Genomic DNA, 72,089 nt, shown 5'->3' on the forward strand with positions numbered 1-72,089 from the left:
GTGGTGCTTCAAAACCGCATGGCTCTTGACTTCACCCGAGCGGTGAAAGGTGGTACGTGTGCTTTAATAAAAGAGGAGTGCTGTTCGTATATTCTTGACAACCAGCATGAGATAAACGACCATCTTGAGGTGATTCAGCAAGTGTCGACCATGACCAAACCAGGCCCAAACCCACTGACGGACTTTTTCCAGAATTTGTTTGGGGGGTGGGGTAGCATCCTAATGAATGTCCTGATTGCCATTTGTGTGGGATTACTCCTATTAGGAGTATGTGTTTGTTGTGGTATTCATTGCATGAAAAGATTGATCAAAGATTTTATAGACATGTCAATTTCTGAGACTTTATATCAAAGTACTGAAATTGAAGAACTGCTGAAAAATGAAACACTTTCATAAGTTTTAAACTGAATGACTCTCTTAACTGCAAATTCTGAGTAGAAAGAGGTTAGGAGAAGAAGCAATTGTTTATGCTTTTGAAAATAGAATAAAAAGTATTAACGGGGGGAGATGTTAGAAGAATATGCATTAATGTATATGTTTAGTGCTTATTAGAAGCTAAAAGGGTTAACACATTTCATTCTATTTTATGTACAGCTCAATTCTGTATGAGATTATAAGATGCTTTCAAACTGCAGTATGCTTTCTGAAATTGCAAGATGCTCTCTGACCTAGTATTTGCTAGCACAGCAAAATTCATGTTTATGCTTTTTGGAAATGTACTGAGAAGCAGGTGATTATCTGCTAGGACAGGAAAATGAATGAATAGTGAATGAATAGAACAATACTGTTTTCTATAATGTGATTGAATATGAACAATCAGCCCTGTTCGTGTTATGAGAACATGCACAGCTGTGGAAAAGAAGAGCTACATCAGACAAAAGACTGCTGAAGAAATTAACTTTAATCTGTACTTGCTTTGTGCTCGAATTAGCCATAGTACCTTGAATGGTAACATTGCATAGTAAAAGTTGTATCTGACCGGTGGTCGTCAAGGCCACGTTGTTTTTCTTAGGAAGTTTTTTTTGTAAACTTGATATGCCAGCAGAAAATCATGGGCAAACAGCTGCTGAGAAATAATATTGAAAGAACTTGTGATTTATTGCGTCAGCTTAGTAGGCAATACCTTGTAAGAAATGTATAAAAATAGTTTCACTTCCTGATTCTAGTTAGACAAACTCTGTATTAGCACATTGTTGTCTCCTTGCTGCAAGATTAAAGTGCCTTAACCTGAACCTGCCATGTGTTGATCATTTTGAAGTTATTTTTCCTTTGACATACACCCTGGCAGTCAAATACATGTATATGCCAGGACTATAGGATTTGGAGGTCTGAATATACTTTGAGTGAGTCAACATGTGGCAAGGGTCCAGAGCAGTAGGGAATGGCACACGTGTAGTAGTGTGGTTTCCCCAGCAGGAAAATAGATGCCTGCTGTGTTAGTGAAGTGTTGAGTCGTGTTCGGGTAACTATGAACCATGGGTATACATATAAATGAAGCAGAACACTAATAGTGTAGTGGTTAGAGCATCCAACTATCGAGCAGACATTGCCGGTTCGACTGCAGCACACACCATTTATGACGCGTAATCCGTATACGAACATATCTTGCTAAGTTTATGCTGTATAACGATAAAATACCAATTAAATGTGAACTGGGGTGATGTATCACAGTAAGAATATAGACGGATTTTGCGTGACGTGAATCGGCGGTTAAATGGAGAACCGCAGCTGAAAAGTGTTGTACTCACCCTTTGTCCAAAGGCCCTTGTTCCACCCAGCAACACAATATACCGCATCGGCCATGCCTGACGCCAGGACCCTACACATCGCAATCAATGTGATTTACCACTAAGCCAGGGCAGTTATACCTAACGTCGAGCAGACAGCACAGTCAGTCAACAGTATGATCAAAGTAATTAAATCATATAGATGTGTATGCATGCGTACGTATGCACATACACACACACACACACATACATATATATATATATATATATATATATATATATATATGTATATATATATAGGGTAACCACCTGTCCCACTTTGTGAGGGACAGTCCCTCATTGGCCAGTTATGTCCAGTACACTTAGTGTCAAATGATAGATGTCCTGAGATTTAATGACAAAAATATGTCCTATATTTATGTAATAGTAGCATAAGTTGGTGGGAGGTCCAATAAACAAACGTCTACCTCCCACCCTCCCAGCTAGGCCGGTGAGACATACAGACATGCAATAAAGGTAAATACAACACTGCTTCCCAGACCACAGACAGGAAACTACCGGTGGGAGAGATCTACAAAGTCTACACTTTAAACATGGACAGCGACGTCCCTTGTGGGACACTAAAAATGTTGTTCTTTCAGGCAAGGCCAGTAAAGATTACTGCAAACAGGATGTAGCTGTACACAGAACAGTAGGTTGTGCAAGCCTGATAACACATGGGTTGACACAATGTGTGACATGTGTCCCGACATGGAGAGAGTGGGCAGTGTGTAGGGGTGTGTTCATACCCCACCTGCGCCCACAGTAAGGATGAGTGCTGTAGAGTAGTGGCAGGTAGGGGAACTATGGGTGTGTGATTATGGACCTAGGCATGCAGGTGTTGGCTGGCAGACATGTATTAGGACCGCCCCGTGGGTCTAGCAGACGCCCATACCTCCCAAACCTTAAGAGCACATCTACCGGATAGTCCGTAAACCATTGGGTGAACACATAGGGACCATATCATTGAACTGTCCTTGATTACCAGGGACATCTGTGATTACGAATCAGAATCTAACACAGTCCCAACTGAACCCTCCTAGAACTAGTGATATTAGGAGGAAAGGTGGCAGAATACACGTAATGAATAATGACAACATGTAAGAGTCCTAAACAGCATGTACCTCAGACAATGTGTATGAATACATATGTGCTCTGGGTCCGTCAATGTGTCAGGTTAATAGCACCAACCTTCTAAATGTGTCCCTGAGGTTGTTATGCAGTGTCCCTGATTCAGTGTTCATTCTTCCCCATTCGTATTAGAGGTCTGCTAGTGAGAGAAAGCGCATGTTCCACCGACTACCTTAGAAAGATGATAGAATAATAGGGTTGGGGTTACCACCTGTCCACCTTTGCGAGGGACACTCCCCTTTGGGCAGTTGTGTCCTGCAAAATAAATGTAATTATGGCAAATGTCCTGTGATTTAGGGCAAAGAATTCCTATATTGTCTGTAGTAGTTGCATAAAACAATTATTTTGTACCTGAAACACCTAAATGTTATAAGAAATAGTATAAGCAACTATAATGCTACAAGAATAACCTTTTATTTAGGAAAAACAGTGAAGTACTCGCCTTTCTACTGGCTGTGGGTATGCGTTACCCTGCAAAATCTGACGTCTCTACATACAGGTCCTATAGGGTTGCCACCTTTCCAAATGGCCAAAGTGGGACATGTTCTGTAGAAATGTCAGACTTTCCATGACAAAACATACCTACAGCTGTGCATAGTACAGAATTATACTTAGTTGCACAAATAAAAGCTTATTCTAGTAACATTTGAATTGCTTATGCTACTTCACATAACATATAGAAGTTTCATATATAAAATAACTGTTTTATGCAACTATTAAAGAAACGTAGAATATAATATTGTCCTGTAATCAGGACATTTGCTCTGTCTTGATTATTTTCACAGGACACAACTGCCTAAAGAGGGACTGTCCCTCACAAAGTGGGACAGGTGGTAATCCTAAAGTCCCACCTTGGCCAATTGAAAAGGTGGCAAACCTATAATAGGTATGCGGTAGCATGACTCAGCCGACGGATGTAGCTCCCACAACCCAACTACTTGTCTGTATTGAAGAGTCTCGGTTCCCATGTATCAGCCAGAAGGGAGCAGATTGTATGAGGAACACACAAATAATATGATTAATTCACTGGACAGGCCGCTGATTCTGTACAGTCGAATGCCATGCCATCGCCTAATGGGCAGCCATTCCCGATACTGTAGTGTAGTCTAATGTAATAGGCATCACAAGGCGGGAGCAGATTGTATGAGGAACATGCAATTAAAATGATTAATTCACTGGACAGGCCGCTGATTCTGTACAGTCAAATGCCATGCTGTCACCTAATGGGCAGCCATTCCCGATAATGTAGTCATGTAGTCCAATGTAATAGGCATCACAAGGTGGGAGCAGATTGTATGAGGAACACACAAATAATATGATTGATTCACTGGACAGGCCACTGATTCCATACAGTCAAATGCCATGCCGTCGCCTAATGGGCAGCCATTCCCGATACTGTAGTCATGTAGTCCGATGTAATAGGCATCACAAGGTAATACTGTGGTCCTCTCTCCCACCCAGGGGAGTGAGTGACAGATGCAAGCACCAATGTCGGTGCATTTGCAAGTGCGGGAGTGAGCAGGTGTAAGCATGTTTGGCTACCAGTATGCGAGTATTGCACTGGTAAAGCAATGTAGAGGCTAACCAAGTGTAAGAAGCTGTAAACAGAGGTCAGCAGTGCTTAACACCACGCACCCACTCCCAACTGCTTTAATGTGCCTTACTCCCTCCGTATCCAATGGGCTTGTTCTGCCCTGCTACCAATTAAATGTCCTTTGCAGGGGTCGGCACCAGGACCCTGTGCACACAGCTAATGTGAATTACCAATATGCCATGGCAGATATACAGACAATGGACAGTACCACAAACATATCATACAGCGCAGTCATTCAACAGTATAGGAATGTATCCCATCATGTAGATGTATATGTGAGTGTTTATGTCCAGCATATAGATACATACATATATAGAGATATATCAGGAACATACCATGTGGCAACAAAGCATTACAAATGAATGAAACGGGAAACACCAGCCATGCCTGTATTATGTAGTGGTTCTGCTCTATGTGATCTCAAGACTCCCTCAGACAGACATGTGTCAGTCATACACGCAAATAGTTGTACATTGGCCATATACATCACTCTGTGAATGTAATGTACATTAACACAACAGTACCTGTCCAATCATTATGTGTGAACAGTACTCTTGCAAGGTGCTGTGTGCACCATCATCATCATGATAAAGGTAAATGGGGTAACCATAGAGGGACCTGTAGTGTTGTGTGTACAATGGGGTCGTCCTCATCACGTGTACCTTGACCATGTAGGAGTGATGTGCATACCAGGATCATGCGCCTGAGAGACAGGGGTGAGGATAACAGGAGTATGTTGTGATGCATATTACAAGGGTTTCATGTGTCCAGTGGGCACGTGTGTGTAATGGACAGCTATGTATAGGGCAGATGGTGTCCTAGGAGCCGATTAGTCTTATGTTTCTGTAGGTGAGAGTCGGATGTAGGGGAAGGAGTGTAGGTATGGCCGTGGAGGATAGGTAGGATCACAGAAAAGACAGCATACAGGGTTGGTATATGACACATTTGGGGGGAATACACCCCGGATGGGGATGGGTGTTCTGAATTCACAAGCCCATGGGAACAGTGGGACGGAGGTCCCCAGCCATAGGCAACTGCCACTGCACCTAAACAGCTCCAAAGGAGGCAGTGCTGGGGGCTGTCCAGGAGGGGCAGCATCACCCTGTAAATGTGACACTCCGCCCTTGAGCTGGCGTATCTGGCTTCTGAACCCCTTAGTGAGCCACCAACGCAACTCGTCCGGGACCGCACGGTAGCAGACATGTACCTGTCTGGTCCCGCTCCCAGGGGGGACATGCTCCATCCTCAGTGGTGGTACCACCAGAAGGTGGTGCAGAGCCAACAGAGGTTGATGTCTAAGGCTGGGCCCAAGATGTGCTAGTGCCCAGTGCCATGGTTAGCTGAAGTGGTGGTGTTGCAGTTTAAACCCACATATGGCTTAGTGATAGACAACAGCATACATGATTACCTATGACAGTATGCATAGATATCACCAGCAACCCAACACAATAGATGGTATACATTTGCAGAGGGAGCACAACACATGCATATATACTGCATGCCATCTGTACAATGTGCAGTAGATATGTGACCGCAGCTATGAACAGTTGCCCATTATTGGCTTGTCACTGGGAACCCCAGACAGTGTCTGTCATACCACTGTCTCATGTGACACATGTCCAGTCAGGGATGCAATGGCAGTAACACATCCCTATCATCATGTACTGTCTGCAATGCTCACACCATGCTTCTGCTGTGCACAGATGTGTGTTCAATGTGTAACACAGGAAACAAATGGTTGCACACACTGACCAGTTCACAGATGGCCCTACAGATGGGGGTCCCTCATGAACAGAGTACTGTCATGTCTGTATTATAACATGCAGAATAGCCATTACCACACACGTTAAACAGGCAGTAGTCTCAATGCAGCATAGCTACACTTACATGCTGTAGTCATGTGTGGCACATCACCCTCATGTCTTTAGGCTATTTCCCACTGTGGAAAATGATTGAGGTACATCCAGATATAATCTGTGATGCTGTGTCAGAACACCACATCCAGGTACCACTCACAGTGACTTTCATGGCCAAATAACAGCATGTTTTCCTTAGAGAGTGTACTGTGTTTATCATGTGGATGGCTATGGGAACACCATCACAGCTGTACCACATGCAATCAGCTAGAGGAGGACTGCAATAGGTGCAGAGGCCATCACTTGACCATGTCCATCACTTACAATACACATGCTGCTGCTGTGCAGGTATACTCCTTCACATCCACCAGAGAGTGTGTGGGTGGGACAGGCAAAGTACACCAGGGAAGGGCTTGGAGACTTAACCATAAGCATCATCTGCTACACGCCAAACAGTACAGGGGTCAAACCCCTGACTGACTACTCATTACTATTACATGTGCATGACGTTACTACATGTGCCACAAAGGCAACATGTTGCTGTGCTGTAAGAACATATATGTGTGTAGGTGAGTGACATCTGCAACAGAGATATAGTAGACATACATTAGGTGTGGCACACATGGCTGTCCACATGAACGGATGCCATTGTCACCACAACCACACTCTCTAATGGACACACATTGACACCTTTGCCAGGGCCACAAATACAGAATGTAACTACTTAGTTTGCCACACTGCAGTAATGCGCAGGACTACATGCACCACAGGGGATATCTGGAGGTTCTATGGGCTAGAGTATGTGAAAGTGCTTGACATCTGTTGGTATGCCAATGAGGGTTATACTGGGAGTGACTGTGGTTGGGGGCATCACAACCCACATGCAGACACAGGGTGCCAGTACTGGCATGCAGGTATACATTGTTTCATGGGTGTGTAGTGGTTGTCTGTGCAAGATGGCTATACAAGGCTGGGTGAGGGGTAATCCTTGGCATCGCATCACCTGACAATGGTGTGCAGTGCAGGGGTGTAGTGTCTGCAATGTCCCACACAGATGGGTACTGCATTATCTGGCCTGACATCCTGGTTACCAATGTGTATGGCCATAGCTTTGCAATGCATGCCATGTCTGTTTTTGATAGTCCTTCACATGGACATTGCCTGGGATGTGCATGTCCCACAATACTGTACAGTGACATGTATAGGTGTACCTGGTTTGGCAGACATGTTGTGTACACAGCCTGTTATCCTCCGATATGCCAATACTGGTCTGGTGTGGCAAAACCTGCTTATAGTGAGCAGGTCGACCCTGCACCTGCATGGATAGTATAATACAGGCATTCCGTGGTGTCAGTGGCATGGGTCTATACAGGGCACATGTGTACAGCATTGTCTGGCCTCTGTAGATCACATTTGATGGCACCACATATGTTGAAGGCATTCAGTGTGGAACATAGTGAAGGCACAATGTCCGCATATATGTGCCTATTGTACCGCTGTACAGGGTGCCATGTCCTCTGCAGGCCACTGCATTCACACCATACCTACCATCTGTCATTAATGTGCATGGTACTAGCAACATAGTGGGATATCCTAGCCAAGTTTGTTTGTGCATGGCACATGGGTGCGGGACATATACCGAGTACTAGTAGGGCTGCATACTTTGTTCACCAGGCCTTTTGCCAGATGTATGGGTATGGCTTGCCAACACAGTCCCGTGGCTGACTGAAAGCTGTACTCTTCGTGAGATGGCCAATGTGTCATAAGACGGACACCATATAGGAAAACTACAAAATCCGCTCCCAAACATGTCCAATGGTAAGACAATCACGGCCACCTCTTCACAGGCTCTGACAGACAAACAAACACTTGCCATGTCCTGTATACAAACCCCTACCATATAACACTGCAGCAATATTCATTTAGGGCACACGCTATGGTGAATACTGGGTTGTGGCACACTAGGTGGGTGACAACAGCAGGAATGACAAAGGTGGTCATGCGATTTGTACAAAGAGTGCATACTCTACAAAGCACTATACTTGTCTCACACAGGCACACACACACACACACACACACACACACACACACGCTTGGCATGTCTGGGATTAGAACACTGACCTAACTACTTTATTACACTACAGCATTACGCAGTTACAGAACGCGCTACTGAGATTACTGGGACACAGCACTTCCAGAGGTGTATTTGTAGATGGGTGACATCATCAGCCTTGCCAAAGGTGGGTATAAGAAATGTATGGGGTGTGAGCAGACTAAAAGCATTACTCAGTTCTCAGGCAGATGGGGACAAACACACACACACTGCAAGTCAGGGATTAGAACATCGACCTAACTACATTATTACATTACAGCATTACGCAGTTACAGAATGTGCTACCAAGATTTCTGGGACACAGCACTCCCCGAGGTGTATTTGTAGGTGGGTGACATCATCAGTCTTGCCAAAGGTGGATATAAGAAATGTAAGGAGTGTGAGCAGTCCAAAAGCATTACTCAGTCCTCAGGCAGACGGGAACAAGCACACACACACACGGCAAGTCTGGGATTAGAACACTGACCTAACTATATTATTACACTACAGCATTATGCAGTTACAGAACTCGCTACCAAGATTACTGGGACACAGTACTCCCAGAGATGTATTTGTAGGTGGGTGAAATCATCAGCCTTGTCAAAGGTGGGTATAAGAAATGTAAGGAGTGTGAGCAGTCTAAAAGCATTACTCAGTCCTCAGGTAGATGGGGACAAACACACACACACACACACACACACACACACACACACACACACACACACACACACACACACACACACACACACACAGCAAGTCTGGGATTAGAACACTGACCTAACTAGTTTATTACACTACAGCATTATGCAGTTACAGAAACCGCTACTGAGATTACTGGGACACAGCACTCCCAGAGGTGTATTTGTAGGTGGGTGTCATCATCAGCCCTGCCAAATCTGGGTATATGAATTGTATGGAGTGTGAGCAGTCTAAAAGCATTTTTCAGTCCTCTGGCAAATGGGGACAAACACACACACACACATGCACACACACACACACACACACACACACACACACACACACACACACACACACACACACGCACACACACACGCACACACACACGCACACACACACGCCAGTTGTGGGAAAGGAACATCTGCCTATTTACAGATCACTATTACAATATTACATAGTTACAAGTCACGCCACACAGACTACACATTTCAAGGCTGTCATTATGACCTTCTAGGAATGCAGACATCAACAGGGATGCTGGCAGTTAAGATGTACATACCTGTGAACCTGTGTGTTTAAAGTAGGAATCCATCCTGACCTGGAGTATGCCCATCTGTGGAATGGACGATTACTATCACTATACAGGGTTACAATGGCCATACCCATACACAGAGGCACATGACCGACACAAGGTGTCACTGTGCATGCTCATACACTTAGTAGCACAGGGCTGTTCGGAATGCACAGGGCTGTTCAAGGGTCACATGGTGGTGTACTCATATGTATCCATCTACACAGAGTTATACTGGACATGCTCGTACACTTAGTAGCACAGGACTGTCTGGGATGCACTATAATTCTAAACACGGAAGGCCACAGTGGCCATGCTATTACAGGTAGACGTAAAGAACACATTGTAATGGGCTCTGGTGTTAGTAGTTGTCATTGTTAGCAGGAACGCTGCTCTACATATATTTGACACCGGTCTTTTACAGAATGTCTGCTGCTGTCCATCACCTTAGATGTACCATCCTATACCAAGCACAATATCACCATTCACAGTGATGTCTTGCTAGGAGTGGAAACTGCTTGACCAATACAATGAGCCTTGCTAGAGGTGGCAACTGCTTGAACAACACAGTGAGCCAATGTCCTTCTATAAGTACGAGGTTGTCCAGTGTTTGTCATTCTGGGATGACATGACTGACAGTAGACAGGCCTTTGACACATATCACATGCATCCATGATTCAAGGGAGTGGGGATAATATCCATCCACCCATACAGTGCCATTCCAAGGCAAATGTCCCAAACACGGGATAACACCCTGACACCTACAGGACAACTGCATTGTATGCTTATGCTAACCAGTGCTAGATGTATAGCGTCCATAATCAAAGCTGCTCACTGTAGATCCAACAATGGGGAGTACTGACATCTGTGCAGTGAGGAACACCCGGCTGATGGCTCTGTAGTGCACAATAGCACTACCACCATATACCTCAGAGCATGACATGTGGGTCATAACACAGGTACAGACCGATCCAGGTGGTGGTGTCCCCACATACATAGAGACCACTCACATGTACTGACCAGTACCCCCATGAAAGGCATCACAGATGAGTCATGTGCAGGACACAGTGTCACATGCTGCATTCTAGGATGCAAACCTCAGACACCACCATGCCCTCAGACCACCAACACGCATCCATACATGTTGTAGGACATATAAGAGTACACCACCATGTGACCCTTGACCAGTGGACTGTACCGAGCTCTACATCAACTGTAGAGAGTAGCCATGTACTGACACAGTTGCATCATATGTTATGCAATGCAATGATACCACTGTCTGTAACCAGGCCAGCTGTACACATACAAGGGGCCCTTGGTTATTTACAGCATTAGCAGATGACTGTTGCTGTACACCAGTACACACCCTCATGTATGGATATGACATACATGTACCTGCCCTGGGTATGTACATGCCACACATGCACACAACATACATGTAAATAGCATAGCTGTTGTTGTCCTTTGTGCAAACAGGTGGCTACAGCCATTACACATATGCACATGGAATGTAGGTCCATGGCTGCTGAATGCTAACAATACATAAGGTGTGATATCAATGTTGACAGAGGTAACATTCCCTCTATACCAGTCACCCATTACACCTATCATATCATACAAAAGTCCATGTGTCATGTATGTCATTACAGATGTCCACCAATTGCAATGCCTACAAACATGCCCAAATGACAGGATTGTAGGACCTACACACATGTACATGTAGTGGTGTGCATTCAGATAACATGCATGTGCAGTTGCTGATGTATGCAGGTGACGTGTATCCTAGTACATCATGCAGTTGCAATGCAGCCTCACCATTGCCAACTGTATATGGTGATATGCTGAATGTACGGAAAGCTGTACCTCAGGTATGGACATATGTGTGGAAATAACTAAGTGGTGGGGCATCTTTGCAGATGGATGTTTGCTGAGGACAGCTCACAAGTGTGTCACAAGTGATCCTACAATAACCTGTGTAACCGGTAAGCAATGGTTTCATTAATTGAAGGACATAACACACAACTTAGACAAGCAGTAAGGGTGACAGCAAAGGTAAATCACTAGACACCTGTTAACAGTTAAGAGGTCCCATGTGCATATATCAGCACTGTTGCCAAAGGAAGCGTCATTACACTTTGTAACACATGCAATATTGCTGTAAGTCTGTCATACATATCATGAGCTAGGCAGGTCTTTGATTCACAGTACTGGCATGTGTGGTTGCGTGTGTGTCCATATATGTCACGTATGGTGGGGAATACATCTCAATTGTTACTCACTCTCCTGTACACTAATGTACACATCTGTACAGACTGCAGTGTAGAAAGCAGGACATAGGCAGGGGTGTGTATCTCACACATGTGAGGTATCTGTATGTGCGTGACATAGGTGTATTCAATACCGAATGCCACAGTGTGTGTGTATGTGTGTGTGTATGTATGGCTGTCTGGTCCCTGGAGGGAGGATGTATGTTACCATACTGAACTGATAAGACCCCTCCCCCCATCCAGGTGATGCAATCTACTATCCGTGGTGATGTCCCCGATCTTAGGCCATACTGACTACCTGTACATGTGTATTCTCTGTGGTGTGTCATGTAGGTGCACAATACTGTAATGATGATATGCACATAGGCAGGGGTCCTCACCTCACCAGTAGCAACTGTGTGCGAGTGTGTGTTATTGTGTCGGTGAATCCATGAGTGTGTGGGTGTGTTACTGTGTCACTAAATACATGTGTGTCAATACCTGAGTGTGTGGGTGCAGTTATGTGTTGGCATCCTGTCATGGGAATGTGTATTACTGCTTCCCAATGAGGCATCACACTTCCCACTGGCCTCTACCCTTGTAATCAGCTGGACCGCTCTCTTACCTCACCACTCCATGTAACTGTACCTGTGATGTCACCCTGTATGGATGTTACATCTGTAGCCACAGTAGCTTAATACACAGCTATCATGCTGTTGAATCAGTAGACGTGTTTGGAACGTGGGACATTCTCACTGTTATGTGACAGTTACACAGTGCATGCTGGTATATTCATACATACCTGTGAATAGTCCACATTGACATATGGGACACTAACTGCAAACACTGACATCCACCGGCATGTGTAATTAGACCTAAAGGAGGACAGCAGAACATCATGACCAACATGCAGTTACTGTTGTTACATAAGACACATACTGTTAACAGTACGGAATGCATTGTACACCTGTAGTACATAGTATGTCTACTGCCTGTCAACAGTACTCAACAATTGTAAACTACACATCTTCCTAGTCTGTTCACCCTGTGCATCAGACCATATGAGCATGTCCCTGCACTGATGGTGTGGATGTCAGGGATGCGGCACAGGCATCATTATATGCACAGGGTAATAATGTTTGCCAGAGGCCTAGGCTGCACCATTGGATGACATCATGTGTGTGGGTTAGGGCCTTTGATCTTATTGGGCGTGTGTGGATGTTATGCATGTGTGTGTTGCGGTGCCCTACATATGTTTCCAGTGTGTGCGTGTATGTATGCACACAGTTCTGGCATGTGTCTGGCCTACACAGGGGTATTATAGACAGCTGCAGACTGTACAGGCCAAGTTTTACAGTTCACGTTGTCCGGCCATGGACAGCATATTAAAACTTCAAAAGAGACCACAGCTCTCTCTGTTCTGAGTCAAGCAGAATTTTTCCCTCCCTCCCACCCATTTAAGTTGTCTTGTTAAATACCACTGTCTTTCTAGTTGCCCGCCTCTTATGTTAATCTGACCATATATCTCATTTCTCTCTACTTTCACTGGCTTATGTGAGTAATCACAAAACCATCACTTTTGAAATCCCACCCCTTCAATTATTTAAATTTATTGGCCATCCTACAGTATTTCATAGTACCAAAATACAAAAGTAACCACCCCTTTCAGTCCATCTTGCTGTTTTAAAAATAGTAACTCTCCACTAAACCTTAACTTTTTAAACAGGTAAAACTCAAGTTACCTACTTTCATATCTAACTTCTCTAGTGCACACTGCAGAGTGCATTCTTTTCAATCTTACCTTTAAGCATCCCTGTTACTAGCACTTTCTCTAATACCTAAAAGATCATCTCTACTTGACTCCAAGTAGACTTTTCTCTATCTGTTAAACCTAGCACTTGCTCCTACAGTACTTATTACCTTGATACGGCACTCTTATAGATAGCACCCCAAAAGGCAAAACCCCATTTCTCGGTCACCCACATCCCCGGAATCTCTTTTAAAGTTTTTGTCTAGTCCTTCTAGCATGTCGAGGGATCAGTTGCTAGTGTCCTCTCCTGCTCAGCTGGTGAACCTGGGAATATTGAGGCAATGTTACAATTGCCTCATGTACACAGACAACCCTCTCCTCCTCCCACAAAACACAAATACATGCAGAGATGCAACTATACGGCCAAACTGGAGGCTGAGCTCTCTCAACATAGGACTGGCAAGACCAGTCAGGAGGAGAAGGTTACCACACACACTATAGACCCAGTCTCACATAGTACCATCACAACCTCAAATCATACACATAAACACACAAAGACATACTCGTGGCTCTGATCAAAAATCTACCAAAACAGCAGAGGCCACCAAAGCAGACATCCAAACAACCACCACCTCAGAACACAACACCTGTAACACATAGACCTCACAGTCAGAGTGTCAAACAGTCACAGCCCTTAAGGCCAAACACAATGCCAGACACACTAGTCATTGGTGACTCCATAGTCAGACACACTGACGTCCGCTCACCAGACTGAGTAAGGAGAAGGTCACAGTAAGCTGCCTGTCGGGTGCTAGAATCCGCCACATAACGCAAGCACTCAGGTCTCTCAACAGCAGGTACAAATACGACTCAGTCATTGTCCACGCTGGTGTAAACGACCTGAGACGTACCTCCTTGGACTACATGAAAAGAGACATTGAGTAGCTCTCTGATTATGTAGCCCAGGCAGGTATGACCCTGACCTTGAGCAGTATCCTACCTTCACCAAGAATGATGCCACAATACAGAGATAAGATGATCAGCTTTAACAATTGGCTTAAACTCTGGTGTCATTCAAAGGGGATCCAATGTCTGTCTGCCTGGGATGACATGCTGGACAAGCCACGCTGTTTCGCAAGGGACGGCTTGCACCTGTCACCCTGGGATTCGGATATTGGCAAAGGCTCTTGCCACCCCATAGTGCCTTTTAGGCAAGGCTCAAATTCTAAACCTACCACCCTAGAACACAAAAGGAAAAACTAAGGGTAATGCTGCTCAATGCCAGAAGTCTAAATCTCAAAATGCACACTCGAGGCCCTTCTCAGTATGGAGAACATCGATGTCTGTGCAGTGACAGAAACCTGGTTCAAGGCTCCTGAGAGCACCCCAGCACTATCAGGTTTTACCTCTTATCATGCGTTCGCCCCAAAATCCGGACAATACCAAGAAAGGAGGGGGTATCCATATTCATCAAAGACACCCACACCTCAAGACTGGTGGCAATGCACGATGCATCGGAGACCATCCAGGTGCAATTAACCATAGGCAAGACTGCTCTGCAAATTGTAGCATGTTACAGGCCACCCTCACAAACTCAGGAACCTCACATGGCCTTCCTGAAAACACTAGAGGGATAAATGTATCACCAAACACCATCATACTAGGTGACTTCAATTACCCTAATATAGACTGGGAACACTACTCAAGCCCAAACACCCTAGCCCAAAAGTTCCTGGAATTCATAAACTCAAATGCCATGGAACAACTAGTCACCATCCCACAAGAGGAGAAAACATACTTGATCTCATCATCACGAACATGGGAGCACAATGTTCAACACCGAAGTATACCCCTCACTGGTGAGATCAGATCACAAACTAATCTCGCTGGAGGTCCTCATCCCACCCCACCTGAAATAAAAAGACCACAGTAAAGAACTTCTCGAAGCCGACTTCACACTTCTAAAGACTAGTGTGGTCTCCTTTAAGGCCCCGAGCTGGCGGAAAACAGTACTCAAGCCGCTGAATCACTTACAAATGCCTTCTACCAGCACCTGCAGGACTGCATGGATAAGGCAATCCCAAGCAAAACAAAGACTCTTTGTACCAAAGGCAAGCGTCCAGTCTGGTGGACCCCAGCCATAAACAAACTCTACAACAAAAGGAGGAAGCTACTACAAGATAGAGCAAAATCCTTAAAAGGTAAGACACCCTTGATCACTATAAGTAAAAACTAAGAGCTCTCATAAAATCATCCAAAGCAAATTTTGAGAGAAAAATAGCTAAAGACTCAAAAGACAATCATAAGGCCTTCTTTAGCTATGTTAGAAACCTGGGAGGAACCTCCCAGATATGCTCAGAACTAGTTCAAAATGATGTGAAGATTACTGATCCTACAGACATTGCCAACATACTGGCTGACAGGTTCAGTGCAAACTTCTCCCCTCCCCAAAAGGAGAGATATCTATACCAAGCGATTGCAGCCCCCAAACATCTCCAACGCCCAAGTGAGAACTGCTCTCTCCAAAGCAAAAACACAGCATCCATGGGACCTGATGGTGTCCCCGGCTGTGTGCTCCACGAACTCAACGAGGAATTAAACCCACAGCTAGGACAGCTGTTTAATCATAGTCTTACCTCTGGATGCACCCAGGAGTGGCGCACTGCAACTGTGGTCCCACTTCACAAAGGCGGTGCCTCCACCGACCCTGGAAATTACCGCCCATTAGCTTGACAAGCCTTATCTGCAAAGCCATGGAGAGGATCATAATGGACCTCATAAATAAAGACATAGGAATTTGCAGACTTTGGATCCATCCCAGTTTGGCTTTGTCAAAGGCAGATCATGCCTTCTAAACTTGGTTGACTTTTGAAACAGTCACCAAAGCCATTGATGAGGAAAGGCAGTCCATACAGCCTACCTCGATCTGGCGAAGGCCTCGATACAATACCCCACTGGTATCATTGAAAAACTCATCAGCTTAAATGTTAACCCATACATCACAAGATGGGTTGCAAACTGGCTGAGTGACAGAACCCACAGGGTCAGAGTTGCTGGCGCCATGTCAGACTCAAAGCCTGTCACAAGTGGTGTACCACAGGGCTCAGTCCTGGGCCCACTCTTGTTTGGCATCTACTTTTCTGAAGTACAAGCAAACACAGGAGGGTTATGGCTGACAAAGTTTGCAGATGACTGCAAACTGGGCACCATAGTAGAAAACACATCTGACACAGATATCCTTCAGAAGGGTCTCACAGAAATGGATAACTGGTGCCAGAGCCATGGCCTAAAGTTAAATGCCAAAAAATGCATAGTCATACCCTTCGGGAAAACAAGGTTACCCTAGCTACCAAATAGGTGGCAATCCACTGAGCATAGAAGAAGTTATCAGGGACCTGGGGACCCAGGTTGATAGTAGTCTGTCATTCGACACCCATGTAGCTAAAGTAGTTAGGAAGACCTTCTACATTGCCCACCTTATCATGAAGGGATTCTCATCTAGATCAAGGGAGGTCATAGTCTCCCTATACTCATCACTCATCAGACCAATGATTGAGTACAATGCCCCATTCGGAATGTATCTGACCCGACACTTGCAGCAGCTGGAGAGGCCACAAAAGTTCCTCACCAAAAGGATAAAGGGTCTCAAACATCTGTCCTATGCTGCCCGACTGAAAGAACTCCAGCTCTATTCAGTCGCTTACCGCTTGCTCAGAGGTGACCTTTGCCTAACATACAAGGCCATGTCAAACCCAGATTTGATGAATATGCTTCACCTCAAAAAATCTAGATCCGTCAGAGCCACAAGGGCGGGAGAATTTAACCTCGACACGGCTATGGAGGGATAGATTCATCACCCAAAGACTCCCTATGCTGTGGAATAAAATCCCGGTATATGTGAGGCAGAGCACCTCGCTGGCCTTGTTCAAGAGAAATCTTGACCAATGGATGGGAGATCGCAGATATACCCCAGGGATTACCTCAGTGTCACTGCTCAACAGAGGCACAGCAAAATAATGGGTATAGTTCCCCATACCAAAGGGGTGGCGTAAGCCACAAAACTATGGGCTAGGCTTGTAAATGCCCTCGGGCAGATAGCCTAGTATGAACCTATGAACCTATGAACCTATGAACATGTGACCTGTGCCTGCCAGGGGTTGCACGGGCACTACCAGGCAGAGGTGCAGATTGGGTACTGTCTGATGTCACTTGCCCACTGGAACTGTGTCCCTGTTGGGACCGTCCAGGCCATGTGCACATGGCCTGCTGTGTTGTGGTGTGGACAGCACAGCACCAGATGCACTGCTGCTGCTATCGCCACTATGATAGTGGACATGTGAGGTAGCTCGTACACATAGATCTGAAACAGGTGATGTAGCAGGCCTATGGTCCATGTGCCCGACACGTCACTCCTACCAGATGTTCCAACACAGACAGCTTATGCTCGTGGATTGTCATGCCATGGCCAAGGACTCCAAGGACTCCAGCCATGTCACCCAACCGTCTCTCCAAAGCTTCAGCAATCTGCTGTTGAGGATTTACCATTGCCTGTATGTTCTTGTTTAAAGAATGGAAAGCAGCCCTCTGAAGCCTCTGATCTTCTCTGTTGTGCCATTCAGCACATGCCTGTTCCTCCATTACAGCCTGAAACATGCGTCTGGTGACACCAGCTGCTGTGCTCTGTCTTGCAGGAGCATGTTGGCCAGAGGTCCTCCTATGAGCAGCACTGGCCACGTGCCTGTGTGGGGCACCACCAATCAGTTGGCTGACACCATGGTGTGCAGGCACACCTTCCATAGCCCCCACACTTTCCTGTTTCAAGCTACCACATGCCAACTGTCCTTCCTTTATGGCCACTGGTGATGGCGTATGTGCAGGCATGGGATCTGTGTGTGGGGATGAGGGGGATATAGCTGGAATGGCAACCAATGGCACAGTTTCATCCCCTGACAACTCTGCCTGTGCCTCAATCATATGTTCATCATCACTGCTAGAGTCTGTGGGGACACTAACATCAGATGTACCGCAGGAGGGCAACGCACCTACATCACCTGTGAGGGCAGACAAGAACTGTACATTACAATCTATACAATAGACACACACAAACAGACACTCATGCATGTGATATGACAGAAGGCATGCAACATGCATGTGATATGGCAGACAGTATGCAGCGCAGACAATAATAGTGGTAGTTATCATACATCCCTGGGTTGCACGCAGCAGCATGCATGTGTCATAGCAGACAGCATGCAAATTACACAATCATAGTAGTAGTTAGCATACATCCCTGTGTTACACCATGTAGACCAGCACAGGGTAACAGTACACCTGCCTGATGTGTGACATATGACCTTGACAATCATGTAGTATGACATGTGATCTGCTGACATGTGCAATGACATGCATACATGTTTAACACAATGATGTCCTGTCAAATATACAGTGGGGTAATGGTGTCCCAATGCAGTGTTGTGTGTCTGCCCTACAGATATACTGCACATTTAGCTGATGTGCATGGCCATTGCAGGGAATCATGAAACGTCTCTATTGCTATACAGTGTGAGTTACAAGACACAGTTCATAGCCATGACTGTGTTCAGATACAATACATATATACTGTGGAATGTGACCCACGTCACTGAGGTGTATACACACTAAACCATGATGTGGAATGTGTGACACAGGTCACTGAAGGGTATACAGATGACACCCCCTGCACATCTGCAACCATATTGCTGCCTGGCAACTGTGGCCATACATGGTGAACATGTTGGTACACCATGTCCCACATGACATCTGTGTACCACACACACACACACACACACACACACACACACACACACACACACACACACACACGCACACACGAGGAGCAAGTATGACATTGATGTCCGACACCAGCAAGGGGAATGTACTGTATCTGTGAGCTGATGTGGATACTGTACAGGTGACTGCTGTCATGTTGTGACACCCTCAAGATGTTCAACACATCTTATGTGGTGGATTGATGTCACACCTACACAGGATGTGCACAGGCCTGTAGGATGTCTAGTGTTCCACATCTACAATATAACCATTACACAAAGGCCATTGTTGGACCATGTGTAGCCATTGTACGACAGGGTGTACACACAAGCACATCACATCTACTGTGTGTGTTGCTTCATGTCTCTGGCCATCCTCCATGGCCATGTGTGTACATGTGTTGGCCAAATTATTCTGACGGGCATCTATTTCACATATCTGTGTTGTCCCATATGACATACACCCATAGATGTCATATGCTGCACTGACAACAGTGTTATGCAGACAAAGGGTGGTATGTGGGATATGTTTGCAGGTTAGTTAGGCAGTGTTGCAGCCAGGCCACTAGATGTCATGGACATGTCAAGATAGCACATCACATTGTGTGACATTCATAGCAGGGCTATAATCCACACCAGTGAATCCTGTGGGCTGGCCATACTCCAGCCCACTGTGTAGTACTATTTGTATTCCCCACATGTGTAGTTCTGATCTGTAGTACATGTCCCTACAGTGAACAGCACCTCCACCATTGTATGCACAGCTGTCCACACATCTGGCAATGACAGTTTGTGAGGATTCATGCCGGTGAGGTGATTCACATAGTTTGCAAGTGTTGCACAGGGGTAGGCATTGTGATGCATTGCAGGTCAGATCTGTATATTGTGACAGGACCATACATTATGTGTACATGTTGTAAATGGCCACATAGCAGATAGATCTGTGCATTATGATGCCTGATAAATAATAACAGTCTCACCTGCAACAGGCTGCTGTTGCAGTGGAATGCCAGAGGTACCTAAATAGGAGTAACACAGCAGTATGAGCATTATCCATGCCTGTATGATGGCTACAGGGTGTAATGTGCATGTTAACACATACACCAGTACATTAGACTATACTATGGTGTATACACATGTGTGCATACACAGAGTAGCATACTATAGTATGCGGCATGTGTGTATACATGCCTTGCATATGATGTTACATTACATATTGTACAGTGACACATGCAACTATAAGGAATATAGTTGTTATAGGTGCAGTACTGACTTACCAGGCAACTCCAGGCTCAGTGGTTGAGAGACACCCACCTCTACAATATTGGCTAAGGCTTGTGGATGTGGTTCTGCAGGTGTCCCCACGTTGGCCAGTAGCTCCTCAGTACGTGTGAGTGGGGGCTGGGTTGGTGGTCCACCACCTGTTGCACCTTGTTCCCTGGTGATTGCATTTGCACACTGTTTCACCCATCTAATGAGGTCTGTACACTGTCTGCACACCTGCTGGTATGTGCAGTTGTGGACACCCACATCATTAACCCTCCTGTGAAGTTCCATCCACAGGGCTTCCTGCTGCTGTGCATCCTGTAGCACATGGCTGAACAGGATATCATGACTGTCAAGTAGGTATGGGATGAGGGCCTCATCCTCCAAGCAGGTGAAAGGGGGTAGCCTTGCACACGGCATAAATGGAAGACATAATGATGGAGACAGGTCACAGTAACTCACAGAGACACACAGAGCTACAGCTGAACATACATGTGTATCGCATTTATTATGCTGTATTTGCAAATCTACATGACACTGACGTGTTTGTGTCACACACATGTGACACTCAATGGTGAGTGGATATTATCACCATATATGTGTGCATGTCACCTGATTACATTGCTCATAATCCATGTGGATGCTGTCTTGATGTGGCCATGTCTGTTTGCCTGTACTGGTGTTCCTACCTATCAGCACATGGCTGGATGCATCCACATTAATGCAGTGGACCTTGATGCTGTGTATATGTCACATATAAAGACTTACACTGCCTTAACAGACATGACCTGTGACCCTGCAGACTTGCTCACATAAGGTTTTACATGTATGTGTTCTGCCATATACATCTACACGGCACTGTACAGCAATTCAACATCCTGCCATGTATCACCTGTGTTTCACATGTGATACACATGGGACACTGGCTAGCCAGATGGTATTTGCAGGGATGGATATCAACTATAGCATGTACAGTCAAAGTCAACTAGTAGGCTATATGTCATGGGACATGTATGAATTTAGGATGAATGGTTACCTGGCTGTAGCTGACAGGTGGGTCTCTGGGGCCAGAAAGAGCAGTGCCACATTACTGATCCACAGGGTTAATGATACATTTACCATGCGGTCATCACACCATGTCTGAGAGGGGAGCGATGTGCAGCTTTGATGTACAGGAATGCATAGTATGGCAGGACTATGTAAAGTGTATGGTACAAAAATCTGTCCAGCATGTAGAAGGTGGATGTCCATGAAGTATGTGTTTGAGATCAGGATGTGTACATGTAGCATGTCCAACATCACTGGGTTGGACATGGATTTATTCAGGGTATGCATCATGCTACATAGTGGAGATGGGGAATGGGAAGGCTGGTGTAGGCCATCTGCACATGGCCAATACCCCTTAAAGGAAATATGTGATCTGATATGGGTCACTTGAGTGTTGTGATGGCTGGAGAATGATGTCTATATTCATGGATGGCACCCTGTCATTATTAGGCTTGCCACATATGACTGCCTGACAGCTGTGGTGATGTAGCTATCACAGGACAGACAACTGCCTAGCTGCATCCCTTACATACAGTGTCCATTATGTTGACCACTGCCTAGGTGGTAGTTCATGGGTACAGGGTTATTAACATAGGGGTGACAATGCAATATGTAGCTATCAGATTTTGGCCATATGTCACACACACTTCACCCACAAAGCCCCTTCTGTATGTTGTCCACAACACTCTTGAGTCATCTATTGCTCCTAGGTCATAGTCATTCACATACTTCAATAGGCAGATGCCTTCAGTTTGTCTGTGAGGTATGGACTACAATGAGGGGGAATACAATTAATTAACCCCGTCTTACTGTAACTGGCACTGGTGTGATGAGCATGTATTATTCAGACATCTTCTGTAGTGTTGGTTCTGCCAGCAATCCCGTTGCAAAACACTCCTGTGACATAGGAATGTACATCTAGTATACCGAGTGTAAGTGGAATACAGTATGGGTGATGATGTCCTATGACCTGGCAAGGTTATGATATGCAGTGTGAAATCAACCTTACTGACATCTACATCTGTACTGCTGACATCAAATAATTTGATCAAGGTTCATGGCCTTTCAGACCAGACTCAGCAGGGTAGTAGTGCAGTACTTCCCATTATCAGTGGTGTCTCCCCCTTTGTGGGTTGTGATACCTGTTTGTGTGCACCATTCAGTGTGTACACAGCCTGACATGGAGCTATGTTTTACCTGATGTGTACGTGGAGAGCAACTTGTTTTGCCATATGTGTATGATACAACCTGTGATGTGGACAGGTCCCATGCAGCCTGAGTGCAGCTTGTACCTGCATAGTTGTGGGTACAGGGGCTCTACGGTGTACATGGATATATGATTGTGTACCTGTTGGGGGGGGGCAGTGTGTTTATTTTATTCAAGACCCTATCTGGATTGCTTATTCATGCTCAGCACTTGTTCAGAACTTGTAAGCACTACGTAAGCTACTAATTACTATAGCACTCAATCTTCCTCATTACCTAGAGGTAAACAGGATTTGTACATACTTTTCTTACTTGCTTAGAGTAAAATAGCTCTTGTACTCACTTTCCACACTTATCTAGGGGAAATTAGTTTTATATTCAGGTATGTCCAAGGGTCAGCTGCCAGTGTTCTCTCCTGTCTATCTGATGAATCTGGACATCTTGAGGCAATGTAGACATTGCCTCATGTACACAGACAACCCTCTCCACCTACCACCTAAAACTACAACCTGTGAGAGATGCACTTATCTAGCCAAACTGGAGGTAAAGCTCTTTCCAATCAAGCCTGACCCTGACAGTCATGTGGAGAAGGTAAACATTCGCACCACACCACAGTCATCACATCGTCTCACTGAATCTACCCCACCATTAAATGAGAAAACTACTCGTGTACCAACTCATTAGCACAACGCTTTCTGGAATTCATAAACGCCAATGCCCTGAATCGACATATCCACACACCCACCAGGGGCAACAATATCCTAGACCTAAGCATTACCAACATGAGTGACTGGTGTTCCACACCTGAAGTCAATTCCTCGTTGATCCGATCCGACCATGAGCTGAACACCTTTGATATCCACATCCCGCCCCCACCCCCCATTAAGGGAACCACAGTATAATATGTCTACAAAGCCAACTTCATGCTTCTTAAGACAGACGTGGTGAACGTCATGACACCCATGCAGATGGACAATACTGTTACAACTGCTGAATCCTACACAAATGCACTCTATAAGCACTTACACGAGTGCATGGATTGTGCTATTCCAAACAGAACCAAGGCACTATACTCCTAATCAAGGAAGCCAATCTGGTGGTCCCCTGCCATAAACAAACTGTGCAACAGGAGGAAGACACTGCTGCAAAAGAGAGTACAATCCCATGTGTGGAGGAGCTCCCTGGTCAGCCTCAGTAAGAAGGTGAGATCCCTTATAAGATCTTCCAAAGATAGCTACAAAAACAAAACCGCCACTAATTCCCAACAACAACCACAAAGCATTCTATAGCTATGTCAAATACCTCAATGTGAACACCCAGATATGCTCTGAGTTACAGCACAAAGGCACGAACATTACAGAACCAACTGATATTGCCAACATCCTGGCAGATAGGTTCAGTGCTACCATTCCCCCTCTCAAAGCTGTACACTCTAAAGCCAATATCACAGCATCCATGGGACTGGACAACATCCCAGGCTGCGTTTTACACAAACTTCAAAACATACTGGCTCCCCACCTATGCACCATGTTCAATAATAGCCTCCTAGCTGAATGGCACACAGCAACAGTTATCCCACTCCACAAAGGTGGTGCCACAATGGACCATGGAACCTATTGCCCTACAGGCCTGACTAGCATGGTCTGCAAGGCTATGGAGCACATCATCATGGATCTCAGCCACAGAGACATTGGGTACCTCCAAACCTTTGACCCCTCCCAGTTTGGCTTTGTTAAGGGCAGACCACGCCTCCTAAACCTGGTGGACTTCTTAGAGACAGTTAACAAGGCATTAGATGAGGGTAATGAGGTCCACACAGCCTACCTAGATCTCTCAAAGGCTTTCAACACCATTCCTCATTTTGGTATTATCAACATATCCATCCACCTGAAAATTAACCCCTACATCATGTGATGGTTTGCAAAGTGGCTCACGGAAAGAACCCACACAGTGGGAGTTGCATACCCTAGGTCCGACTGTATACCAGTTACAAGTGGCGTCCCCCAGGGCTCAGTCCTAGGGCCCCTCATGTTCGGTATATAATTCTCTAATGTACAGGCAAGCAGAGGAGGGCTTTGGCTGAAAAGATTTGCAGATGACTGCAAACTAGGGGACATAATTGTTTCCCCAGCTGTTACAGACACCCTCTGGAAGGGTCGCACTGAGACGGATACCTGGTGTCAATATCATGGCCTCAAGCTGAATGCCAAAAAGTGCATAGTCATTCCCTTTGGATATAACTAATTACTCGCAGACTACCACATACAGAAAAGGTAATAGGGATCTGGGAACCCCAGTAGATAGCAATCTCTCCTTCAATACCCATAATGACAAGGTGGTTAGAATATCCTTCTATGTGGCCCCCCCCTAATCTCTAATGGGTTCGCATCCAGATCAAAGGAGGCCATTGTGCCTCTCTACTCATGGCTTATTAGACCCATTAAAGGATACAACACCCCATTTGGGATATACCTTACAAGACAACTGCAACAGCTTGGAAGACCACAACAGTACCACACCAAGAGGATTACTGACCTCAAACAGATGACCTATGCAGCTCAACCTAAGAAACTCCAGCTGTACTCGGTTGCATACCGCATATTCACAGGTGATCTCTGCTTGACATACAAGGCCCATGTCCAACCCAGTATTGCTGGATATGCTCCATCTAAACAGAGGCCCCTGAGAGCCACATGCTCTAGGGATATACACCTAACCACAATGATGACTAGGACATGCTGGATGGATAGATTCCTGACCCAGACACTCCCCATGCTTTGGAACATGATTCCAATGTACATCAGACAGGGCTCCTCACTAACACTCTTCAAGGGAAACCTTGACGTGTGGATGGGAGACAGGGAACTAATGGCTCTGCCGTTCAGAGGCACAGGGAACTAACCTATGGGGGTGGTGAAAGCCAATACACTCTAGCTAGGCTTATAAATACCCTTGGTAAGACAGCCTAGTACCTATCTTTGCACTTATTACATGTCTTATGTGCATGGTTAGTTAACTAGCTCTTCCATTTTACTTTGCTATCATGCTGATAAACTGTTGGGTGACTACATGTCATATGTATCCTGTTATTGTGTATTGTAAATGCCAATAGACATAACTAATATTTGCCTAACATAACAGTAATGCTATGTAACTTGTAATACATATCTGCCTACAATACTGTACATTACACAGTTATTGGCACAATATCCCACAATGCAAATCATAATTGCACAGTGGGCCAACCTTCGACATGTTATTCTCAGTAATACACCCATACATATGGCTACTGTTACAATATATCAACATATATTATCCCCTGTTATAGCACATACTTGTTGGACCAGCCCTGCCACTGACAGCGGCTGGTGAAAAATATTTGTGTTCAAAGCCCTTATATAGCATCCCTTGTGGTGTATGCGATGTTTGCCTTGTGACCTACAGCAGTACACACATAAATACTACAAGCATTACTATGCTCAACAATACATCACTACAAGATAACTGTTTCCACTATATGGATTGCGTGCAGTTTAAATATTACAGAACAGGTACTAAATACACAGACATACTGAGTGTTCTACATACCTTATTAGTAACCCGAGGTGTCGTTGACTGTTGATTCAATCCTTTTCAGTTTGTGTTTCAATTTTCTTTGTAACATTCTGCTGGTATATACGGATGGTTTGAATGTGTGATAAGCCATCCTTTTCTAGTTAAATATTGGTAACATGTGCTATCCTGACCACCAATTGGTGTTCCAAAGTAGTTAATTAGATGCACATCAGCTGTGCAGCTACTCCATTAGTGGATACCATAGCAACAGTGTGCATAATTGAGTACTCCTTTTGGGCATTGTCTGTTTGCCTTACTTTCGAGGAAGATGGCCTGGATGTGTTGTTTGTGATGTATTTCAACAGCTAAATGGAGACAGACAGAGATATATTAGCTTCATGACTCCCGTGGATTGTGTGTAATGGCTAGACGATTTTGTTCTACATGTGAGTACAGCTGTTATATTTCAGAACATTGCTGCTTATGCAGGGTTTGTTTGTACCTGATACTTCTGCAGATGTTTCAGTCTGGCAAGGATGTTTGGGCAGCTAAAGGCTGTATGGCTATGCATGAACTGTTATGTGGTTTACAGTGTGCTCACCAGACATCCTTGATTTGGTGTACATGTGTATCATACTGTGCTGTTACTCAGTAATTGGTAACACTTCCCGGTGTACACACAACCCTGTGAACGGGATTAGTGCAAACAAACCCTGTAACATCAGCAGCTGTTCCATTGTATAACAGCAACTATTTCACATAGGGCTGTGTTAGTGTGTCTCGGACAAGGTATGTTAAGGCTTCTGCAGATGTTGTACAGTGAGTGAACGATTTGTGATGTTATTACAGTTTGTATTGTAATTTGTTTGGGTGTGGGGGTGATGCTGGTGGGTGTGCATAGCAGATGCAGATGTGTAGGAACTGCTTTTATACATAATCGATATGTGCGTGAGGGTTACTTCCCTATTTGAACACCTATCCTTTAGTGGACATACTATGGTAATTGCAGGCTGATTCATTAATGCACTGTTAAGTGGTTCCTGTATAGCATGCAGGTGATGTTAGTCCTTGAATCCTTTCGGCAATACATTGGAATGTAATAAAGTGTTGCTACATGAAAGCTGTGTATTTCTGTCATAGGTATTTGCAGTCACTGTAGTTGTGTTGGTGACTGACCCTCTTTGGCTAGGGTTGCCACCATTTCATATGGCTATAGTGGGGTATTTTTGGGACACACATTAGATTTTACAGGCCGACACAAACCCATGGTCAGTACAAGGGATAGAACTTTCCTTTCTTGCCTAAATATAAGCTTATTCTTGTAGCAGTTTAGTTGCTTATCCAGTTTCTTGTAACATGTAGGTATTTTAGATACAGAAAGAAGTATTGTATGCAACTATTACATTACATATGGGACATAATTATGTCCTACAATCTCAGGACATTTGCCATGTTTAATATATTTGGTCAGGACACAACTGCCCAAAGAGGGACTGTCCCTCGCAAAGTGGGACAGGTGGTAACCCTATCATTGGCTCATGTCCCTAGCACATATTTGTAATAGTGTATAGCCATATACTCTCCATATCCTTTGTTCATAAAGGTTGGTCATGGCGGAATGTGTGATTGCTACGGCCCATATTATACTCATTTATGAACACTTCAACTGCTGTATACGGGATACCTATGGAATCCCGAAACCACACAGTTCTGATGCCCACAGTACTGGGCCCAGACTCCCATACCCCACATTACCGACAGTGACAGTAACTCGCAAAAGTAACACGAACATGGAACACACACACGCACACACAGACACACTGCTTCTCACCACATCTAAACAAACCATCCTACACTATGTATGAGCAGGTGGGCAAGCTGCCCTACACCCCCCCCCATGTGGGTGTCTGTGCCCCCCACACCCCCCCTACTTTAATATTCTACCTCCTAGATCGTGCAAACAGACGCACAACGCTAACCCACACCCACACATTACAGTCCCCCAGGAACACACACCACACTCAGAACACACACTTACACACACTACAGCCCTCAGAAACACACTTACACACAGTAACCTACCTGAACTGCAACACCAGAAGCACTGACTAACTGTCCCTTAACATCGTGATTTTAAACCTCGCGCATCTGGTGTTTTGGTACTGTGTTCTTTCGGAATTTAAGCCTCGGGATTACGCGCATCGGTATGTCAAGCAGTTAGTATGTGGTAGGTATCCCATTTATATGTACCTCCATGGTTATGTAGATGTTGTTGACCTATCTATATATCTACATATATATGTATATCCCCATATATCGACATATATATCTTTCTCTCCCTCACTCTCTATATATATATGTTGATGTATATATATATATATATATATATATATATATATATATATATATATATATATATATATATGTATATATAAAACATACACCTTTCATTGTGTACATGCCGGTTTGTCCTATTGCCACACATTCCTACCTTTTGTGTTTTATCCTGTCAGTATACACAACTGCCATTGGTACATCTCAGGTAGCTTAGTGGTATGTTATTGTGAAGATTGTGTACATGGTTGCATGTTCTAATCCTGGCAGTGTTATTTTACCTCTCAGAGCAGGCACTGGTAGTGCAAGGGTGATTAACGCACATTTCAGCAGTTGTGTGTTCCACATGTTTATTATTCTGTGGAATACTACCTATATATGCAAGCTGTGTTTAAGGTATACTATGTAACATGTAAATATCTGTGAAGATTCCTGTCAGGGATACTCCCCATTATTTGGAACTACATCCCTGATTACATTATACAAAACCCCTCACTAACACTCCAGGGAATCCTTGCAGAGTGGGTGGGGAACAGTGGATACACGCCAGGGATCCCACAATTGGCTCTGCTCCACAGAGGGACAGTTAGTTAATTGATGGGGTGGTGATAGCAGACACTTTTTGCCTATGCTTATGAGTGGCCTCGGGCAGTTAGGCATGTACCTACCTATGTATCTATGAACCTCTACATACAGTATGGACACATGCTGATAGCTTAATTTACTGTTCAGATATTGACTTGCCTTGTGCCAATGGCAGTTGTGTGTACAATAGTTGAGGGCTACCTATGTAGGATGCATGCAGTAGACCACCTATACATGACAATTTACAGGTGGTCGTGTGTGTGTGCAATCCATGTTTGCTGTGTGTGCAGGTGGAGAAAGGTGTCAGTCCATGAGTGCCTACACTGTCAGTGTGTGTGCTATACGTTCTCTCTTTGCCAAGGCATGGGCATACTGGCCATGCCTCCGTCTGCCTACTGGGGCTAGCGCAGGGTGTTCGTGGGCTGAGTCCCTCTGTGCCTGTGGGTCCCTTGGCAATGTTGGTGGGCTGTAAGGGCCTTCACCATTCTGTCCCTGCTGCAGCTGTTTCCGCAGGATCATATTGTGTAGCATGGCACATACTATGAAGATGTGGGCACACGTGCCTGGAGAGTACTGCAAGGCTCCACCAGATATGTCCAAGCAACGGAACCGTGATTTTAGCATCCCAAACATGCGCTCTATGATGATTCTGGTTTTTGCTTGTGCCTCATTATGGTGCTCTTGCGTGGCTGTCTGTGCATTTCTGATGGGACTCATCATCCACGGTTCCAGTGCATAGCCAGCATCCCCCACCAGGTGGCCATATGGGATGTCCCCCCTGGCAAATACCTGATACAGCTGTGAGGCATGCCAGATGTGGGAGTCTTGATAGCTTCCAGGGCTGCCAGCACGCACATCCATGATAATGCCCTAGGCATTGCACACAACCTGGCAGTTGATGGAGAGGTATCCCTTGTGGTTTATGTAGCGCCTACCCTGCTCACCGGGTGGTGACTTGATGTGTATGTGCATGCAGTCTATTGCACCCAGTACCTCCAGATAGTCTGCCACACAGTGGAAGAGACGCATATTGCTGGCCAACTCCTCCTGTGTTCAGGGGAAGTATATGTGCTCATTGGCATGTGGTAACATGGCATCCAGGAACTGGTGGAGTACCCTGGATGCTGATGCCTGTGAGATCCCCATGCTATCCCCAGTTGGCCTTTGGAAGGTACCTGTGGCTAGTATTTTCAAGCTTGCACACACCTTCATGTCCACTGGGATGAGTTCCCCTCTGTTACTTCTGGCTCTGAGGTGTGACCAGCACAGCTCAACAAGTTGCTGTGTGATGTCCCTGTCCACCCTGTAATTCTCTACTATCTCCAGATCATGTAGCCCCTGGTAGGTTACCCTGGGTCTGAACACTCTTCTCCTCCTCCTCCGGTGCCTGAGATGGTTGTCAGCATCATCCTCCACACCACTGTGTGTCTCCAACACATGCTGGTGAATCAAAGCTATGACAGCCCCTAACATGTACATATTAAAAGTTCCCTGTCTGTATACACCAATGGTACAGAGTGCCTGGGAATACACAAGTGTGTGTGTGTGTGTGGGGCTTTCACACCTTATACTATTGTGCAATGGATGATGCTGGTGTAATTGGGTGTGTATGTGCAATTCCAGTTGCGGGGTATCTTAATTATTGGTTTTACAGCAGGTACTGCTATCGTGGGGCCTTTGGTGTTGACTTACACTTGGCTGCTTTCAACCCGATTCCCCTCCCATTGTCAGGCATGCATCCAGCTGCCAGCTTTCTTGTTTTGTACTTTCACAACCCAGGATTGTGTTGGGAAATGTGTTATGTAGCTGATCTACTGCAAGTTTGCTTTGTTCTGCTGTGACAGTTCTCTTTTCTTTGCTGTACGGCACCTCTCCTTTCCTGTTCTGCAGGTAGCTGCTAGCAGCCTTGTTAGCTGTTGTCAATGGCCCACTGTGAGTTCCTAGGTATTAATTACTAATTTGTACTCCAATTACCATGCTGCAGCATTTCTTTATTGTCTTCCCGCATCCTTCCTGTTTCAGCTGTAGTGTGTGCCGCGCACAGCCATTTACCGGGTTTCGAGAGCGTTTTCATTCATGTTCACATGCACTTTCAGTTACCGTCTGTGCACTCAGCTAAGCAAAGCTCTGGCTACTTCCACACCCCTATCCTGTGGCTTTGCTTAGCAACAGGCAACCCGGATTAGCAATGATCCAATGTGCTTACAGCTACGGTTGTGCACCCCTCTCTTGATGTCATGTTTACCTCCAGGCTACTGCTCATTGTTGTACCGCTACACCATGTGGTACATCTTTATGCCGGCGGGGCATTTGCAATTCAGTATTACTTGACTCATTTGCATGGCATTGACTACTAATTCCTAGTTACCACGCAGAACACTGTCACAGACCCTTAGCAACCCTTGCGCCATTGTTGTGGTGTAGCATCCGTGCCATTGACTATTATGGGGAATTCATGAATTGTGTTACATTGCAGTTTTATGACATCTAAATATATTTTCCTTGTGATCCCGTTTGCGCACAGATGCACTGCGGTTTTACTTTGCGTTAGTGTGGCCATGACATTAAATGATATTTTTTATGTGTTGTGCATGTTTTTTTATGCCATTGGCTATATATTTAGCCATTGGCATATGTTAACAATATAATACGTAGGTTTGGTCTGCTTTCATGGCTCCGATTTTATGTTTGAAAAAATGTAAACCGTTTTTTTTGGTTTACATTTCTTCATGCTTACACTACACCTGCACCACTTCATGAATTGCTATATACCTTCATTTGCATGCTACACTGCTGTGCATGGGGTAATTAGCATACATGCGCCGGTAGCTGCGCAGCTCTGGTGTAAGCTGGTAGTGCACATGGAAACAGCTCATACCTGAATCCCTCGGTGGCCATATTTGGTGCTAGATCGCCGATGCTACTCCGGCGCCTGGCGCAAGCTTCATGAATCCCGGGGATTGTGTAAATACATCTCTCACATACCATATCAGTTTGTTTGAGAATTAACTGGCTGTCAGTAAACATGAGGCAATTTCTACATTGCCTCAGGATGCCCATATCCATCAAGCCAGTAAAGGTGACAGTACAAAAATTCATATCCATAGCAACAGACCCTTTTAGATTGATTATACTGTTGTAGTGAGAATATCAATCACTGTCAGGAGTATCCTGTTTACAACTATGTGGACTATTCTTGTCACTGCAAACTAGTTGTCCTGTGTGCAACTAGATATTGGAGAAATTTCAATTGTGCTTTTACAGGAAAAAATTCACTCAAGGTGTCTGAGTCTGTACAGGGCACTGCCAAACACTTGAGGAGAAACTAATACATAGACCCTGAAAATTTAAGGACGAAGCATTTAGGCAGATATTCTGAAGTTAGAAAGAAATCAAGACGTACTTACTGAAAACAAAGAATTAGCTTGTCAATAATGATGAAAAGAGGGGAGTTGCATGAATGGCTACTTCCTGGCCACTACTAATGCTGGTCTCATCACAGCTTCACTCTGTTACGATACAGTGCTCCTTTGCTTCTTCTCTCACCAGAAGTGAAATGTTAGTACCAATCCCAAGAAGAGAAGGAGGCCACAGCCTGTTTGGTGATACACAGTCTTGTCCCAGATTATGCAAGGCTCTGTAGGCTTCTATCCTTTTTCTGGTATATGCCTTGAATAGCAACCAGTCCAATCAGGTACATTAAGCACAGACACTCACTCTCCAACCAGAAACAGTCAGGAATCAATGCACTTTCCACCTACTCTCCCCAGGATCAGAATATAAGCACAGATTCCAAGCTGTCACCTATAAAGCAGTTATTAGGCTTTCTGGTGATCAGCAATCTCCAGGAAATAATGTCACTGTACTCCTTCTCTCAACAGGAGAAAACAGAAGCACTAATCCCAAGATGAATACCGAGAGGCAGAATGTGGGCTCTCCAATAACTGGTGGTCTTGCAATAGATGCTTAAAGATAAGATGAAAAAAAAACTATGGTTAATCCTAAACACTGCAGTGTGCACTAAGCAGTTAGATATGAAAGTGGGTAACTTAATTTTTATATGTTTAAAAGGTTAAGTTTTAGTGGAGAACCACTATTTTTAAAAGAACAAGATAGAGTTGGCAAGGTGAGAAAGCAATTGCTGACAGACAGGACATACAAGACAAAACACAGGGGCAATGAAGAACACAACAAGTGTGTGAACACCATGGTTGGAATAAGGGTGTGGACCTTGCAAACCCATGGACATCAAGCTGGGTGACAGTAAGAGTTGAGTCCTCACCCAGTGGACTGTCATCACTGTCGCCTCACTATGACAATGGTGCTGTGTCTGACATCTGCATCTCCTTGTGTTATTCAGTACAATGATGGATAGCAGTTGTCTCCATCCAACATAGACGTGCACCCACAGGTTGGAGCACAATCATTATGCACCATCCCCAGCAGTTCTTCTCGGATGATAAAACCACCCCTCTGCCACTGTTCCCAGAGGGAATCACAGGCCTGTCCTCTTGGGCAGAAGTACCTGAGGGGGCAGGCAGTACAGGGGCAGCACAAGGGGAGCTACCATGTTGCGGCTCAGATGTGCTGGATCTTGGTGCTATAGCCAGTGGATTGGGGGCAGGTGGATCCCATGGGCCGGGCCTACCTCACTGTGCTGTGGGGGAAAAACTAAATAAAAACAGCCCAAAATACAAAAGTGAAAATAAGGGTTGGTGTGACAGATTGCACAAGTTGCCTTATTTGCTTGTTTAGGCTGAGGAGGGTGGTCTTCCAGTTCTGGGTTCTCACTTATGTATTTGTAGACATCAGCTTTGTTTGCTTACTGTATTGCATGTTGCAAATGTGGTTGTGATAATATGTAAGTACCATATGTTCATATATCCGTTGTTTCAATTTTCTCTCTGTCTTCCCTATGTAGTATGATGGACATTGTGTGCAATAAGCTATATATACTACTTCTGTTGTATTACAGTTGTAGTATCCTTTCCTACTATCAATGTTCTTAGATTGGCTCCAATGGATATAGCTTCCTTATTTTCTATATATGCACACTGGGCATAAGCCTCATATTTGTAAGTGCCATATTTGTGTTTCCCCAGTTTTTGATCTATCAACCTTTCAAAAATATTTTTTTAAGTTTGGGCCCCTTTTATATCCATATTTGAAGGTCTTAGAAAACACATCCAACTATTGGGAATTCTAGAAATCAATTCACAATATTTTATAATAGTTTATTTGACCTTCTTAGTGTCTGAGTGGTACTCTATAGCCATAAATAATTCCTCCTTATTACCCGTATGTTCCATTTGTCTATCGTATTGTGGAACTGCTTGCTGCACATTGTTGTATCCCAAAAGGGGTACATATTTTTTACTCCAATTACTCAAAATTTCCTCCTTAGTTACTTTAATTAAATTCAGTGGGTAACCCCTATCTGTAAATAGTTGTTCAGTATAATTCAACTCCTTAATTAAATCCTCCATGTAAGTGGTCATGCATGTGGCTCTCACCATCTTCCCCTTTATTATGTTCTTTTTTTGCATAAGGGGGTGTGTATTTTACACTTGGTGCAGTTTTTTAGAATATGCCTTTAAATGTGAGTGAAATGATCATCGAATGACTTAGTCAGTTAAATCACTAGAGAGTATAAATGTGAAGATCAGTTGAACAGGAGTTGTTCTGAAGAAGTTCCCTTGTGAGGAATGAAAGCGCTTAATCTGTGTTTTGGAACCTGTGATTTTGTTGTCTGTACTGGAATAAACTACTTCATTTATATCCAGAAGACTTCAGTGTGTTAACTGGTGAACTGTCTGCCTTTATTGGACCCAGCGAGTGTCACTGAGTAGGTTGCTGTGTTTCTTTAACTTCTGATGGGTGTCATCCACCACAGTTACAGGACATAACCAGCATCTCTCAGTAAACGGTCCTATGGGATGTCCCCCCTAGCAAACATCTGGTACAGCTGTGATGTGTGCCAGATATGGGAGTTATGATAACTGGCAGGGCTGCCAGCACACATGTTTAAGATAATTCCCTGGGCATTGCACATGACTTGGCAGTTGATGGAGTGGTATCCTTTGTGGTTAATGTAGCATCTGCCCTGCTCACCAGGTGGTGGCTTAATGTGTACATGAGTACAGTCTATGGCACCCAGTACTTCAGGGTAGTGGGCTACAAGGTAAAACAGTTCCATATTGTTGGCCGTCTCTTTAGAACTACTGTGGGGAAATATGTGCTCACTGGCATGTATGAACATAGCATCTAGAAATTGGTGGAGAATCCTGAAGGCTGATGCCTGTGACACACCCATCGTGTCCTCAGTTGGTCTTTGAAAAGTAGCAGTAGCTAATATTCTAAGGGCTACACATACCTTGGTCTCCACTGGGCTCGGTTCCCCTCAGTTGTCTCCGGCTCTGAGTTGAGGGCAGCAGAGCTCACAGAGTTCTTTTAATGTGTCCCTGTCCACCTTGTAGTGCTCTATAATCTTCAGCTCATGTAGCACCTGGAAGGTTACCCTGGGCCTGAACATTCTTCTCCTTCTTGGCCTAGGCCTATTGTCAGCAGCACCAGTAGCACTGGCTTCAGTCTGTAGCACATACAGATGTAGAATAACTGCAGCAGCCCCTAGCATTGTGTCAGTTAAAATTACCTTGTCTCTACTTCAATGGTATTGAAGGACTGAGGAACAACCAGAATGGAGGCTACATGGATGCTTTATACATTGTTGAATAGCTCCACTATGTTGTATTAGTTCATTAACATGCAATTCACCTGCTTATGCTATAACTAGTATCTATTAAACACACCTGTTGCTTGCTCATTAGTGCGCTGTGTGCACCTCCATACACGTCTGTGCACTCTGCACACTTCGCATAAATAGGTAAGCATAGGCAAAATTGATATTTCTTCCATTCTAATGATATCACACAAACATGGACCATAAAAACTGAAGGAAAGGTTGCACACCCTGAAACTGAACCCAGGACCATCTATATTCCAGCCCTAACACATACATGTGCTGCCACAGGAATAGTTATATATAACAGCTAAGAGAAACCTGTGATTCAGTCCTCCATTTTTCGTGGTTGCTCTAAGCACTGAATCATGCAAACAATGGAAAAATAAAAAAAAAAATTAAACCAGACAAGAGACCACACATTTTAATAACCAAATAGTGAGGTTGATGCAGAATTTGGGAATTGTGCACTGCTTACATGCACTCTCACCATTCACAGCCCTATGTTCACCTCTGAAAATTTAACCTGACACCCCCCCCCCCCCGATGTCAGCATTCACTGTTGCCATGCATTCAACACGAACACTGTAGAAGTGCCTACACAAAGTGAACATCCCTACACAGTTACTCTTTCTTGGGATTCAACAATTCTAATGAGTTTTGACCTCATTTGCATATTCACCATGTAGACAGCCTGGAGTCTACACAATTAGTAACCATGTAGAAAGGGAAACTGCATGGGAGCCCAATGTTTTAATAAAATGGGACTGTAATCTATGAGCATAATGCATATGCTTACATTACAGTATAATATTCTGTTTCATGACATTTAAACATTTTAGCAGCCTGCATTACTTATGAGTATATTCTTCATTTGGGGGTGGGAGAGTGAAACAGCACTTATGTCACAGCACTTATAAGTGTATTTTTATATTTGTTACTGTGATTTTTTAGCATCCACAATCTGTAATTAGGTAATAATATGTGGTGTTACACATTAAGATCAATTCTGTACAAATGTAAGAGCTTTAACTTGTTATTTTTTCTCTCTCTGTGGCTGTATTCGGAAAGTTTTGGAATACACAGCCAACATAAGCATGGAGTCTACATAGTTGCTTTAGAGTTTGTTGAATCACTCCACCATGTTGGTTTTCTTCATTAGCATAAAATTCAGTTACTTATGCTGTAATTTGCATGTCACAAAAGTTTCTGTGTTTGTGTGGGAGTGCTTTCTGCTATGTGGAGTTTACTGAATGTAAAACTTTGAGGCCATGTGCACATCGTGCCGTGACGCTCTCATAGCTGACATCTTTAAAGATCATAGCATTCATTTAGAATGTAAGGGGACAGGATGACCAATTAGATTAAATTCAGATAAAAAACATGATTACATGAACATACAATCATCAAATGTTTTCTAATGGCACAAAGATTATAATGTAAAATATAGTATTACCTTATACTGTACATTTTAAAGTGAAGTAAAATACTTAAATGTGTTTTTTTCTTAATAGATATTCTTAATTAGATTAATTATTTGTCAATTAATTGATTGAAATTTGTCATTTGATTTTTAAATATAAATTAAATGTGGAAGAGGAATCATTTATTCTGCAGAAGTTATGTTTGAATTGAAGAATGGAAATGCTAAAGATTTATTTTTGTGTGCATTGAATTGTGGCCAAGATCATTTTAAATGTGTTTTTTTTGGTTAGTGACAGGCTCATGACAATCAGCCTCCAGTGTAAGGATATGCCACACATCAGGGTTTTGACAGTGGGGAAAAGAATGCAGGACCTATGAGATAAAGTAAGTTGCTGCTGATAATGGGTGACCTAAGTGGACATATCAGTCCAAACAGAACAGGACATGATGTCTACCTTGGTTCCCTTGGGAGGGTCAACAGGAATAAAGATGGAGAGCCTATTCTAGACTTCTGTCTATGAAATGTAGCAAACACATGGTTCATAATGAGAGAAACAGAAGATAGATTCATAGGTTTACAGGTATATAGCAGGTTAACGACAACTAGGGTCTTTATAAGCCTAGCTGTGCAACCCAAATGTATCCCCCAAGTTATATGTTTTAGATGTCATTTATATTAGAGTGAGTGTTGGTTATGACATGATTTACTGACTGCCTCTGTCCACCAGAGCTGTGGGTGCCAGACCAGGGGTGAATTTTGATTTCAGATAGAATGGTCCAAGTTACACTTAAATTGAGTTAGGCAGCGACTTTGTTACACATGGATGGGGAGCTGTTTTCAGAGATAGAGAATTATCTGAGATATATATGTGTCTCTCCAACATGTCCTATTGTTGTTGCAAGCAAAATGTAAGTCTTTAGATCTCTAGTTCTGATGTCATTTGTTTTGCGGATTTGCAAAAGGTTCATCAGAACGGGGTCCAGGGATCCCTTGTATGCTGGTCACAGATCAACTCTCAGTAGTCTGTAGGAGCCTGAGTATAGAGACAGAGATTTGAAACAATCCACACAGGACATTGTGTTCATGCCCTGTATTCCTTTTGTAAGGAACCTTTGCAGACATTCCAGTTATTGCATGGATCTGGTCAGATATGAACTGAAATGTGCATTATACTCAGTGATGAGTCTGATGGGGGCTGAGTATAGTGGTACAATGACTTCCCTGGACCAAGACTTCATGCACTTACTAAAATGTTGAGCTACATAGAAGGCTTTCCTTACTAACTTGGATTCATGTTGGTCAAAGACCAGGTAACTGTCTACATGTGTTTCCATGTCTCTAACAAGTGGGTCAACTCTTAAGGGTGTTTTATCAATTATGTAGTTTCCTGGGGTAGCTGACTTCCCAAAAGGCACTATAACACATTTAGAAAAACACCAGAAAAGCAAAAATAAATAAAGCACACATCCACCAGCACTTCACCAGAATATCTTTTTTCCTTTTATTTCGTAAGCGATCTGGTACCTCGGCCTTTCGCCTTCACGGATCACAAAGCTTACATTTTGTTGTCAGCTTAACTACTCATTCAATTTAATTAATTACACTTAATTAACACAGGCAACTTGCATTTAGACAATAAATCAATTCCAAAATTTAAAGTAATATAGTGCAAATACCATACATAAATTCACTGTTCTATCCCTTTAAAATTAATACAAAATTATTAAAAACATATTGTTCCTACTACTTAATATATGAATGCTGGATATTATAGTTATTATTTTATATGGCTAATTCTTGATTTAAACCAAAAGGTTTCAAGGTTTTAAATTTTATTATCATTCTAGTTTCCAATTCAAGTGGTTTATTAATTAAATCACCACCTCTATTCAAAAAGGGCTTCCCCAATACACAGAATTTTAAACTATTAGGTGAACCTCCATGTTTAATAAGGAAATGTTGGGCAACAGGGCTAACTTCACTCTGATTTTTTATGCCTTTTATATGTTCTAATATTTGGATCCTAACCATACATTTAGTTTGACCTATATACCAAACATTGACACAGGAGCAACCCAGAATATACACTACCCCCACTGATCGACAATTATAATATAGTCTAGGAGTAAATGTTATCCCATTGATATTATTCAAATTCTTAACCCTATCACAAATACTACAACAACCACATGGAAATGTACCAGAAACTGAAGTATTAATATAATTACCTCTAACAAAATTATGATTTAATAACTCTTTCAAATTTCTTCCCCTTTTAAAGGAGAAGGTAATATTTTTTGGGAATAAATGACCAATATTTCCATCCTCACTTACAATATACCGGTATTTTCTCTCTATTTTAACTAATTCCTTAGTAAAAGGGGAAAATCTAGTAACATAAAAAAGTTTCACCTCCAAGTCTTCTCTAACAGCAGACATGTGGTCTTCATTTCCCCTTTTATCATAGTAGTCAAGTAAGTGAGGAACTGGCCCATCAAAAGCATCACCCAAAACATCAAGTTTACTTTTCAATAAATGGTTCTTATCATAACCTCTCTCCCTTAACCTTATCATAACTTTGTCTAACTCCTGTTCCTTTTCATTCACATTACTTGTATGGTTGTAAATTCTTCTAAATTCACCCATGGGTAAGGATTTTAATAGATGACCAGGATGCATGCTGGTAGCATGCAAAAACATGTTCACTGAGGTCAGCTTCCTGAATGGCCTATACCCAATATTTTCTCCATCAACAAATAAATTCACATCCAAAAAATTAATATTTTCTCTATTGAATTCATACGTAAATGTTAATCCATGTTCATTTTTTCCAAGGTTCTCAAAAAATTCTAAAAACTCATTCACATCACCCTTACAAACAAAAATAAGGTAATCAAGAAACCACTTATACAGCATAACATTCTTCCTAAAAAACAAAGTAGGATAAATATATTTTCTTTCAAAAAATCCCATATAAATAATAGCATATGAGGGCGCAAAAGCAGCCCCCATAGCCGTTCCCTTTAACTGCAAGAAAAACTCATCATTGAAGGAGAAATAATTATGAGTTAGGCTAAAGTCAAGTAAACTAATCAGAAATGTAGTTCTAGGTCCATCACCCAACATTTCCATGATAGATTCCAAGCCCCACCTTAAATTGATGTTCGTATATAATGATTTAACATCAATGGTAACCCAATAAAAGTCTTGTCGCCATGTTATTCAGGATAATTCATTTAACAACTCCTTAGTATTCGAAATATGTGCCACAACCTTCTTTAAGTGTGCTTTTAACTGAGAATCTAGAAAGATATTAACATTACTTAGAAATGAACCAGCTCCTGATACAATGGGTCTCCCTGGAGGTTTAAACAAATTCTTATGTATTTTAGGTAAAGCATAGAAGATGGGAGTAGTCGGTTTCCTAATATATAATTTACATATATCTTTATGGTTAAAGATACCAAAATGTTCCCCTCTTTCTAGTAAAATCAGGAGCTCATCATTAAATTCTATTACTTGACTACTATGTAAAAGGGGAAATGAAGACCAAATGTCTGCTGTTAGAGAAGACTTGGAGGTGAAACTTTTTTATGTTACTAGATTTTCCCCTTTTACTAAGGAATTAGTTAAAATAGAGAGAAAATACCGGTATATTGTAAGTGAGGATGGAAATATTGGTCATTTATTCCCAAAAAATATTACCTTCTCCTTTAAAAGGGGAAGAAATTTGAAAGAGTTATTAAATCATAATTTTGTTAGAGGTAATTATATTAATACTTCAGTTTCTGGTACATTTCCATGTGGTTGTTGTAGTATTTGTGATAGGGTTAAGAATTTGAATAATATCAATGGGATAACATTTACTGCTAGACTATATTATAATTGTCGATCAGTGGGGGTAGTGTATATTCTGGGTTGCTCCTGTGTCAATGTTTGGTATATAGATCAAACTAAACGTATGGTTAGGATCCGAATATTAGAACATATAAAAGGCATAAAAAATCAGAGTGAAGTTAGCCCTGTTGCCCAACATTTCCTTATTAAACATGGAGGTTCACCTAATAGTTTAAAATTCTGTGTATTGGGGAAGCTCTTTTTGAATAGAGGTGGTGATTTCATTAATAAACTACTTGAATTGGAAACTAGAATGATAATAAAATTTAAAACCTTGAAACCTTTTGGTTTAAATCAAGAATTAGCCATATAAAATAATAGCTATAATATCCAGCATTCATATATTAAATATTAGGAACAATATGTTTTTAATAATTTTGTATTAATTTTAAAGGGATAGAATAGTGAATTTATGTATGGTATTTGCACTATATTACTTTAATTTTGAAACTGATTTATTGTCTAAATGCAAGTTGCCTGTGTTAATTAAGTGTAATTAATTAAATTGAATGAGTAGTTAAGCTGACAACAAAATGTAAGCTTTGTGATCCGTGAAGGTGAAAGGCCGAGGTACCAGATCGCTTACGAAAAGGAAAAAAGATATTCTGGTGAAGTGCTGGTGGTTGTGTGCTTTAACTATAATACATTTCGTTGGATTGAGTTTTAAGCCATGGCTATGGCACCAGTCATTTGTCTGTGTTAGAACTTTTTGTAAGATGTCAGTGTCTTTGGGGAATTCTATGACTGTTCCCAGATTGCAATCATCTGCCCACTTAGTCAGCCAGAGTCCCCTGACATTAGCCTTGACTTCTGTGAAGTAGATGCCAAAAAGGAGCCGGCTCAGCACAGAGCCTTGAGGAACTCCACTGGTGACTGGCCTCTTTGAGGGGGTAGTCTCACCAGTCCTAACTTTCTGGGTCCTATGTGTAAGATGGATGGCTATCCAACATAACTGATAAAATAGAAGCAAGCGTTGAAAATAAGAAACTAAAACCAGAATAAAGTAACAAATCAGCACTCAGGATGCCCAAAGCAGCTTTGATACTACAGTTTATTAGAGGTCACAACCAGGACAAGAAGAACATATAAACACCCAAAACAACACCGTGTTTTCATCAAACTTCTTCAGATGCCAGATAACAAGATCTCTTGAGTACAATAATAATATACCCATCCATATTACAAAACCAGCACTCACAAATAATCCAATAAAAGGAGGTGGAACTCCCATTACAAATTAAAAAAACAACTCAACATAAAATCTAGACATGTGTTTAACTATCTTGTGTTCTACATAAAATGACTACATCTAAAATGCATATAAAACAATATTCAAACATGATAAAAACATTGCGACATTGTAAAACCATGTAAACCCTTTTGAATAAATAATTTCTAATAATAATATGGGGAAATAAAACACAAAAACACAAAACACAAATGCTAAAAGGTTAACCATATTAGCTTGTAAGCTAGTGTAAGGGACAACAGCATCATCTAATGACCATAACATTAAAGTTTATTAAAAAAAAATATATATATATGCAAAATGTGCAGGAAAAAGTTTCTTTATAGCCTTGCGGCTCTCAAATGTATGTAGAACAAAAATAGTTAAACATATGTCTAGATTTTATGTTGAGTGTTGCTCTTTTAATTTGTAATGGGAGCTCTACCTCATTTTATTGGATTGTTTGTGATTGGTGGTTTTGTATAGGGATGGGTATATTATTATTGTACTCAAGGGATCTTGTTATCTGGCACCTGAAAAAGTCTGTTTGACAAAAACACTGTGTTGATTTTTGTGCATTTATGTGTTCTTCTCCTGTTTGTGACCTCTAATAAACTGGAGTATTGGAGATGCTTTGGGCATCCTGAGTGCTGATTTTTTGCTTTATTCTGGCTATCCAACATGTTATATGGGTTTATGCCTAATTCCATAAGTTTGTTAACAATACCAGAGTGGGGTATTGCATCAGATGCCTTAGCCAGGTCAAGGCAGAAAGTATGCACAGTTTTACTCTCATCCATTGCACTGGTGACCTTTTCAAAGAAGTCCACCAGGTTCAGTAGGCATGAGCTTCCTTTGACAAAGCCAGACTGGGATGGAGCCAGTGTCTGAAGGTCTCTTATGTCTTTGTTGAACATTTCCATGATAATTCTTCCCATGGCTTTGCATATAAGACTAGTCAGACTAATGGGTCTGTAATTTCTGGGATCTGTTGGTCCCCCCTTATGAAGAGGGATTTTTGTTGCAGCTCTCCATTCGCATTGCATAAAGTTTGTTTTCAGACTATAGTTAAATAGTAAAGCTAGTGACATGGATAGGTCATGGTTTAGACTATTCAGGATGCATTCTGGGATATTATCGAGGCCCAGGTTCTTGGCCTTGGTGAGTGCAGCCAGGACATGCTCTCTATTTATAGTTGTAGGGATTATGTTTGAAGGTATTTCTTGGGAGGTGGTTTGGGGGAAGAGGGGGGGTAAAGTTGGAACTGAATTTGTCAGCCAGTAGATTTACTATATCACCCGGCTCAGCAAATCTGGCACCATTAACCACCAGTTCAACACACTGTTGTTTGCTGCCTTTGAAGTTTCTGACATATCTGAAGAAGGCCTTTTTTTCTTTTTTGCCTGTGAAACTATCTTGATCTCAAAATTGGATTCATTGGACTTAAGTAGCCCTCTTAGCTGCCTGTTTATTTTGATGAGAGAGTTTTTATCTTTATGGAAGTTACGCATCCTGATTTTGCCATGATTTTTTTCCTTTTGTTGTATAACTTGTTTAATCTGGGATGCCACCAGAGTGGTTTGTTTTTGGAGTTAGTTTTGGGCATACTTATGGCAGGTACAACAAACTCTATACTACCATTGACATGATACAGAGTTTCTTTGAACAATTCTGCAATAGGCTGCATACCTCTCATCCTCTTAGAGCAAAAAATCTGGACAAAGTCTAAAATGATTGGGGGACAAATAGGGACAGATGTTAAATATTGCTCTTACAAACTTAGAAAGTTGATAGAATAATAGGTTTTGCATTAGAATGAATTTTCTGAAGGATGTGGAGTCTTAAACTCAAATATTTGTCATTATTTAATTACGTCAATCCTCAGCTATTTGCCAGAAAAGTACAGATTTTAGGTGGAACACACCACAAATATGAGGCAAAAATCTGGACATTCTGTGAAAATCTGTACAGTTGAGAGGTATGGGCTGCTGTGTTTTCTGCATTTGGAGGGGCATTTAATTTTGACAAAGTATCGCTTAATGAAGGGAGTTTGCCTTGGAATAGTTCCTGACTGTTACTGGATTTACTGGGGGTTACTTAGTTCTTTTGATTTTGAAGGAGACAGCTTTATGGTCAGACCTTACCAGGGAGGACATACAGGGTGATGGAGCATTCATAGGTTCATAGATTCCTAGGTGTGTACTAGGCTAATGGCCCTGGTGCCTATATAAGCCTAGCCCAAGAAGATTCCCTAGCATCATGCCGCCCAAAGTTAGTTCCCAGTGCCCCTGTCAAGCAAGGCCACTGAAGTGATCCCTGGGGTGAACTTCCTATTGCCTAGCCACTTGTCAAGATTTCTCTTAAAGAGGGCCAGTGAAGTGCTTTGCTTGATGTGAATTGGAAGTTTGTTCCAGAGTATGGGAAGTCTCTGGGTTAGGAACCTGTCCCTCCAGCATGTTCTGTTTATTGTGGTAATGAGGTTTAGATCCCTGGAGCATGCGGCATGGAGGGATTGGGATTTCTTTAGGTGTAGCATATCTAGCAGCTCTGGGTCAGACATGGCTTTGTAGATCAAGGAGAGATCGCCTCTAAGTAGGCGATAAGAGACAGAGTATAGGTGGAGTTTTTTGAGTTTGTCCGTATAGGGCATGTGTCTAAGGCCTAAGATCCTCTTAGTGAGGTATTTTTGTGGTGTCTAGTGAGCTACATATCAAATGGGGCATTGTAGTCTATAACAGGTCTAATGAGGGACGAGTAGAGAGAGATTATGACCTCTTTCTTCCTGGATGAGAAACCTTTTATAATGAGATGTGCCACATAGAAGGACTTTCTGACTATAGTGGCACTGTGGTTATCAAAGGAGAGGTTGCTGTCAACCTGTTTCCCCAGTTCTCTTATCATACCTTCAGTGTTTAGTGGACTACCGCCTATGTGGTAGTTCATGGGCACTGAATTTTTCCCAAAGAGAATGACAATGCACTTTTTGACATTGAGCTTAAGGCCATGGTTCTGGCACCAGTCACTGGTGTTAGTGAGGTCTTTTCTGTAGAATGTCTACATCAGTTGGAGAATCAATAATGGCTCCCAGTTTGCAGTCATCTGCGAACTTATTCAGCCAGAGTCCCTTTGTGTTGGCTTGAACTTCAGAGAAGTAGATGCCAAACAGGAGACGACCGAGGACCAATCCCTGTGGAACACCACTTGTAACTGGTCAGTAGTCAGATTTGGAGTCCGCTAATTTCACAGTGTGGGTTCTATCAGTGAGCCAGTTGGCAACCCATCTTATGACATAGGGGTTTATGCCTTGTTTAGTGAGCCTATCTATGATTCCTGACTGAGGGATGGTGTTGAAGGCCTTGGCAAGATCTAGGTAGGCTGTGTGAATTATCTTGCCCTCATCCACAGCTCTGGTGACAGATTCGAAGAAGTCTATCAGGTTGAGCAGGCATGATCTACTTTTCACAAACCCAAACTACATGGGGTCCAGAGTTTGTAGATTCCCTATGTCCTTATTTATAAGGTCCATGATGATGCGCTCCATAGCCTTACATATCAAACTCAGACTAATGGGGCGGTAGTTCCCAGGGTCTGTATTCACCCTCCCTTTGTGGAGTGGGATAACTGTAGCAGTGCGCCATTCAGTAGGAACAAAGCCTGAAATTAATGAGGCTGTGATTGAACAGGGTACTCAGGTGTGGTGCCAGTTCACTTTGTAATTAATGTAGAACACAGCTAGGGATATTATCAGGTCCCATGGAAACTGTATTCTTGACTTTGGACAGTGCGGTTTTTACCTGTGTAGCTGTGATAATAGGGACTTGGCATTTCTCATGTATTGTGACAGGCCCTTTAGGGGGGTGAAGGGGGGTAAAGTTCACACTTAAGCTGTCAGCCAATATGTTGGCAATATCAGTTGGTTGTGTATATGTATTGCCATTGTGCTGTAACTCACAGCAGATCTGAGTATTGCCATGTAGATTCTTGACATAACTATAGAATGCGTTGTAGTTGTCTTTAGAATCTGCAGCAATTTTTGTTTTCATAGCTAGCTTTAGAGGATTTGATGATGGATCTCAGTTTTTTGCTGAGGCTAACAAGGGAGTTTTTCCATATTTGTGAGTATGAGGTCCAATATGTTGGAACCTCTAGTAGGCTCATGCACTGATTGGCTAAGGGTGTTTGTATTTACAAAGTCCAGGAATCTCTGGGGTTGCAGATTTGGGACCATGTAGGATTCCCAGTTTATAGAAGGATAATTAAAGTCCCCCATAAGTAATGTGTTAGGTTGGATGGTGAGTGCCTTTAACAGGCCTAAGTATGCACTATGAGTTTCATGGGACATAGAGAGTGACCTATAACTTGCTAGGGTATGGTACAGGACTTTATCTATGGTGAGCTGCACATGGAGAAACACCAGCACATCATCCTGTTTAACCAACCTAGAAGTATGCCTGCTATTGATGTATATTGAGACACCTCTATGTGTAGTCACTGTCTCTGCAGCTACTGGTCTAAAAGTGAGGAAAGTTCTGTCAGGGTACTCTCTGCAGCTTTAAACTATATCTTGGTAACTGCACAGATGTATATATTCTCTAGGGTGAGGAGGGCTTGGAGAGAGTTTAGCTTTTCGTTTAGGCTCCTGGCATTGAGTATTAACACTTTGAGGTTGAGTTGATTTTGCTACAGCAGTAGGTTTATCAATCTGACATTGCCTAAGAAAGGCTGTATGGGGAAGGTTAACATTTTAGTCAGTATTCTAAAGCCTACAGTGGCAGGTGCAGACCATCCTTGGCAAAGCAATATCATTTGTTAACCATGTCTTCCCATGATGACAAATGGTGGATCCCCTTTAGAATAACACCAGAAAGTCAGCCAATTGTTAAAATCAATAATTTTTTGTTGATATTGGGGCACCATTCTTGGTGAAGGTAATATGTTGCTCAATGCTAGGTTCATATCAGCCTGAGGCACACAGTCAGAGCTCTATAATGTATCTCTCCCTCTCTCTCTTCATATAGTCTAGGGAAGTATATCTCAGGTCATTTACACCTACATGGACTATGATGGAATCATACTTGCAACCTGTGGTGCAGTGACTTGAGTGTATGCAAAATTTGGCAGATCCTGGCTCCAGATAGGCAACTAACCATTATCTTCTTCTTGTTCAGCCTGGTTAGAGGGGCATCAGTATGTCCTACAGTGGAGTGTGCTATGACTAGAATCCTGGGAAGTGCATTTGCCTGCCCTATGAGCTTTGTATTCGGGGGCTCCACTTATTGAGGCTTTATGTATGCAGTTAGGTGTTGCTTTTATTGAGTGCTTTTGGATTTGCTGAGGATAATCTTTGCTAATGGGTATTGTAGGAGGTCTTTTTTGTTTAGGAAGATAGCATTTAAGTACCTCAGTATATGATGGTTTATGTGTGTGTTTGTGTGCTTTCTGTAGGGAGTGCTGTGTGCATGGTTTTGACAACCTGATGGGTGCTTTTATGCAAGAGTTTAGCCTCCAGTGACATCACATATGTACACCTGTTGCATACTGTATCTATTACTTTAAAGATTAAGTGGTTGTCCGTAAACTTGGGAAAATCACTACATTGTCTCATGATACAGGTCCACCAGGCTGGCCACAGTGAAATTAGGAAATCGCATATCCATGCTGTCCAGTTCCCTAATTGGTGATCTACAAGGGTGTGGCAAATGGGAGTTAACAGAAGGCTATTAAGGATGCTTTTTTTTTGGGGGGGGGTTGGAGGCAGACTAGGCTATAAAACAGTAAATTTAACACTATTGCCACTCAGCACGCAACTAGCTGCTCTAAGATTGTCGGTGGGCAAGGTATTTTCTCTACCATTACTGATTTATAGGGTACCACTTTATGGGCAGCTCTAAAGGGAAAATGTGCTTCTAGATGCTTACATCTGTACAGGTATTGTCAAGGTGAGCAGCTCCATACAAATGTGCTGAATTTATACCAGCACTAGAAATATAGAAAACTGACTACTGAGCCCTGTGGTCAATAAAACAACTACATTTGGAGCCCTTTTGTGTGCTTTCCAACCCAGACAGACTAGGCAAACAGCTACTGCCAGTTGATGAATAATCCCAGTTCTCCTAATATAAAGGCACAGTAAAAGAGTGTCCAAAGTGGAATGTTACTACAAATCAACTTAAACTTAAGGAAAGGAAATAAATAATTCCCAATAATGGCAGTGTACTTTAAACAGCTTATAAAAGTATGATTATTCAATAAAAGTACCTTGCTTTATAAAATTGAACCAATAGTCACTCAATTATGCAGAATTTATAAAGACACTAAAACCAAGGTAAGCTGATTAATAAGCTCTTCAGCCAATAAAACAGCTACATGCAGGAATCTCTAGTGTGTTTCCCCAACCTATACAGACCAGACTACCACTCACTACCACTAGATGGAAAATCATCTGATCTCTTGATGTAGAAACACATAAAAGAGCTTGATAGAGGATAATAATACACATACAAGAGTGGCCAACTTGCAACTCAGGTAGACTTCCTCCTAGTAAGGAAAGAGCAGTGGTGTAGTATCAGCAATTTTAAATCCATCCCCAGTGAAACAGTTGGCCCACAGAATAAACCACTGGTTGACACAATAAACTGCAACAGCAGTCAGAGAAGACTCTAGGGTCAACAGAGAACAGGCTGAAGTCCTGGAAATTGACTGGAGCAGTATGGAGAGAAAGGTGTATTCCAGATCACTTGAGAATAAGCATACTAGTGCCAGTGTGTTCAAGAACAAAAAGGACATTCACAACTGTAGACAGTACATAGGTATCAAACTCATGTCACATTGCAAGTAAGTTCTGGAAAGGGTGATTGATAAATGAATATGCAGACTAGTAAAAAGTAAGATGGGAGATGAGCAGATCAGATTCAGCAGCACAACTAACAATGTTTTCAGTGAAACATATACTTGAAAAGAAGCTAGAAATGAGGAAAGAGCCCAAGTGGGCATTTCTAGACTTGGAGAAAGCATATAACAAGCTACCAAGAAAGCTGATTTGGGCAATCCGGTGGTTGTTCGATGCCCCAGAAAGATTGGTAGAATTAGTGCGAGCTATCTACAAGGACCCAATGACTCAAGTATGAACAGTGTTCTATCTCACAAAGTGGTTCCCAGTGGGGTGGGTGTGCATCAGGGGTCAGCACTGAGACCACTGATGTTCATATTGGTGACAGACTACATTAGCAAATAAGTCAGAGGGTACAAATTAACAAAGTTCAGGTCTATATTAATGTATCAAAGGTTCAGGTTCACTTCAGCAATCCTTTCTTGATTGAATCCTAACCATCGAACATTAATTTCAGTCGACGTTCATACCTATGAAAGATTTACATAGGGAAAGGAAGCAGCACAACTGTACTATTTTCCTTACTGTAGTGTGATCTAGGAGTTGGTGTACATTGTTAGGGGGTGGGTTTTACATACATACATACATATGTCTGTTCTGGTGTTGTTTTGGCCAAGTGCTTAGTTTCCCTTTTTAAATGTATTTTCAATGAGAACGTTCACTAAAGTGCATGTTTGATGATTAGGGTTCAATGAAGAAAGGCTCACTGAAGTGAACCTTCGATGAATTAATATAGACACCAAAGTTACTGTATGCACACGATGTGGCATTACAGGCAGACTCTGAGTAAGAACTTCAGAAAAAGATAGGGAAATGGAAGACAAAAATGAAGGCAAGTGAGATGAAACTGAGTCCAGATAAGAGAGTTGTAATGGCAACAAAGGGGAGCAATCACAAGAAGCTGAAAACTAAGATAGAAAGGAAAACAGGTTAACAGCTTCAGGTACCTGAGAGGGGTGGTTGAAGAGAAGGGAAGTCTGAATGTGGAGGGGCTGCAGTCAACTGGCACAGAGTGTCGATTCGGTTCACAACTGCACAGATTTTTGCAGAATGTCCAGATTTTTGCCTTATATTTTTGGATTGTTCCTCATAAAATTTGTGATTTTCTGGCAAATCACTAGAATGATCTTAGGACTGAAGTCACTAAATATTGATATAGATTTGTGTTTCATGGTTCAAATCCTTCAGAAAAATGCATGTTAAGACAAATTCTGTTATTCTAGCAATTTCTATGTTTATAAGAGCAATATTTAAAATCTGCTCCTATGTTTGGGCCTTTGTCTCTTATTCTGTGAGGCTTTGTCCAAATTTTTTTGTGCTAAAAGGTTGAGAGGTATGGTATATAATATAGACGAATGCCAAAGAAGCTGAAAAGCAAGGTGTACAAAACAGTGGTGAGACCAGCATTACTGTCTGGCACAGAAACCTGGGCAGTAAAGGCAGAGCTGCTGAGGAGCTAGAATCGATGGAGATGAAGTTCCTGAAAAGGGTGGTAGAATACATACTGTGGGACAGAGAAAGAAATGAGGACACAAAAGCATAAGCCAAAGTAGCGCTAATTGTAGAAAGTGTCAAACAGAATAGATTACACATATGCAGAAAATCAGAAAACAATCTAGTGAAGAAGATTTGGGACAGACAAGGAGTAAGGCAAGAGGAAATGCAGGCATCCAGCAAAGAGGTAAATGGATTGCGTGACAGAAGACCTGCAACAGTCAGGCATTGAATAGAGTGAGACAGCAAAAGTTGATCCTGATCCCATGTAGAAAATACAAAAAAGGGGGTTATCAGTGATTGTACAGACATAATACAGTTTTACTTAGTGTCAGGAGGAAATGCTGTACTGCTTAAACTAGGGTCAGCATTTCATTTATTTAATAGAGAATTGTGTAAACTAACTACAGAACTGCCCTTATCTGTCATGACAATGTATGATATTTATGCTACTGATATCATAGCATGTGGCCTAGGGCTTTTTTCTTCTGTTTATTATGCACACTGGCTGACATCAGATTTCCACATTTCTCAGGTTCCGCACCATGTCATTTTTTTGTAAGTTTCCATTATAAAAAAAAAGGTGAACTTTAATATGTTTTTTTAATTACTACATGAAGTGTGAAGCCAATATCTAAAATATTTCTGCTGGTTTATTCATTGCATTCTTTCATGACTACCAAACAAAAAAAAAATCCTTAGTTTCTCAAATTTTTCACTGCCATTTTCCTGTCCTCATCGCCTTCCTTTCCAGATCGAATGCAAGCTGCGTATGACATGCTGATTACAAATTTGCAAATACAGAAAAACATTACGTTTAAGTATAATGATATTTTATTACACATCCGAGAGATTAAAGCTCAGATAATGTAATATGAATTTTCTCCACGGAGTTAAGGCAGCAACATGTAAACCGCAGTCATAACACAATTTAACATGAATATACTGAGTAACTCAGAACATACACCACTAATTGCTTCCAGTAATTTAAATGGAAATAGATTTAACCTGTGTCATTATCCATTGTTTTGTAAATCACATGCTAACAGCTAAAGCTAACCAGTAAACCTGCAAATTATAAACATGTGCAATAAGGCAAATAAAATAAACATTACTAAAAAACCTCTAGCAGTAGTTTAAGTTCTAATACCTTTGTCAAAAAGAATAAACTACTAAAGATTATTTACAATAACTGATGATAAGAGTTTGATAGCTGTTATTGTTCTGGCATTGTAGACGTGTCATAAGTACCTGGGGTGGGGAAGACATATGTGTTCCTAACTCAGAGAAGGTACATACCTGGGGATTCAGAGAACCTACGGATGCAGTTGCAGCCAAGTCAGCACTGTTTACACTGCATGCATCATGAGCTTTAATCCTCATTACCAGTACGTCAGACAGGTCATCGTGCAGGACAAACAGCTCCTTAGCATGGCCACAGACAGATCATGTGAGAGTACCTCATTGCCAGATTAAAGTATGAGCAGCTGAGGGAAACACTGAATTTGCACAAATCATTGCAACACGAGTCCATACCAGCATGCAGGAAAACTATACTGATAATGTTGATGTAACGTTCAGCAATATATGTATATATATATATATATATATATATATATATATATATATATATGTGTGTGTGTGTGTATGCAGAGAAATGTACCATGAAAGGAGAAATGTCAGGCATTGATAATGGTGGAGTATAAATTTCACTACAGTATCATAAGCCAAGGAGATGAACAGAAACGTGCAAAATGACATGCCCACCAAAAAAAAAAACAGCTGTTAAACACAATTTAGAAGGTGGTATGACAATAGTGTAATATAGAGTAATAAGAAACATAGATAGTGGGTGGGTACAGTAAAGTAACATGATGTCCTGACCTACACCAATCCTGAACACTTCAGAGTGAGAGCATTGGGCCTGTACAATAATGTGAATATCAAAAAAGGAAAATATAACACTGTCAAAGACCTCTCAACCTTCAAGTGTGTGAACAGGGACAAAGGACGTTAGAATCAGGGACTATCAGGGACACCTAATTATCATAAACATGCATACTCAAATTTGTATATTACTACTACAAACAGTGACCCCAAAACCCCAAAACAGGGACAAAATTAGGGAGGGATATATTTCTTGTTTTGGTCTTATAATCATAGAAGGTTGCTAGAATAACACGTTTTTCCATAATATTAATTTTTCAAAGAATAAAACATTTGACACTCAAATATCTCTTAGTATTTCGTGACTGTAAACCTTACTGGGTTGCCAGAAAAACACATATTTTTTGTGGAACATTAAGTATCAGACAAAAAGCTGAACATTTTGCAAAATACTGATCTGTTAGAGATGTGCTGTAAATTGTTTATTTTGCCAGTTAAACCTATTTATACACAAATATCACCTTTCAGGGGTAAGTAGAAAGCACTGCCTGATTAAATAATTTGCGCAGATTCGTAGTAAGAAAATTAAGGTAGAAGGAATCAAAATAACACTGACAAAAAAACATAGCTTAGACCTCTTGAATGTTTTCACTGCTGTGCAATAATAATCATTAAGAGCAAATCAGGGACATTTGTTTTGAGAAGCTGAACTATACAGCATGAGAGGAATGAAGGCTGCTCTATCAAAAAAGCCACTTTTTTACCTATTCTATGCAACATACTAGTAAGATTTTAAAAAAAGGAATAATCCACTCTGGCTCCATTTGCTCTCAAGTTCCTTCTGAACACAACTTCAAACATCCTGTGAGCGCTGATCACACTTGCACGCTTCTACTGATTCTGTTCACTGACCCAAACAATCCAATGGTTAGCAACGGCTGCTCAGTCCTCCCTTCAGCCCCAAACCCACCATGACAGCTCTGTTCCACTGCTTGGTCCTTCACCAGGCTTTTGCGTATGCACTCCATTCTTGAAAACTTCAGCTACAAACAACAAACAGCTAATCCATCTTCCTAGTGGACTAGGTGGATGTAACAGAAAGCAGCAATCATCTCATGTGCACTGCTGCATATTTAGTAGGCAAGAGAAATGAAAGGAGGAAGAGGCTAGCTGGTCTCATGCAAATTGTTTATAGTAAAGCAACACTCTGATTGGCTGAGATACCTGTAGTCAGAACAGAGGTCGCTTTACTGAAAATATCAGGTCTCCAAGCAACCAAATTGGGCATTTGGGGCTACTGTTGCATTTACCTCTGAAAACAGATGGTCCTGGGTAATTCGGGAAACTTGACAGGTAAGCACTGTCATGGACGTCAGCCCAAAAGTGCACTTCCCTGGCAAGGGGAGGCACAGGAGGAGACAGAATAAAAGGTGTCATAAAACACACATCAGGGAAATATAGTGCATTTGCAGATAGAGAGAAAAATAAATGAAAAACAGCACCCTAGGGATATGAACATATGCCTTCCTTGATATTTTCTATACTAGTGCATTACTAAGGGGAGTCACAGAAGGGGTCAGAGTAGAATGTGTCATAAAACATATATATCAGGGAAATGTAATACAGTTGCAGACTTTAAACAAAACTTTGTAAAACAACATGCAACCTTCAAGGGATGTAGACCCTCCCACTGCATTGACACAGCACAACTAACTTCAACAGTACACTGAGCCATCAAAGCAGCTAGAGTAAAGGCATTGCCTTTAATTTACTTTAGATTTTTATAGTGGTGCTCAGTGATGCTTAGCTCATTTGCCTGACTGATAACATCCATAGCATATGACAAGGACTGGATTTCATTTTTTACCATGGGGAGAGGAGTGCCATTTCTCAATTGTTATACATGTGCTTAGAAATTCCTCTCTGTGACCCATCATGCAATGTCTGACCACAGAAAAATTACTTTTTTATATAAGCCCTTTTGGGACATGTGTGTGGTGTATTTATCTGTTTTTGACCAGATTAAAGGTTGGAAATGGGAGTATAGGAGATGAAAGCATGCAAAGGGTAGAACACAATGTGAGCAAATAAGGAAAGAGCAATATTTTAAGCGTAGCTAATTTCCCTCTTGGTGCTCAAATGAACATATCTCATTTGGTGTTAGATTGGCCTTACCCCATCCCATGGTCAATAATTATATATTACCCCTAATGAGAGTAATCAGGATCATACCATAGATAGTTTAAGGGGACACTTGCATGGGATAAAGCATTTAGGAGATTTCTGTGCCTATTAGTGGTACAAGGGCCAGTCCTGGGTTAAATTTTCTGTTTCCATCCATTGCTTGAAAATGGATAGGGATGAGCTTTGTTTTTAAGTGGCTTGTAGTCTGTTCTAGAACATTGGTATCCTCTGTGAGGTGTACATGTCCCACCAAACTATTCTATTGATGTTTCAGAAGAGGTTTAGATCTCTGCGCCAAGTATTTCTGATGCCATTTGACTTGCTGATGTGCAGTAAATCCATCAGTATTGGGTTGGAGGATGCCTTGTATACTAGACACAGGCTACCTCTTAGCAGTCTGTAGGAAACCAAGAATAGTAACAGGGCGTTGAGTTAATCCAGGTAGGACATGTTGTTTAGGTCTTCTATCCTTTTGGTGAGGTATCTCTCTGGGTATTCTATCTGTGGACAGATGCACACCAAAGGAGGCATTATACTCACTGACTGGCCTAATGAAAGCTGAGTAAAGGGGGTCAGTGACATCCCTATCTCTAAATATAATCCTTTTGTTTATAGGCTGTGCAACGCAGAAGAACTTTGTTATGACACTGAACACATGTTGTCAAAAGTTAGGTCACTGTCAACGTAAGTTCCCAAATCCTGAAAAACTGGGTCAACTCTAAGGGGAATATTGTCAATGTGGTAGTTCCCCAGGGTAAATAACTTCCCAAAGGATACAGTATTGCAGTTTTTGCCATTTAGATTTAGTCCATGATTTTTGCACCATTTATTTATTTGGGGCAAACCTTCCTGCAGGATGGCTAAGTAATTTGGGAATTCGATGACTGCTTCTAGCTTGCAATCATCTGCAAACTTAGTCAGCCAGAGTCCCTTGGTATTGGCTTTTACTTCAGAGAAGTAGATGGCAAACAGGGGAGATCCCAGTCCAGAACCCTGGAGAACTCCACTGTGATGGGTCTCAATGTAGAGGTAACTTCCCATATTTTAATTTCCTGTAGTGAGGAATTTGGAAAGCCAGTAAATGACGTAGCTGGTTTCATAAAATGCATTTATTTCACACAGTTGTCACATCCTTAATTTAACCACAACAATATGTCCCTGTAGTATCTACTTTGCTGTTTTGTTCCTCTACTTTTCTTCCAGAATTTACATACATGCATACATGCATACATGCATATGAATACTTCAAGTAAGGGCATTAATGCCTTTCTAGTCTGCCAGTATACCAAAATATTCATTTTTCATAATAAGTGTCCAACCTGCTCTTAAAAATATCTAAACTAGTGCTAATGTAATTTAGTAGTTTATTCCATGTATCAGTTGCTCTGTCAAAGAACCAATTAGTACACTTCTCATTCCTATAGAATCTTCTGCATAGGTTATCTGATGATTCTCCACTACTTTTTTGATAACCCTAAACATTTCCAGAAGTAATTGTCTCTAATTGTTCTATATACCTGAATAAGGTCTTCTCTTAAATATCTGTGAGGCACCATACAAGTTCAGATATTTTAGTCTGTTATAATAACTTAAATTTTTACATCCATGCATGACCTTGATATACTTCTGCTACACTCTTTATAGTTCACTCGTACTTGTTTTTGTATAAGGTTTTCATATTGTTATTCCATACTCAACTTTGGGTCTAATGCTGCTAACAAACAATGGCTTCATAATTTCTGATTTCCTAGACATGTATCTTTTTATACACCCTATAGTTTATAACTACTATTAACCAATTGGTTGAAATGATTAAAAAAACTTAAAGCTGGATCTACCTATATACCCAGGTCCTTAAATGAATCTTCAGCTTCAATTACAGTGTGCTGTATTAAATATTCAACTTTCAGTTTATGTCTCCCAAATCTCATATGCTTATTTTTTTATGTATTTATCAGTATATTATTCTCCCATGCCCAAATGGTCAATTTAGTCAAGTTCTTTTGCAGACATGTCCTATCTGTAACACATGTAATCAGTTTACCCAGTTTCAAGTCATTTGTATACATACTTTAGAACACCTCAGATGAAAAAGATAGATCTGAAAGATACAATCTGAACAAGTATGGGCCTAGGATAGAGCTCTGTGGGACACCATGACTATAACCAAGAATTTCTTTCACCTGTCCAATTGCTGTATGATACTTGCCATGTCCTGTTTGCAAGGCACAGAGATCTCCATCTTATCAAGAGTACATCAATGCCTAGTTGTTCTAATTTATTGATCAGTGTTTTGTGTATGACCCTATCAAAAGGTCGAAGTTAAAGCTATATAAATTACATCCCAGCACAATTTTTCATTCATAGTTGTTATTATATTGTTATAGAACATCATGTTACAGGAGTAAAAGATCAGTTTTCAACATATGCATCTGATATATAATTACAAAATTACAATACATTCATCTTCAGGTATTATTTTTGTATTATACAGTGCAGTGTACTAACATTAAACCCACATAAAATACACCATTTGTATCCAATAGTCATACAAAAATAGGCTCTATCTTTTTCATAAAAATATCCACTGTCATAATTAATATTTCAATACTGAAACTCCTATTTTTGTTCCACATTTGTTAGGTAACACAATAACAGACATCACTCAGTGCATATGCTACCAGTGCCATAGCAAAGCCAGGTGAAGGAGCTTGCTCCCCCATGAGCTAGTACATAGGGACAAGATCACTGGTTTTCAAGAACTGAGAAAGTGTCACTGCCTAGAAGTCAAAATATTCTCAAAATGCATTTAAATATCAGTTACGGACTTACCAGGCTACCATTTGACCTAGGTACATTGCAAACACTGAAATGATAGAATTCAGAAATTAGAACAATTGCATTACTTATTACTAATTAATTTATGTCTAAATTAGCCTTTTTCCTTATAAATACTTAACCAGTCAGACAAAATGTATACATTCTTAGACCAGAAGACTTGTCCCACAGCGTACTTCCCATCCCATCCCAGTCTTCTCACTAATCCCATTCTACACTTCCCATCCCATCCCAGTCTTCTCACTAATCCCATTCTACACTTCCCATCCCATCCCAGTTTTGTCACTAATCCCATTCTACACTTCCCATTCCATCCCAGTCTTCTCACTAATCCCATTCTACACTTCCTATCCCATCCCAGTCTTCTCACTAATCCCATTCTACACTTCCCATCCCATCCCAGTCTTCTCACTAATCCCATTCTACACTTCCCATCCCAGTCTTCTCACTAATCCCATTCTACACTTCCCATCCCATCCCAGTCTTCTCACTAATCCCATTCTACTTCCACTGAGCTGGAGGAAGCGTGCAGATAAACCAGTCACACATGATCATCAACCAGCAGTACAAAAATGTTGGGGTATTTTTTTTTCATAACGACTGTGTCTTCAGCCCATGTGAATATCTGAACATCTTCTGGCAAATAAAGTTTCAAAACACCTGAGAAGATAAACCTAGATTTCTAAACTGAATCTTTTATTATCTTCAGTAATATCCAAAACTGCAGGCACTGTTGAAAAATAGCATCAAAAGCATAATCATCCACATTTACCATTAAACCTAAACTTGCCACAACTGCCAATTTACTTCTTCATTCCCATATGTGCATGTAAATTGCTCCATGATCTCCACAGCATTGCCATAATAACCTTCTTGTAGAAACAGTGGCAAGCAGCGAATGGTCTTCATAATCCCCACTGATGATTTAATGAAAAACATCCATTGCGCCATTTTGGTTATCACACAGTCAAATAAACGTACCTCCCCCACTTTATTCAGTCTCAAATTCCATCTGGCCACTCATATTTTCCATCTTATTTTCCACTTCCATAACCTGCTGTTTAATGGTCAAAATGACAAGCTGCTGCTCTTAAAGAAACTCAATATAGTTTATTCAAGGACTTCAACTCTTCCTTGTAGCCATCTTGTAAGCCAAATAGGTACCATAGACACAAATTTTCCTGTTTCACGTTCCTGGCTATATCTATAGCTTTCAGTTAAAGCAGTTATTTTATCATCATCTGACTGCCTCTGTAGTAAAATGACCTTTCTCTCATTTATCACATCACACATTCCTTGTTCCACTGTTACTAAATCCACCAATACTTCTATTTTTTTCAGCTATTATCAACTCAAAACATTTTCAAACTAAATTGCCATCTTATTCAGCAAACTGCTTTTGCTAATTACCAAAAAACATAGCTTTAATAGCCCTCATGGTACAGCATGAACAGGGAAGGCGTGCATCCTCATCAAGCACTGTAAGGTTTCACTATGAAATCGGGGGGTCGCCACAGGGGAGCTCCGGTCCGCTGGTGATTGGCAGTAGATTTTTACAAAACACTGAGGTGCCAGCTCGATGCCCAACTTTCAACAAAGGCATGCCCATTTACGTGTGTATATATATCTATATGTCTATGTCTATATATATATATATATATATATATATATATATATATATATATATATATATATATATAAATAATAATGTGTGTGTGGGTACAGTGGGGAGCTTAGAGCAGCCTATCTATCCCTGGAGGAGTGTTCCCAGCACAAGAATCTGGTAGTCTATTGGCTGTTTTGGGCCAATTTCTAGCTCTTTCAAGTCCCCCTGTATAAAACCCACTTTGGCGCGGTTTTTGCGCTTGTTACTACTCAGCCAAGCTCCTCGTGGTCCTGCAGAGAGTCCAAAAGAGCGACTGCTAACCTGATAAGTGTTTTTTTCCTGATACTACCTGGGCGACTATCCGATCTAGCTAAACTGCAAGTATTTCTGCTTCTTGAACTGTTTTAAACTGTTTAAAGTTGTTTTTGCACCTGCACTTTTAAAGTTTGTCCTGTTTGTTGCATTTACCTGTTGAGGCTACACACTTAAGTGTGCTAGCCTGTGTTGCATATTTATTGCATTTTCCTGCTGTTTGTTGCAAAAAACAAAAAATTATCCTTGTTTCCCGTCTTTCCTGACCTAGAGTAGTCCAAATACAGGATTTGCTGTATTCTGGACTTTTGGAAAGTTCCTGTGTTGCCCATTTCCTTTCTTGGATAGGGGGAGGCTTCTTTGTTCACCAGTGGCAGTGGGGAGCTTGGAGCAGCCTATCTGTCCCTGGAAGAGTGTTCCCAGCACAAGAATCTGGTGGTCTGTTGGCCATTTTGGGCCAATTTCTAGCTCTTTCAAGCATAGGGCAGCTCCGCTTTAATTGGGTTTAAACCATTCTCGGCTCCACAAAGCCTGCTCTTCACTTTTTCCCTTAGAACTGATCTAGTTCTCATAATAAACACCCTATTCCTACTCTAAAGCCTGGCACTTGCTCACTAAAGCAATTATATAAGTCAGCACTAAAAAATTAAAAGCACTACACCCTCACAGACTCCCCTTGAGTACCTTGTTCCCCATTGGCCCTTTTTTCAATTATAAAGGAATTCCCAATACTATTCTAGCATGTCCAAAGGTCAGTTGTCAATCTCCTCTCCGGTCCAGCTGGTGAATCTTGGAATCTTGACGCAATGTTACAACTGCCTCATGTACACAGACAACCCTCTCCTCCTCCCAACAAATTCCAACACATGTGAGAGATGCAACCATATAGCCAAACTGGAGGCTAAGCTCTCTCAACTCAGTACTGGCGTAACCAGTCAGGAGGAGAAGGAAACCACACTCACTACAATTCCAGTGTCACATAGACCTACCACGACAGCAAACCAAACACACAAACACACAAAAACATACTCGGAGGCTCTAAATAAAAATCTGCCTAAGCAGCAGAGACCTCCAAAGCAGACACCCAAGCAACCGCTACCCCAAAACAAAACACGTGCAACACATAGCTCACAAAGCCAGTGTGCCGAACAGTCACAGCCCTTAAGGCTAAACAACACACAGGATACACTTGTAATAGGTGACTCTATCGTCAGGCACACTGACGTCCCGCTCACCAGGCTGAACAAGGAGAAGGTCACAGTGAGCTGCCTGTCGGGCGCTAGGATCTGCCACATAACACAAGCACTCAGGTCACTCCAAGGCAAGTACAAATATGACTCCGTCATTGTTCATGCTGGTGTGAATGACCTGAGACGTACCTCCCTAGACCACATGAAAAGAGACATAGAGGAGCTCTCTGAGCATGTAGCCCAGGCCGGTATGACCCTGACCTTGAGTAGCATCTTACCCTCACCAAGAATGATGCCACAGTATGAAGACAAGATGATCAATTTCAACAATTGGCTTAAGTATTGGTGTCATTCAAAGGGGATCCAATGCCTGTCAGCCTGGGATGACATGCTCAATGAGCCACGATGCTTCGCTAGAGACGGTTTGCACCTGTCACCCCTGGGCTTTCGGATATTGGCAAAGGCTCTTGCCACTCCCATAGTGCCTTTTTTAGGCAAGGCTCAAAAGACAAACCCACCTCCATAGGTATCACAAGGGATAAGAAACAGAGTAATGCTACTCAACGCCAGAAGTCTAAACCTCAAGATGCACGCACTCAAAACTCTCCTTAGCATGGAGAACATCGATATCTGTGCAGTAACAGAAACCTGGTTCAAGGCTCCCGAGAGCACCCCAGCACTACCAGGTTATACCTCATACCATGCATTTCGGCCCCAAAACTTGGACCGAACCACAAAAGGAGGGGGAGTATCAATATTCGTCAAAGATACCCACACCTCCAGGTTGGTGGCACAGCACGAAGCATCAGAGACTATCCATGTGCAACTAACAGTGGGTAAAACTGCCTTCCAGTTTATAGCCTGCTACAGACCACCCTCCCAAACCCATGAACCCCAGTTGGCCTTCCTGAGAACACTGGAAAATATGTAGGTCTCTCCAAACACCATTATATTGGGTGACTTCAACTACCCAAACAATGACTGGGAGCATTACTCTAGCTCCAACACCCTAGCCCAAAGGTTCCTAGAATTTATAAACTCAGATGCTATGGAACAACTTGTTACCACTCCCACAAGAGGGGAAAACGTACTGGACCTGATCATCACCAACATGGGGGCTCTATGCTCCAGACCAGAAGTGTATACCTCACTGGTAAGATCAGACCATAAACTAATCTCACTGGATATTCACATCCCGATCCCACCCCCTGCCCAGAAAACCACAGTGAAAAACTTCTCTAAAGCAAATTTCACACTCCTCAAAACCGAGGTGGAATCTTTCAAAGCCCCCGGTCCATGGAAAATGTGGCCCAGACCGCAAAATCCTTTATAAACTCATTCTATGAACACCTTCAGGAATGCATGGATCATGCAATCCCAAATAAAACCAAGACCCAATCCTCCAAAGGCAGGCGTCCTGTCTGGTGGACCCCAGCCATAAACAAACTATACAATAGAAGGAGGAAGCTACTACATGATGGAGCAAAATCCCAAAAAGGGAAGGCATCTCTGATCAGTATTAGCAAAAAACTACGGGCACTCATAAAATCGTCTAAGGCCAGCTTTGAGAGAAAAATTGCACAGGACACTAAGGATAATCACAAGGCTTTCTTTAGTTATGTTAGGAACCTGGGTGGGAATTCCCAGATATGCTCAGAATTAGTCCAAAATGACAAAAAATACACCGAACCCACAGACATTGCCAACATCCTAGCTGACAGGTTCAGCACAAACTCCCCCCACCCTCCCCACCAAAAGGGCAAATATCTATTCCAGCAGAGTGCTGCCCCCCTGACATTTCAGATGCTCAGGTAAAAGCCGTCCTCTCCAAAGCAAAAAACACAGCATCAATGGGACCAGACGGTGTCCCAGGCTGCGTCCTACATGAACTCCAAGAAGAGCTAAACCCAAACATAAAACTACTGTTCAGTCTCAGCCTTAATACAGGATATGTACCCAAAGAGTGGCATACAGCAACAGTGGTCACTCTCCACAAAGGTGGTGCCTCAACAGATCCTGGATATCGCCCCATAAGCCTGACTAGCTTGGACTGCAAAGCTATGGAAAGGATCATCATGGACCTCATAAATAAATATATTGGGGACCTACAGACACTGGATCCTACCCAGTTCAGCTTTAAGAGAAGATCCTGCCTCTTAAACCTGGTCGATTTCTTTGAAACAGTCACCAAGGCCATTGATGAGAGGAAGGTGGTCCATACAGCCTACCTGGACCTCGCAAAAGCCTTCGATACAATACCCCACTCGGGCATTATAGATAAGCTCACAAGCTTAAATATAAACCCCTATGTCACTAGATGGGTTGCAAACTGGCTCAAGGACAGAACCCACATGGTTAGAATTGCTGGATCCATGTCAGACTCCAAACCAGTTACAAGTGGCATCCCACAAGGCTCAGTCCTGGGACCTCTCTAGTTCGGTATATATTTCTCGGAGGTACAGGCCAACATGGAAGGACTGTGGCTGACCAAGTTCGCAGATGACTGCAAACTAGGTGCCATAATCGACTCTCCAGCCAACACAAGCATCCTACAAAAGGGCCTCATAGAAACAGACAACTGGTGCCAGAGCCATGGCCTCAAGCTAAACGCCAAAAAGTGTATAGTCACCCTCTTTGGCAAAAACAAAGTGCCCACAAATTACCACATAGGTGGTAATCCATTAAGTACGGAAGAAGTAATTAGGGACCTGGGGACCCAAGTTGATAGCAATCTCTCATTTGAAAACCACGTGGCCAAAGTGGTTAGAAAAACATTTTATATAGCCCACCTAATCATGAAGGGATTCACATCTAGATCAGGGGAGGTCATCGTGCCTCTTTACTCATCCCTCATCAGGCCCATAATTGAGTACAATGCCCCTTTTGGGATGTACCTTACCAGACACCTGCAGCAACTGGAAAGACCCCAAAAGTACCTCACCAAGAGGATCAAAGGGCTCAAACAGATGCCATATGCGGCCCAGTTAAAGAAACTCCAGCTCTACTCAGTGGCATACTGCCTACTCAGAGGCGATCTGTGCCTGATGTATAAAGCCATGTCCAACTCGGAATTAATGGACATGCTGCACCTCAGAAAATCCAAATCCCATCGAGCTACGCGCTCGAGAGACTTGAACTTCAGCACTGAAATAAATAGGACATGCTGGAGGGACAGATTCATAACCCAGAGGCTCCCTTCACTCTGGAATAAAATCCCAGTCCAGGTTAGGCAGAGTCCCTCATTGACTCTCTTTAAGAGGAATCTTGATGAGTGGATGGGAGATCGTAGGTTTACCCCAGGTATCACTTCTGTGTGACTGTTAGACAGAGGCACAGTATACTAACCTCGAAAAAGGGCATAGCAAAATTCATTTAAAATGGGTGGCGAAAGCCAAACACACTCTGGCTAGGCTTATAAATGCCCTAGGGCAGATAGCCTAGTATGAACCTGTGAACCTGTGAACCTGAAAGAGCATAGTTATCATATGAAGACAAAATTGCTATCATTGCTCTAAAGTTATCATTACCTGGTTCACGGTTTTCTAAACTTAGAGCATGGTCCTTGTATCTCAGGTATATAGTTCTAATTTTACAGTTATTCTTATTCAGCTTGATGCTATCAGTCTATTCAGTAACTGCATTTATCTTTTATCATGTTTTTCTCTGGTCATGCCTTATACTAGTATATCATTAATAGCATTAATAACATCTTAAATCCCATTAATCATCTGTGCAACAACTCTCTAAAACAATTCAGGTGCTGACAGAAGTGTAAATGTCTGAGAATTTGTATATTCCTATAGGCATAATAAATGAACATAGCATGTTGCTTTCCTCCTCAAATTTAATTTGCCTAAACCACTGGTTACTATCAATACAGAAAACTACTTTACAGATAACATAGCTGAAACCACTTCAAGTGAATAATGCAAATAATGTTCACTTTTCATGGCTTTGTTAAGATTCTGTGGGTCTTGTATTTGCCTCCATGGCTGTAGCAGTGGCTTTTGGTTAGTCATATGGCTTACCCAGGGATTCAGAATTGCTTCTGCCAGTAGTATGTCATAATTACTACTGACAGCAGCCATCTCTGTTTCAGAGACAACCTTACCACTTTGTGTGCAGGAGAAGAGGTACAGCACTGAGATGGACTGTTTGGCTTATCACAAATGTTAATGACGCAGTCAGGAGATGCATGTCATAATTACTACTGACAGCAGCCATCTTTGTTTCAGAGACAACCTTACCACTTTGTGTGCAGGAGAAGAGGTACAGCACTGAGATGAACTGTCTGTTTGGCTTATCACAAATGTTAATGACGCAGTCAGGAGATAGTTATATGATAATGAGCCATGTACTTGCCCCTGGAAATTCCTGCTATAACTGATTAAAACAGTAGAGTTATTCAGAGAAATGCTTGACTGTATGAATCATTACCACCAGCCATATTAATTAACATGGCCAAAAAAATCATGTTCACCAATTATTTTCAGTGGAAGAGATCATGTTAGAGTTAAGTGCCATGGAGTTTAGCAGATAGGTAGTGGGGGGGTGCATGTGTGTGTGTGTGTGTGTGTGTGTGTGTGTGTGTGTGTGTGTGTGTGTGTGTGTGTGTGTGTGCGCATGTGTGTCTGCCTGACTGGTCACTATAGGGTGGATTAGTTAGGGATAGGTACAGTGTGTGTGTGTGTGTGTGTGAGGGGGCTTCCAAACCTCTCAACTCTTCCTAAAATAATAATCCGTGGCTGCAATATGGGGGGTATTAGACACCAAAGACACTGTTTAGACATTACTTTAAAACACTTTAAAAGTTAATAGAAGAACAAATTTTGCAGCAAGAAACTGTGAAAGAATAATATGATGTAGGAAACTCTGATGCCTTGCATTACCTACTAATTTTACAGATCCAGGAGAATGGATAAGGCAGTTCAAGACACAAAATCATAGATACTGTATGACAACAGGGACAAGTGAGCAGTATAGAAATGTGTGTGTGGGGGGGGGGTTGAGTGTGTCTGTTTGTTTTAATGAGTGAATAAGGGAAGTGACTGTGCCAACATAATAGATGGGTTTTCTGCTGGTGATTATCACAGAAAAACGTTTCATAGCACTTGTGGTAATCATTAAAGAATTCAGTGTCATGCAAAGTAGGAAATAATGAGGTCTTCCCTAATTTTGATTAACATGTTTCTCAATTCCTGGTTTCTTCATTCATGGTAAAATATCATTTTTACTGCTTCCTTATCACTCATGCTTGAGTGTTCTTCAAATTATGGCCTTGGTTTGTTACTTAACCATGCCATCATGTTCTATTTTACTCATCTGTTTTTCAGTTCTATGCCTTAGAGATAAGGGTAAAGTAACAGAATTATTTCTACAGGCTTTTTATAGTTATTCAATGCACTCAAGGCATAACAGGGCAGGCTTAATATGTTAATTAGTTTACAGGTTACAGTGCACGCTTACAGACTGCAGTGCACTTTACATTAGTCAGGAATTAAGGACACTAACAGACAATTCAAAGGTATAGACTTAAAATACAGAAAGTATATAGACTTTAGTAAACTATTATAGCTGATAAATATTCATAAAAGTTAAAAAAGGTAAGTAGTGTTATAAAATAAATTTAAATAAAATGTATGGTCACAAGTTAATACAGAATATGGTAATTATGCTTCAATACCATTTGTAAAGTTATCTTTTTAGTGCAGATTTCAATTAGTCTTCAGAAAATAGCCATCACACTTGATAGGCTATACAATATGTGGTAGAAGAAGCTGCCAAGGAGGGGATTTCCTCTATATCCAATGCAGTAAAAGAAAATTAAGGTAAAAGGTATAACAAAGGTGAGCCAAGTGGGCTCAACAGTTGAGGCAAATCTGGTAAAGATCATGCAGAAAAGGCTAATAAAAGGGCACAGTGCAAAGTTACCAGTCCAGTCCCGGAGTAAGGTTGTATGTGTATAATACAGAACAAGGGGTACCTTTGCCCTACATGCCAAAATTATTGGCTAAGCAAATAATAAAGTACAACCATCACCTACTACATTATGTAGGTTTTCTGAAATTTTGGCCGATTATAAAGTATAAGTTTTAAATTAAAAAAAAAAAAGTAAAGTAAGTAAAAAAAAAATTAAGAGGAGTGTATAATATTTCTGCAGACTAACCCTAAGTTAAGAAAACCTCAGTTGCAGAGAAGGGCCAGTTTCAGAAAAAAAGCATGGTGCAGTATACAAATAAATTTTTCAAAATCTCTTCCTACAGAAAAAGGGGGGTTAATGTACAACTTTAAATATATCCCTCGCTTGAATACTCTAAAGACTATAAATCTAGGTAATATGAGATCAAATCATGAAGTTAAGAGATTTCAATCCAAACAGGCCATAAATGCTCAAGTGACACCTAGTGGTCAAATTTAAAATAGCAATTTATTCAAATCATAAAGTTAAAAGACTTCAATCCAAAAAGGGCATAAATAATCAAGTGACACCTAGTGGTCAAAATTAAAATTGCAGGTTTACAAAAGTTTTTTTTTTATTTTATTTTCAGATTATAAGTCAAGTAGCATAAAAGCTAAATACAGTAGTTAGCAATATAAACACAAGGTAATTACAGAAGTAGGTCCCAGTACACTTTTGTCAAGGGACCTCAGGGGCAACTGTTAGATCACAGTTTTTCATTTTACAAACAGGCTAAAGAATGAAATAAGCTACAAATGGTGTTTCATTTATTCATACATTTTAGAAAGCAGAAACAAAGAATCTTTCACTGACCTTGCTGGCTAGGAAATGATTTATGCATACATTTTAGAAAATACAAACAAAGAATCTTCCACTGAATGTTGACCTTGCTGAAATAACAGTTTGTCAAGGGAAGATTGCACTGAGTACTTGTTATGTTCATTTCTCAAGGAAAGAATCAAAAGATAATTTAAGCTAAAAACAAGACATAGTCTAAGGATCAAGGATTAGGGGGTGGATATAGTCAATAGAGGAAAATTACTAAAAAGGGGACTATAATATGCAGTGTGCAAGATAGCAGGCAATTAAGGTTAGTAAGTTCATTCGACCTGTTACTTCAGAGAAGATGTCTAGAGCATGAGTACAGAAAACAGGTAATCTGGAGACTATGTCAGTTTACATTGTTCAGGACAATCAGAATGATGTACAGCAACTTGAATTGTTTATCAGAACTATTAAGGAAGACAGTATTTTGGATATTGTGAACATCTAATAAAACCTTATTAAATTAACTACAGTGTTTGGAGTATTCATGCTGAACAGTGCACAAGACTTGGTTCATAAGAAAGAGACTGACAGCTATTGAAGCACAAGCTTGAGTAATTAAGACTTTCATTTCTCAGTCTCATACAGTGTTTCCAGCTAACTACAGTAAAGTACCTTCATATCAAATCTTACATATATCATGGATCCTTTTCTTCATGCTAAGCGTCTAACAAGTCAAATGACTGAATGATGCAAGTACCTCTAGGAATATTAAATTTATCTTCTCAAATTCACAGCTAATTATCATCTGACCCAATGGTTTCATAACAACCAAATAATAAGTGATTTTTACATAGCTATCTTAATTTTGCCCTCTTTCAGACAGAGTGCTTTAAACAGGAAAAGACACTTTGCACCTGTGACTGACTTAATAATTTTAAACTATATATTAGTTTTGAGTTTTCTTTTCAGATTTCTCACTGATCCACTTGTTTTTAAATGTGTCACATCACTGTATACTATTAACACCATGTACCTTTTAAGTGTTTATTTTCATTACATCATTCCACTTCATAGGCTCTTTCATTCATCCTCCAATATCAGCTTTATTCAGTGCAAGGTCAATGAAGCTGGTGTCTATCCCTGCATTTGCAAATAAGATAATCCTGCATAGACTACTAGTCATAGCATTGGCACCTGTTTGTGTAAGATATACAAACACACACAAATGCATACTCACATCTATTGGCAATTTGAAGGATCATTCATTCCTCATGCATGTGGTGTTGAGTTATGGAGGGAAAAAATCATACAGAGTCAGCTCAAATTAATTTTCCTCATTTTACACACTTTGTCAAAATGCTGTTTCTTTATACAGGTTTTCCATACATGTGCATGGATACAGAGATATTCTTGCCAACAGAGGTAATTGGCCAATATGCATCTGCCAATTAGCACAATGGTGAGACTAATAAATAGATTGAATCACCCTCGGCCAGCCAGTAAGTAAAAAAATCACCATAGGATAACATAGAACCAAACTTGGTACATGGTTTGCTGCTATATAATTTTTATGATGCTGAGTATCCTTGATTTGGGGCAAAGTAAAGGTGCACTGAGCAACACTTATTTAACAGATGATTACCATGCCTCTGAATCGAACACTGTGCTATCAGATTTGACCTCACTAGTGTTCCACGTATTAGCACATGGGCACTTCCCAACATGTGTGTCTACATGTGTGTGTGTATGTGTGTGTGTGTGTGTGTGTGTGTGTGTGTGTGTGTGTGTGTGTGTGAGAGAGAGAGAGAGAGATACATAAACACACACACATACATATACATATACAATCATCCATAAAGCTACAGGCAACCTCCTGTAGACTCTCTCACAGTCATGGAACCTCTGAAACACACACCATCTCACAAGTTCACACAAAAGCACACATGCATGCATGCATGCAGTGACACACACACACACACACACACACACACACACACACACACACACACACACACACACCCCCCGTTCTTACATATACACACATACAAAGCCATCCTCACACATGTCTGCATGCACACACAAGCACACTCATGCACACACACACACACACACACACACACACACACACACACACACACACAGCTTCCCTGTTCTTACATATACACACATTCAGAGCCATCCTCACACATGTCTGCATGCACACACAAGCACACTCACGCACACACACACACACACACACACACACACACACACACACACACACACACACATGCTGTCTCACACACACACACACACACACACACACACACACACACACACACACACACACACACACACACACACACACACACTCACATGCACACACATTCACACGCAAACACAAGGATAGTCCTGCAATATTATGTGACACCTACCTGCAGTCATTGTACAATATGTAACAATTTCATAGGGGTGAGTAGGTATATGCCATCAAAAGACTTTCATAACACATTGTCTACTCTATTTTACTGTTTTTTCAAGATTTTGTATTTAATATGTCACATTAAACATTTCAAATTCTTTTGTTAACAACTTTATCTGAGACAAAGTAATTTTAGTTACACTACAGACATTTAATTGATGTTAAATCTGTTGCTTGGAACAATCTACATCTTGTATAATCATTACAAATAGCACATATGAGGTTTTGAATTCATAGTAATTCATTCAATTAAATTAATTAAACATTAATTGTAAAATAAAGAAAAGAAAATCAACAACACACCATGCTGACTATAATAAAAATAACAGGAATGGAAGAAAATATTTTTGGACGGATCATGCCCCCTTGTACCCATACTCTCCGATCTCTGAATATACAAAATCTGAGACCATGCATCCTTGGGGCTAAGGGGAAAATTCCTTATCCCACAGTTCTGTGATCTCATTGTTGCTACTGGCGATTCTTTAATGTAAATCAGAATACATTATATGTAGTAGACACATTCCATTTTTCTAATACTTAACAGTAATCAATCCCTTGTGTCCAAATTCTACTAAGTTATGTTATATGCCATCCTAGCAGACTTTGACTCAGTTCAAATAATCAGTAATATTATCATTATCATGTTTTATTTGACCCCGTACCCTTATAAAGAACAAACAGATAAATGACAGACTTTTTTTCAGCTCACAATAACTCTGAAACTTCTGTCTCATTATTTGAATTTTGCTCTCTCTATCTTGAAATCAGATGTATTATAATGTTTAAAGACTTTTTCCCAGTGGCTCTTATTTATTTATTGTTTATTTCTTTATTGACATTTGATTACTTGAAAAGTCAAACTGGGTAGAAGCCCGTTTCCAGCAGAGGTCTGAAGAGAAAAGCTCCAAATTATTACAAAATATTTTAAGAACAATAATTTTACAATCTTCAAAAATAAAAAAAAGCATATGCAGTTTAAACAATTATAACAAATTAGACATAATATCAAAGCATTGGTTAAGAATTGATATTTAGAGAAATTTTAGACAGTATGTAGAGAAATTAAAAGTAAGTAAGTGTAATACAAATAGGAATTGCAATATGAAGTGAAGGAAAACATGCTTATGGTATATTAAGAGAGAAAATCAGAGAAGAGCGTTAAATAACACTAAGGAAGTAAGTGAAAAAGTATAGAAAGAAGGTATAAGGAATGAAAAGGTACTTGTTCACATTTAAGGATATAAGTTATCCTGCTTTTTGATCAAGAACAGAGAGAGATTTTAGCTAGGAAGTCTTTCAGAGTGGTTTTGAAAGATGGGAGGGTTGGGAATAGACCTGATGGATACAGGTAAGGAGTTCCAGGCCTTAGCAACTTTGTACAAGTACAAATAATGCCCAGCAGATTTGCTAGGTTTATAGACAGACAGGAGTTTTTGGTCACTGGATCAGAGTGACAGACTGGGAATATAGTTGTGTTGAATGTTTTTTTAATATTAGACAGGCAGATGGACAATGGATAATTTTATAAGTAGTAAGACATTGTGTATATGTTAGTTGATGTGGCAATTTTAACCAATATATGCTTTTCAGTGCTATACAGTGGTGGGTTCTGAAAGGGGTATCTGCTGCAAATTTCACAACTTTGTTATAGCATTGTTCAAGTTTCAGTTTGTGAAGCCTGAAGTTATTAAGGGTGGGGCTGCCATAAAGAAGATTAGAGAGGA

This window comes from Protopterus annectens, chromosome 11.part0 (genome assembly GCF_019279795.1).
Source record: "Protopterus annectens isolate FY-2018-M chromosome 11.part0, PAN1.0, whole genome shotgun sequence".
Lineage (NCBI taxonomy): Eukaryota > Metazoa > Chordata > Ceratodontiformes > Protopteridae > Protopterus > Protopterus annectens.